Below are 69,805 nucleotides of genomic sequence, written 5' to 3'. Positions count from 1 at the left end.
AAGAGTGGTGAAGTGCTTGATCGGATAGAGGCGAGCGCAAACAAAGTAAATCCAAGCTTTAGCAATCCTGGTGAGTTGGTCACGCTTGAGTACCCTTTTCCCTTTTTCAAGGACCCAATCCTCTCCTGGAATGCACAGCAACCTCGCCATCTCCTCGTGGCTGCAAGTTCTCAACCATTCCCGATAGCCTTCATTCTCGAAAGGCACATCTGGGGTCCCAAGCAAATCGTTGATCGCTTCGATGCTCACATCGATCTTTTTACCTCGGACCGTCACAACATCTCCATTGTGATCCGGTAAGTTTGCGTAGAATTCGTACACGAAGTTTAAGTTCGTCTCGAACTCGGGAACGGCACAATACTTTACCCATTCATGACCAAGAATACTGTTGCGGATTGACACTCCTATCTCGGTGTTAGAGCTCACATTGAATCCCCGCTCAGGGATCACACTGCGCGACGAGATTTTGTCGTAACGATCCTCCGCGGCCTTGCTGGTGAAGATATTCGTGTTATAATCTGCTTCAGGAGACGATTGACGAGCTCGCTTACTTTTACTTTTACTAGGACCTTTGGAAGTGCTCGGAGCCGTGGCGCCCGCCGGATTTTTTGTTCGAACCATTTTTCACCTTCACAAAGCATAATCATAAAAAATTCAATCTCGACATCTACAATCAACATAACCATTTTAAATACTAACAATGTCACAACAATCACAAATTCTATATCAATTCCAACTTCATTTAAACATAACAATATCAAATTCATAAACAATTCCATTCTAACACAAATTCTAACTCAAATTCATTCTAACACAAATTCTAACTCTAATTCATTCTAACACAAATTCTAACGTCTCAAATTCATTCTAACACAAATTCTAACTCAAATTCATTCTAACACAAATTCTAACTCAAATTCATTCATAATAAAATAACAAACCCTAATTTTGTTAAATCAATAACCACCTTAAATCAATAACCCTAATTTTGTTAAATCAATAACCACAACATGCAACTCGGGGAAATAACATGAAATCCATATTCAAAAACACGAAATCCATATTCAACAACACGAAATTAAATCAATAACCACCTTACAAACTTAGAAAATCATACCTTTAAAAAGAGAGTGAGAGGCGGTGAGAGAGAGAGAGGCGCGAGAGAGTTGGGCGGCGAGGACGTGGCGAGCGAGAATGGCGGCGAGGATGTGGCGAGCGAGAATGGCGGCGAGGACAAGGCGACGGCGAGAAATCGGGGCGGCGAGGACGTGGCGAGGGATTTTGGAAGAGAAAATGAAGACAGAGTCGGCCGAAATAGTTTGTCTCGCGTTTGTATTTTGAGGAAAATGAGAAAAAAAACTGAAAACTGGTTTATATAGTGAAAACCTAAAAACCTCGCCGCGGCGAGAATATGTCTTCGCCGCGGCGAGAAGATCCTACAACGGATTTTCTAACCGTTGTAGGATCATCTCGCCGCGGCGGGAGTCCTACATCGCCGCGGCGAGGCAGTTTCATAGAAAACTGCTAGGCCACGGTATCCTTCTCGCCGCGGCTGAGGTTATTTCCAGCCGCGGCGACATAATCTCGCCGCGGCGAGGGAGGACCATCGCCGCGGCGACTCTATTCTACAACCCTTTAAAAAAACCGTTGTAGAATTTGTCGCCGCGGCGAGGTTTAAATCGTGCCGCGGCGAGGTCCATCCTTCTACAACGCTTTGAACTTGCGTTGTAGAAAGGTTTCGCCGCGGCGAAAATCACATGGTGCCGCGGCGAAGGTTCTACAACGGGTTGTTGTAACGTTGTGGGAAATCTGAAATTTAAGTTCTTCTACAACGCTTTTGTAAAGCGTTGTAGAATCACCCAGATTCTACAACGCTTATCCATAAGCGTTGTAGAAACACCCAGATTCTACAACGCTTTTCCATAAGCGTTGTAGAATCACCCAGATTCTACAACGCTTATGTTAAGCGTTGTAGAATCCCTAGTTTCTACAACGCTTATGTTAAGCGTTGTAAAAAGTCCGTTGTAGAATCTCATATTTGTAGTAGTGAGTATTGATCACATATCACCCATATAACAGCTCAATGACTATTTACGCTTTTATCTTTGGTGATAAAAGCTTGCCTTTTGTGTATTATCAAAATGACCTAATATATACTTTCGTCCTTATATATATATATATATATATATATATATATATATATATATATATATATATATCTTTCGCCCTCAAGCTTTGTTGCACAACTCTTTTATCTTTAAATACCTTCACTTTTTAATAAGTGTGTATATTCTATTAAAAAAAAAAATTGATATGGAAAGTGCGATATAAAAATAATAATGAATTTTTTTAAAGGATAAGACTCTGTTGCATGTATTAAAGATAGAAAGTATACTTCTGTTAATTATTCTAAAATAGGAAAGACGTTTATGTTGTCTAACCAAAAACTTTAATATATAACTGTTTTTCATGTAAATTTGACGATTTATTAATGTAACAGTAGTCAAGGGAATTTTTTTGTCATTTGCTCTTAAGATATTATAGCCGTCTTGATTGACGACACATTTAATAAATGCAGACAAACCGAATAAAAAATACTTGGCGGCTTAGTCTGATGTGGCTGACTATGACTCGTCGTATTGCATTGCCTTTTGCTCCTTCGTTATCTGTATATATATAAGCAATTTCTTGCATAAGATTCACATACTTCAAACTTAGTGAAAACTACATTACTTCTAGCTCATAGAGATCATAAACAAAAATACAAAAACATATATTTTTTTTTTATTTTATAGATTGACAGAGATATGGCATCTGGAATTATGGAGGTTTTGCTCGTGAAAGCTAAAGGTCTTCATGACACTGATTTCATTGGTATAAACAAATTGTATTTTCTTTTAATGCTAGTGCTATAATAATTTATTATTTTATGGAGTTATAATCCGATAAAACGGAAAAAAAAAACGATATGTTTGTATAGTTAATTTTTGTGAGTTTGCAAATTTGGGCAGGTCATATGGATCCTTATGTTATAATTCAATACAAAGGTCAAGAGCAAAAGAGCACCGTTGCTCGAGGTGATACTCTCTTCTCTTCTTTATTTATCTTCTAAACTTAAAAAGGAATATATCATAGTAATTTTTTTTAAGATCGCCAATTTAGTGTGGGAACATATATATATATATATATATATAGAGAGAGAGAGAGAGAGAGAGAGAGAGAGAGAGAGAGAGAGAGTTAAAACGTCCATGCAGATTATATAAAAAAGATCTAAAGTTTATTGACTAGTCTTTTAAGGTTTGGACTAGTGGCATTATATTGTAATTAGCCTGCTACGTAACATGCATGCATTATTTTTTTTCTTTCCGTTTTGACCTTGACGAGAATTATCAAATAAATGGAAACTATGTGGGGCTTTTTTGTTGTTATCCTTTATATATTTTCATATTTTGCACATATTCAAAAGCATCACTTTCTTTCATATATCGTATAAAGGCGTAAGTAGGTATAATAAATATAACTAAATAAATTATTACGTACTAGTGTCCCGGACGATAATAATACTAAAAAGAAAACAACCGAAAGGCCAAACAAACATTTAAAAATTATGTTATAGATGTGATAGGACAATGAGAGAAGTAATCCGTGATTACTTGGTTAGTTTTCATTTTCTTTTTCTTTCATGCAATATTCCTAACAATAAATAGGTCTACAATATTATTGATATATATATATATATATATATATATATATATATATATATATATAATTATGGCGTATACACATACTGACTATTAATAAAATTAATGTTTCTGTAACATTATATGAAATTTTTCTAAAAAAAAAAATCATTATTCAGGGCAAGGCAAGAATCCGGTGTGGAACGAGAAATTCAACTTCAAGGTTGAGTATCCCGGAACTGGTCACAATTACAAGATTGTCCTCAAGATCCTCGACAAGGACACGTTTTCTTCGGACGATTACCTTGGCGAAGCCACGTAAGAAGACATGCAACTTGAACCTTTGAAATTCATATGTTCTAGATTTATTAGGCTTTTAATATTTCCATATCTCAAAAGTCCCATTTACGTACGTTTGACTAAAACTAAATTCAAACAGGATCTATGTGGAGGATTTATTGTCAATGGGAGTGGAAAATGGAAGTTGCGAGCTACAGACTCAAAGATACCGAATTGTTCGTCCAAACAAATCTTATCACGGAGAGCTACAAGTGGACGTAAAATTTACTCGCATGGTAAGTACATTTATTCGTCTTTAGATTCATCTCTTCACATAACTAGATTTATATCTGTATAGAGATACAAAATTTGACTCAAATCCTGGTGGTTTTACTCCTGTTATTATTATTAAAAGAACTATATTGTTCACTTGAGTGATCATATTGGAACTGTGGTTGCATTTTGAAGGTGGAAGAGAGCAATGTTGAGGGGCACAATTTTGGAGGATGGAAGGAGAGCAACTTCTAAGTTCTAGCTATACAAATTTGTCTAATTGTTTATATCTCAAAAAGTTCACAAAAAACAGAAAAAGAAAAACACATTGTACCATTGAAATTGTTTAATTCCTTGTATTTTATTTATATTTTGTTGCGAATATATGCTTGTAATAAGTCGTCGTTGTAGTTATGTTTTAATAAAAATTCTTTTATTCTTGATATATCAAATTAGAAGAAAAAAAAGTTATGTTTTCATCATCACAATGTTTGTTTTTTTTTTTTTTTTTTAATTTATTACTATTCGACCTTAATTACAGTTTCAATCTCAAAACAAAACCAACAAGCTAATCTATATTCTTTATTGCTTATATAATACTCATACATTCCAACATGATATAACAATTTATATCAAACGTACTCACCAAACACTTAATTCTTAAAATGAATCTAGGAAACAAACAAATCAGCATAACAAAAAATTACTTGGAGAGTGTTGAAGTTTTCTGCTAGGAGAGATATGGAGCCCGGGGAAGAGAGATATGAAGGCGGGGGAGAGCACAAAAAAGGTAGGGATAGGCACGGAAAATTATTTCTGTCATGAAGCAAGTACTCCTCGTCGAGGCGAGGTATTCGGTAAATACTTTTTTTTATTTACAAATTGGTTTATACCATGACATGATTAATTTCTTGTGTGTAATTAGAGAAAACAAATAATGATCGTTTCCACAACGGAAGATATTGTCATCGTGGAAAGCAGATCTCGCCGCGATGAGACACCTCGTAGTCGCTGCGAAAGCTTGAAAAAGTGCTCCTCTTCTACGATAGAACTAAACTGTTGTAAATAATAACGTGTTCACGCCGGAAATCTATTTTTTTCGTGGAATGCCAAAAGAATTTAGGACTTTCCACTATGGACATGGACAAAGCTAGAGTGCCATGTTAGGGGGCTAGTTGTGTTTCACTACTACAAATAAGCTTTTCTGGTCCGGAGGGGCATTAGGTGCGACAAATCGCACCTAAAAGTCGCACCTAATTGGGCATCAGGTGCGACTTGTCGCACCCAAAGGGCTCCAGAAAAGAAAAAAATTTCGCTGATATTAAGTGGTATTGGGTGCGATTAGTCGCACCTGAAAGTCTAAAAAAATTCGGCGCTCAACTTCTCCCCCTCATTTTTTTCATTTGTCTGACGTGGAATTAATTTTTAGGTTTGTTTTTTTTTACTATCAGGTGCGACTAGTCGCACCTATTAGTTTTTTTAGGTGCGACTAGTCGCACCTATTTGAGTATCAGGTGCGACTTGTCGCACCTGATTACTAGGGTTAGTTTATAAAACAAAATTTTCTGGTTCGTCTTCTTCATTTCTTCACAGCCGAAATCTCTCACTCCCTCCCTCCGTGAGCCACCACCGCGAGCCACCACCATCTCCCTCGCTCTCTCTTTTCCGAGCCACCACCGCGAGCCACCACCATCTCCCTCCCTCTCTCTTCTCCGAGCCACCACCATCTCCTCCGTCTCTCTTCTCCGAGCCACCAAGTACCGGTCTTCTCCGACGTCCAAGTCCGCGCGCCGCTCCACCTCAGACCGGTCTTCTCCTCCTCCGTCGGTCCTTTCCTCCGCAGCTGCTCCTCCGCGCCGGTCCTCTCCTCCGCACCGGTCCTCCGCGCCGATCCTCCGCAGCCGCGCCTTGTGAAGCTCCGCCGCCACCTCACATCCACCATCTTTACTTTTTTTTTTGTTTCTCCGACCACAATCTCTCCGTCACCACCACCTCCGACCACCATCCCTCCGCCACAACCACCTCCGACCACTATCTTCTCAGCCTCGAGCTCGACAACCCCACCTCGGTATGTTTTTTATTTTATTTTATTTTTGTAAATTATGGCCATGATTTCCGACCACCATAGCTCCGCCAAATCACTCTATTTCTCTGTTTCTCAGTCTCATCTCCTGCCTGCCTCCGAGCTCGAAAGCTCCGCCTTATCCAACGCCTCGCCTTGACCTTTAGTCGTGCCTCGCCAGCCCCGACCATCATCTCGCAGCCCCGTCCTCTCCGCATCGCCTCATCCTGGTCGAGCGCCGCGTCGCCTCCGCGTTGCCGCGCCTTGTACCTCGCAGCCCCGTCGCACCCAATAGTGTCGCACCTAATAGTATATACTATTGGGTGCGACATGTCGCACTCAATAGTATTAGCTGCGGACTTTTAGGTGCGACTTTGTGGGCATCAGGTGCGACTTTTGTTGCACCTAATGCCCATATTTGTAGTAGGGTTTTTCTAGTCCTAAGGGGTTGAAAAATCTAAGTTATTATAATGTATAAAAAAAACTAACTAAAAAATAGTAAATAAAATAAAATAAAAGGTAATATCTTAGAGGGAGCCTTAAACCCCTCCTAAACCTTATGTGCCTCCGTCCTTGACTATGGAAATAATATTCCATGGAAGAAAATTTCCGTCATGAACGGCAATAATAAAAGTGTAAGCGAGTATTTGATGTAGCGTGTTTAGTATCAAAATGACAATAATAAATAACTCTTGTCTTTACATTTATCACTTTATAATAAGTTCATGTATAAAACAAACGATAATATCGAATGTACGATTGCAAATTGATGATATTTGTTTTTTTCCCCCCCTTTTTAAATAGACTTTCTTGCATACATCAAAGGGAGAGCTAGGCATGTATTATGTTAAGAGTCTTTTCGTTAAAATTCTAACTTCATTATCTAATAATTTAAAAATAGTTTAAGTTATTTTAATCTATAAAAAATAACTAAAAAATAGTAAAATCTGACAATTATACTAGAGAAATGGTCTTAACTACCACTATTTGATAAGTTTTTTTTTTTCAAACTTTTCACCAAAAGCTTAATTTGACCAAAAATACTACTAAACCACTTATACAAATACAATTTTACCCTCAACAATTGATATCCACAATTTATGTCAATTGTTGACATAGATGTCAACAATAGATGTCGATTGTTAACATCTATGTCAACAAACAGAGAACTCAAAACTGACAGATGTCAACAATAGATGTCAATTGTTGACATTCATGTCAATAATAGATGTCAATTGTTGACATTATGTTGAGGGTAAAATTGTATTTGTACAAGTATCCTACTGGTATTTTTGACCAAAATAAGTTTTTGGTAGGAAATTGGAAAAGACTTATTAAATGGCAGTAGTTTAAGTAATTTCTCATAATACTATGTGAGACGATGGACTACACTTTTAATATTGTGGAATTTGCTGCTAAAATCACAACTTAAGCACATTATTTCATTTTTATCACAAATGAGTCCAAATTACATTCGTGTCTTTTTTTTTTTGCATATTTGTCACCTATGCAATGTCTTAATTACCCTTATATCCAAACCACACAAAGCTCTGTCCACTCTCTTGCCTCAAACACCGATAGCGATAAGCACCAAAACCCTGGACGAACCAGGAAGTATTCCTCCGTCGCCGAGTGAGAATCTGGAGCCATTCTTCGCCGGAGTAACCTTGAGAGATTCTCTCCATCGCACTCGGTGGATAAGCACCGAAACCCTAGACGAACCAGGCAGTATTCCTCCACCGCCGAGTGAGAATCTTGAGCCATTCTTCGGAAACAGCGGAGAGGAAGAGTTCATAAGCTACGCTAAAAGCTCCAATGTCGTCAGATCCGGATTCTCGAGCTACCAGCAGAGCTCCAATGGCGGCAAGGAGAAGTTAACGAGCTACGCCTTCGATTCGAACAATCCACAAAACAACTTCCGGAGCTATGGCGACGGAGCAAACACCGCCGAAAAGCTTCACAAGCTACCGCAAGCAGTCGAACGTCGGAGACGATTCATTCCAGTCCTACGCCAAGGGATCCACCGGAGAGAAGATCGGATTTGCGAACTACGATAAGTCCTTCAGCGAAGGCACGAATTTGTGAGCTACGAAGGAAGGTGTGTCGTTCGCGAGCTACGCTAACGTCAGCTCTGGACCTTCGAAGGTCTCAACAATGGCGTCAGCTCTGGACCTTTGAAGGTCTCAACAATGACGGTCAGAGACAGGTCGGAAAGTGGATTTGCAAGTTGGTCGCCGCCACATCGGAGCCGTTGGCGCCGGAGTTCTCGTCGGGCTCGTCCAGGGATTTTCCAACGCTTCGGAGCATGATTCACGGATTCTAGGGTTTCTTTTCGACATTTTTGCTTTGGATTGATTTTTATCAATATCTTCTTCTAGTCTACTTTTATTTTGTAAATATTTAACTGTGGTTCTACTTTCTTCTTCTAGTATACTTTTGCTTTGTAAATATTTAACTGTGATTCTACTTTAAGGGTATTTTGGTCCAATATTACGTAAGAGTGGCTTACTTGCAACACATTTTTTGGTGGTGACATAGATGCAATTTTGTTCATAAGAAATTACTTTGGTGCAAATCTCTCTTTAATATTTGAATATTATTATTTCAAAAGTATGACTATTTGAAAGTCCACTATCCAATAGAAGCCAATTTATTCAATGAAATTAAATGTCATTATAGCTTTTTTTTTATAAAAATTTGTCATTAATTGCAGCTTTTTCATGATATTTGTTTATCATATTTTTAGAATAAATAGCTTATATTGGATAGTGGGAAACACGAAAAAATGGTCATATTTTTAGAATAATCCCTTGAATAATTAAGCTATAATTTCAATGGAGGGTAATCATGTAGTTATTTGATATAGATTCTTCTATAAAAAAAAATTAAAAAAAAAAACACTAAAATATGTTGCCAAACGAAAAACATCTTTATAATTTGTTTTTTCATGTAAATTTGACGATATATAATAGTCGAGGGAAACTTTTGTCATTTGCTCATAAGATATTATAGCCGTCTTGGTTGACGACACATTTAATAAATGCACTTGCTCGTCAAAACTCAAAACTACTAATAACCAAAGAGAAATACCTGGCGGCTTAGTCTGGTGTGGCTGACTATGACCCGTTTTGTATTGCCTTGTGGTCCTATATAAGCAACCCTTTCATCAGATTCACATCATTCAAACTTAGTCAAAACTTCATTACTTCTCATAGAGATCAAAAACAAAATCAAAACAAAACAAAAACAAATAGTACAAAATTGTTATAGATTGAGAGAGATATGGCGTCTGGGATAATGGAGGTTTTGCTTGTGAAAGCTAAAGGTCTTCATGACACTGATTTCATTGGTATAGATCGCTTGTATATTCTCTTAATGCTAGTGTTTTAATAATTTATTATTTCTGATTTGGGGCATAACCCGAAAAAAGAATAATGCATGCATTAATTTCCTTTCGGTTTTCTATCTTTGTTTATATACTTAATTTTGTGATATTGCAAATTTGGGCAGGTCATATAGATCCTTATGTTATAATTCAATACAAAGGCCAAGAACAAAAGAGCAGCGTTGCTCGAGGTGATCATACTCTCTTCTCTTCTTTACTTATCTGTCTTTAAAAGGAATATTACGTAGTAACTTTTTTTTTATGATCACTAATATATTCTTTGAGTTTGTTAACTGAAAAAAAAACACACACACACACACACACACTATATATATATATATATATATATATATATATATATATATATATATATATATATATAAACGCCGATGCAATTTACACCATGAATTATTCTTTAGTCGGGTTGCATGAGGATATGAAAGAAATGGTCTTTTTGAGTTTTGGACTAGCCTTGGCATTAGATTGTGATTGGCTTATACATTAAATGCATTATTTATACTTGTTGACGTGTCGTTGACAAGACTACTAACATAAATGGACATTATTGGATTTTCATGGATAATGATTTAAGATTTAATGTTAATAATATTATAATTTATATGATCAAGTCATTCTAAAATCTTGAAAATCATTGTTCAGGGCAAGGCAAGAATCCGGTGTGGAACGAGAAATTCAACTTCAAGGTTGAGTATCCCGGAACTGGTCACAATTACAAGATTGTCCTCAAGATCCTCGACAAGGACACGTTTTCTTCGGACGATTACCTTGGCGAAGCCACGTAAGAAGACATGCAACTGGAACCTTTAAAATTAAAACTATATATAGGGATTTATTAGGCCCTGAATATTTTTCATATCTCTAAAGTTACATTTTTATATTTTGCTAAGAAATACTTGTAAAACTAAATTCAAACAGGATCTATGTGGAGGATTTATTGTCACTGGGAGTTGAAAATGGAAGCTGCGAGCTACAGTCTCACAAATATCGGATTGTACGCCCTAATAGATCTTATCACGGAGAGATACAAGTAGAAGTGAAATTCACTTCAATGGTATGTAAATTTCTTCTTTAGTTTCATCTATTCACATAACAAGAAGTGCCTGTTTTGAGATACAAAATTCGACTAAAAATCTTATTAGTGGTTTAACTCTTGTTGTTATTGTTAAGAAAACTATTGTTCAATTGAATGATCATATTTGAATTGTTGTTGCATTTTGAAGGTGGAAGAGAAAAATGTTGAGGGGCACAATTTTGGAGGATGGAAGGAGAGCAACTTCTAAGTTCTAACTATACAAATTTGTTAATTGTTTATATATCTCATGAAGTTCCCAAAAAACAGATAAAGAAAAACACATTGTACCATTTAAATTGTTTCCTTGTTGATTTTTTTTTTTAGAATATATGCTTGTATTTATTTAAGTCGTTGTTGTAGTTATGCTTTAATAAAAAAATTATTTTGTTCTTGATATACCAAATTCGCAAAAATAAAAGTAAATGTTAGGATAATTTACAAGAATACCCCCTGAACTCGTACTCGATTATCAAAGTGCACCCTCAATTACGATTTTCCACAAAAATGACTCTGAACTCTTGTTTTGTTAACGCGTTGTCCCTTCTGTTAATTTTTTTCAGTTACCATCCAATTTTTGAGCACGTGATCTCACATAATTACTAATTTGAGATATCTTATCAAATGAATATATTTAAAACAAATGAAAAAATATTAAAAAGAATTTTTTTAAAACAAATGAAAAAAAATAAATTAAAAAGAAATTTTTTTACTGTCTTCTTCTTCTTCTAAATGTCTTGCAAATGGTCGGGGATTTCCTGAAGTCCGGCGTGGACCCGTTTCCGCTGTCGTGGACCCCGATTAGGACGAAAAAGATGCCATGCCTGTAAATGGTCGGGAATCTCTTGCGCAACGTCTCCGGCAGTGCCGATCCCCGTGACATCGGGATCACCATGGCCAGAGAAACCTTTGCGGCTACATCTCGTCAGTGATCCACGAGGAGTGCCCAGATTCAATGTTTCATTTTTATTTATATATAATTAATTTGAAAAAACAAGTAAAAGAAATGGTTCTTTTTTTTTTTCCTTCCACTATACTGATCCCCCACCAGATCTCTACAAAAAAAAAAAATCTTCTTCTTTCTTCTACCTTGCCGGAGACTCCGGGGCCTTTCACCGGACTTGCGGCGACCTCAAGGGATTGATTTTCGGATTCAAGGCGAAGCTCGACCGCTCGGAGGAGATCGAGGACCTTGTAATTTATCCTCCATCACCGACCATGTGAGAACATTTTCCAGATCTCTGCCATGGAAGACCGACACAAGCTTTTTATGGCCGTCATTTTCTCTCTCACTCTCTCCCTCCATCTCTGACCGGTCTCTTACGTCGCGGACCCAGGCGATGTGGCGGACCTCAGAGAGCTCGAGCGAGGTTTGGAGAACCCGGAGCTCTTGAAATAGCCGAACCGTCCGGCGACGCAGATCCGTTGGCATGGGTTCCAGATAGTGAAGAATGAGAAGAGGAAAGAAGGGTATAGGCTGGAGGATTTTTGCTCCGACGATTTGATGTGGGTAAAGTGTGGCGCAGATACCCGGCGTGGCCACAGAAGCTCCCGATGCGGTTCTCAGGCGTACAGATGATTTAAAATGAACGAAGCAATTTAAAGTCAAATTGGAATTAATATTTTAATTATTTTAAATGAATTTAAATGATATAAACATATTAAATAAATGAGAATACATTTTATATGGTAAAAATACCATTACAACCTCAACTGAGATCTCACGTGTCTAAAACGTGTCTCTTTAATGGATGGTAACTGATAAAATTTGACGGAAGGGGTGAAACTCGAAGAAAACCAAAGTTCAGGTAATTTTTTGTGGTTTTTTCGAGATGAGGGGGCAATTTGTTACCGAGCCCAGAGTTGAGGGGGTATTCATGTAAATTATCCTAAATGTTATTAGAGTGAGGGCTTATTAAGGTCATCAAAACTCAGAATTAAAAAAGAAAGCCTATTTTCTTTTTTATTTAGTTTTGAGTTAATAGCGGCAAAAATACTTAAAGTTTTTTCAAAACGATACTTATATACCTAATTTTTTTCTCTACGGCAAAAATACATGATGTTACGATTTCGTAGCGCTGTTAGTATTTTGGGCGTTAAGTTAAACAAATTCACACGTGTAGAGTTCTGGTGCACTGAATTAATGTTACACGGGTTTTTAAATTTTAAAAATGGTAAAAAAAATCAATTCTTTTGATCGAAAATACTCTAAATATATAAAATAAATCCCAATTTCATATTTGAAATCCCTAAAACACGTTCTCAATTCTCTTCTTCTACCTCACTCTTCTTCCTCAATGAATACAAAATCAAGCTGTGTGGAAGGTTAGGTTCGGTGATCTATGGCGTCAAAAAACTCGTGTTCATCGTACGAGACTCCAGTTCAATGATGAGGCTCGTCTTCAGCAACACCATCGGACATGAACTCGGTTTTGATGGTGAAAGAAAAAAGGAAGGTGGTTTTGTGGCATGTCTTGGGTTGAGAGGACGTCGTGGATGGATTTGAATCCTGGGAGGAGGTTCGTAAGGTAAGGTCAAGATATTTTTTTTTCTGTATTGTAGGGTTTAGTTGTTTGTTATTTTTCTTCAGACAAATGGGGGTTGCGATTACTTTATGTGGATTGACCCAGAGATGTGCAAAAGAGCTAAGCAAGTGATTCCAGGTCTACTTAGATGAATTAATCAACTACAAGTAGAGATTTGGGAAGTTAGAAAAATTGATGAATTGAGTGAAAACAATGAAGACCTGAGAAGAAGTAGCACCAAATTTGGAAGTTGTAAACTATTTATATTTATACTTATGCTTTGTTTATTGGTATTTTGGTTGGGTTTGTTATGTATGTAGAACTAAGATAATGTACTTTGTACTTTAGTGATTCCAGGTTTGTATGGTTATGCTTTTCAGATTATGTGATTGACTCTTTTTTTTTAATGAAATGGAAGGGTATATTCAAGTCTGAATTCATGTCAAAACGTACACATATTTCAGCCATTGTTCCAAAAGAATGTATAACACCTAAATAGATACAAAATAGTCAAGTCAGATCACATATTTTAGGTCCAAAATAGACAAACCTAGTTACATATTTTAGGTCAAAAAATGACGAGAAAGAAGACATATTTTCGGGTCCAAAATAGATTAACCTGATTACATATTTCAAGTCCAAAATAGACAAGTCTGGACAATACTTTCAGGTCCAAAAAAATAGAAAGTAAAGTTACTTGAACACAATTATATTCATATCAAAGGATTAAACACAGTTAAACTATATGAACTTGGCTGAGATGTTTTTGACGCAGATGTACTTGGCTGGGGTGCTCTTGACGCAGATGTACTTGGCTGAGATGTTCTTGACGCAGATGTACTTGGCTGGGGTGCTCTTGACGCAGATGTACTTGGCTGAGATGAACTTTGCTTCATTTGTTGTCTCTTCCTTCTTTCGGCTCTCTTGATTGTCTCTGGATTAGGGTTAGCCTTGACTGGTCAGCCTCTCTTCTTTAACAACTACTATAATAGAACATGACTTAAAAATATAATTAAGTCTACAATGTTTGAATACAATTAGTAACAATTACTATAATAGAACATAACTTAAAAATATAACAATACATACTTGTTGTGCAGCTGGATTAGGACACGTAAGCCTTGAATGTCTTGTTTTCCTACATTTGCTGCAGTGATTCACTTGGCCTTTTCTTGAATGTTTTGTTGCTCTATCGGGGAACGGAAACCTAGGAGGTGGCTCGTCATTGGACCTATTTCTCTTCTTCTATGGTCTTCCAGGAATTGACTGATCAGGTGGTGGGAGGATATGGTTTAGGCCAACCTCTGGCCATTTATCAGGACTGGCCATAGGCTCAACAATACCACTGTAAGCTGCAATGTACGCCTCTTTTTTGTACCACTCGTCAACGAAGTAGATGACATTAAGATTTGATGACCATATACACGACGGTGCATGTGGACACGGTATGCCACTTAATTGAAAGGCCCTGCAAGTGCATACCTTGGCTCTTAAGTCAACCACAAACGTCTTCCTTCCCATAAAAGCCAATTGGAACTTGCCATTTCTTGCAAAGCTTGCTTGACAGTACATGCAATCACATACAAACCCACTCGTGAGAAAAATTATCTAACAATCAAATCTAACATTATAGAAATTATCTCACATACTTTGCTGAATTCTTAAGCTTCTCAATGAAGGCCATTATGCGGTTACAATTTGACTATGCCAGAATCGTATCTTCTCCAACAAGGTAACAATAGGCTTGTCCCATGCAGGCATGATAGCCGCGTTAAAGCTCTCACACAAGTTGTTGAGTAACATATCACATTTGACCGCCGCTCTGAAATGTGATTTTGTCCACTCCTTTGGATCTTTCTTCAACAGCCACGCGTGTGCCTTATCATCCTCTTGTTTTAACTCATTCATTCTCTGATTAAATTCTTCACGTGTCATGGCTCGCGCACATGTCTACAACATTTGTTTAACCAATAGACCGATGTGATCCTTTTTGAAGTTGGCGTGCAAATGCCTCAAAAAGAACCTTATCTCTGCTTTTGGATAAACATCAAACAATGCCTTCTCCAATCATTTTTGTTTGTCGCTTATCATTTTGAATCTACTTGGATTCTGAACGTCTAAATCCTCGCTCAAAAGCTGCAAAAACCAAGTCCACCTAGAGTGTTTCTTTATCCACCACAGCAAAAACCACATGATATTGTGAGTTATTAGGATCTATATGTTGTCAATGGTGCCCACAAGAAGAGTTGTAGTGTGTATTTATGTACATTTGATGTATAGTCTTACGAAGACTCTTGCTTGTAACTGCTTATTTATTAATAAAAGTTGAAACGTTCATTCAATCTTCCTTGTCTGAAGCTTTATAATAAAACCTTAATCTTTTAGTCCATAAACAAACTAAACAACTTACGAAGAGGCAAATGTAGATTTGCATGAACAAACTCTTCGTAGTTTGCTTAAAACGATATATTCGCAATCTAAGGGTCAAAGGACTATTGACCTCAGTACGATTGTTAGGAGAATCTATGATGTCTGGTTATGAGGCATTGAGAGTTGGAGACTATATAGTTTTTCTAGGTATCTTCCAAAGGTACTGAATTGACCAGTGCACTTCTAGAGACAAGATAAGAACAAACCATTTAACCTCTTATGTCTCGAAGTCACTACGTATGAATTGCATCGTGCTTACCTTAATCCTGAAATGAGACATGTCATTTCACACCTTAGTATTCTCATTTGAGAAAGTCAGAGTTCGGACTCACTATGTGATTCCGAACAGGGCCTATTGGTGAAGTATTAAGTTGTGAGAATGTCATGAGTAACTTTGTGAAGTTCTCATAGATATGGAATTCATGTACAAGATTGCTGAAATGCAATGTATATCACCTCATGCTTTGTTCCTTGGAGTGTGAATAAATGAACTGGCCAGTGTCCAAATTGAGTCTTGACTCTTTTGGATGAAACAATGTGACTTGTTAGCTCCTCGTCAATACATTGTTTCTGACTTATTCACAAGCGACAAAGGAGTTGAGGAAATAACAGCTAGAAGGGTAAAATGGTAATTTTGTAAATCCCGACTAGCTGATGATATTCATGAAGGGTAAACACTGATAATATTCTGTGGATCCGCTCATTACAATTAGGTTGAATTCTTGAGTAGAAAATAAATTCATTTGAACCGAGAGATTTTCAGTGTCAACTCTTTAGTGGAGTCAGTTGACATTAAGCTAAACTTGGAAAAGGTTTGTGAACTTTTGAGTCCAAGTATTTTAGCTCAAGCTTTGTTCATTTGGATCCATGAGGTCACTGTCACGAATCACATCGAGTAGGAATAGTTAAATTGGAAGCTAAGCCAAAACAAGAACGAAAATTGTCAAAAGGGTAATTTTGTCTTTTGGACATAGGACGAAATGAATGTCAATAATTTTTTTTTTTTACATTGTCATATGATGACAAATGATTTAAACCACTCGGCCATATTGATGAATTTGGGCCTTGAGGATTAATTTCATTTCATAGAATTTTACTTGAAAATTCTTAATGGGCTTTTCTTATATTGTCATGAACAAATAAAGAAACATCTAGAAGCATGTTCTAGAAGGCCAATTTCGTGCATACCCTAGAGAGAAAGAGGAATTTATTTTGTGCATTGATGTATGAAGATACTTGCCAAAAGAAAAAGAGGAAACAAATTTCTTATACAAGGAAAGAGGATTTCGGCCAAATGGGTCAAGGGAGAAGCAAGATAAAAGAGGAAACAAATCCAAGGACTTGCTCCTATAGCTTGCACGTCCAAGATAGAGAAAGGGAAGCCAATATTTGCTCATGAATATGTGATATTCTATAGAAGAAGAAACTACCTTGTTGAAGGTAATCCCTCCCCTATAAATAGAGGCCTCATTCTCATTGTTTTCTCATTCCAAAGTTTTAGAGATTGAGAGCTTCTCTCTCTAGACTTGGCCGATCCTCTCTCTCTCTCTCTCTCTCTCTCTCTCTCTCTCTCTCTCTCTCTTCAATTTCGTTTTATTGTTTTGGCACCTAGGTCCTCATTTGACCTAGAGTTTAGCTCTGCGACTTCAAGACTCGTTCTTAAGTCGTAGTGTTTAAAAGTGCCCACTCACTGATTCCTTTTATTTCGAGTGATTTAGTGATAGAAACTTTCGTGGTTGCTCGAGGTGCCGAGGAAAGAAAGAGAGACGTGCTCCGAGGGAGACGAGCGTTGCAACTTTCCAAAAGCTTCTCAAAGTTCAAGCTTCAAGAAAGGTTAGTAAACTTCTATGCTCATAATAGTTTTTATTTACATGTGCTTGCTCTTTGTCTAGGTTAGTAAAAACCGTTTTACTTGAAAAAGAAAATTTTTAAAATTCCGCCGCTTAACGAAGCGTTAAACTTTTTCTTAAACCCTAGATCAATTCCAACACTATACCTATAGCGGCAAGCAACATTCCAACACTATACCTATAGCGAAGCGTTAAACTTTTTCTTAAACCCTAGATCAATTCCAACACTATACCTATAGCGGCAAGCAACATTCCCTTGCAATAAAATTTTATAAAACAACCATCGAACCCTAACAAAGGCCTACAACCCTTGTTGAACCCATCTTTGTACATGGGTTTGTAGATGTGAGTTATTTATAATAGTCATCCAGGATTGCATATTTGTCCTTCACCGAGCCTTCTAACACCTCTCTAGCTTTTTTCTTAGCATTATAGAATCTCGTCTTCGACACGTTGCTGAATTTGGAACTAGCAGCCATCTCTTTGAACCACTTATAATTCATGTTAGGATTCAGCCTAAAATTCTCTAGAAAATGCAACGCTAACCAGGGGCTTGTGACAAGCCTGTTGTCAAACACTATGCCACACTCATGCTTGTCGACTAACGTATTCACTCTAGCTGTCTTGTTGTCCTGAACCTTCGCATAAAGAATCCACTTGCAACAGTTTGCTTTACATTTAGCCCTTAACCTAGTTGTGTCATTAACCACGTACTTGAACTCCCTATCAACCTTAATGAATACCTCTCTAAATACTTGTCTCAAATCACCAATAGTATGGAATTCCATACCTAACTTGAACTTGAAATCCTCCAAACTTGAACGCAGGTTGAACTCCCTCCTACTCTTCGTCATCGTCTGTTCCTCGTCGTCACTATGCAGGCTGTCGAGGACGCTGTCTGATCTCACCCCATCAGAATCATCATCACCAACGTCTCCATTATTTCATACATCATTCACGATTGAGCGCCAATCGCGTGTCTGGGTGTTTTGAACATCTTCATCTTCGTTCGATTCTTCCTCAATGTACTCTTCTTCTTGCATATGAAACTATTCGTCATCGCCGTCACTGTCGTCCCCTTGTTGTTGTTCTGACATCTTCTTCTTCAATCGATTAGGGTTTCTGATTTCTTGTTTTAGAAAATTAGAGTTTCGAATAGATTTTTTTTTATTTGGGAATGTCGATGTTTTTCTTTGAGCGTATAACTCTATTATTAACTATTACTAATTATCAATATAATTAATAATACCGAAATTATTAAATATTAATAAATAATAACAAAAATAATTAAAACCAACATATATTAGAAGCTTCATCTTGATCGTTCAATTTTAACATGACGTACAAAGTATTAACGGAGCTACGAAATCGTAACATCAAGTATTTTTGCTGCAGAAAAAATAAATTTAAGTATATAAGTATTGTTTTGAAAATAAAATTTAAGTACTTTTGCCGCTATTAAGTTTTTAGTTTTTAACCCAAAAAGTCAATTAGCAAATAAAATATCTAAATAATTATTGGGAAAATATCAACAGTATCCCTTGTGTTTAATCGAAATGCGATATTTATCTATTCGATTTCTAGAAATATTAGACATATCCCTTCAGTTTAACATAAATGACATATATCTCCCCTAAAAAAAAGTTATATTACAAATTTCACCATTTTCGTTTATTTTTTACAAAAAAAAAATTTAACTCCCCAAAATACCATTAATGAAATATTTTTTTATTTTATATTCTATATATATAAAAGGGCCGGCTAAATAATTAGGCAAAATGACACCCCTACTTTAAAATTATAGCCAAACTATTAACATATTTAGGAAAATAGCCAATTTATCATGACAACATTCCAATATTTCAATTATACCCTTAGGTTAATATTATTAACTATCATAGTAAATAATATCATCCATAACAAAAAAATTAGTAAATCTAATTAACAATAACAAAAACTACATTAAATCTTATTTGTCGTAACAAGAATAATAGTAAATCTTATTTACCGTAACAAGAACAATAGTAAATCTTATTTACCGTAACAAGAAAAGAATAAATTTTATTTACCGTAATAATAACAACATTAAATCTTATTTACCATACACTACTACAAATACAGTTTTCCGGTGCGGATGACTTTTGGGTGCGACTTTTCGCACCTAAAAGTCGCACCAAAAAGACTTTCAGGTGCGAATAGTCGGACCCAAAAATCAATTAAGCGCTGGAAAATTTTCGCGAATTTTTTTAAATTTGGGTGCGACTAGTCGCACCCAAAAGTGTGTTAACACTATTGGGTGCGACTTAGTCGCACCCAATACTTTCTCCAAAGTTATAGGTGCGACTTAATTTTAAGCGGCCAAAACTTCCCCCTTTTTTTACAAATTTCATTGGGTGCGACTTTCTCGCACCCGAAACCACTGACACAAGTCAGTGGGTGCGACAAAGTCGCACCCAAAGGTGACATTGGGTGCGACAAAGTCGCACCCAAATTCAAAACTCTTTATAAAGAAGCAGCTCGAGGGTTTTCATTTAAACACCAAAAAAAAACCTAACTGCGATTTCTCTCTGTCTCCCAGTCTCTCCTGCTCTCCCACCCAGTCGCCGCCACCACTCCGACCGCCACCGCTACCACTCTCTCTCAGCCTCCGACCGCCACCACTACGCTCCTCCGACCGCCGCCACCACTACTCTTTCTCTCAGCCTCCGTCACGAGGCCAGGACCGCCGCGCGCCACTACCCTCTCTCTCTCCCACCCCGTCGCAGCCACCACTCCGACCGCCACCACTACCACTCCGGCCTCGCTCTTCCTCGCGCGACCCGTCGAAGTCCGGCCGTGAGTCTCTCAGGTATGTGTGTGTGTGTTTATGTGTGTGGTGTGTGTTTATGTGTGTGGTGTGTGTTTGTGTAACATAGAGTATAGTCATATATATACACAGATTTTATGTGTACGTAGTGTGTATTCGAATGTGTTTTTTTTTAGCTGCGAGAGATAATAAAAGTCGTGACCAGGCATAGAGTATAGTTGCTATTTTTTTTTAGCTGCGAGAGCCTGGGTTGGAGTCATATATATAGATTTGTTTTTTTTATGTGTACGTAGTCTCTCAGTTGCTGCTATATATATAGATTTGTGATCGGATTGTAGTTGCTATATTGGTCTCTTCACCATTGAATTTTAGTACAATTTTTTTTTAGTCATCAAACATCAATTATTGGATATTGTAGCACCGTCGCACGCGCTTCAACTCCCCGTCGCAGCACCGTCGTGCCTCTCGCAGCCTCGCCGTGCTCTACAGGTTAGCCTCTCGTAGTCCTTTTAATTGTGTTTTTAATTACTTTAGATTGATTGTACTTAGTATAATTAGTCTAATTGTTAATTAGTTAGGTAATTAAATAGGTTTTTATATGTATATATGTATTAATAATGTAGTTAGTTTGAAAAAATTGTTAATTATGAAATCGAAATTAATTTGATATAATTATAAAAATTGTTAATTATGTAATTGAAATTAATTTGATATAATTAGTAAAATTGGTAAAATTGTTAATTATGTAATTGAAATTAATTTGATACAATTATAAAAATTGTTAATTATGTAATTGAAATTAATTTGATATAATTAGTAAAATTGGTAAAATGTTTTATGTAATTGAAATTAATTTAGTTAGTAATTTTTTAAGTTAATATCATATAATTTAAGTTATTTGTTCAATTGTTAATCATGAAATTGAATTTAGTTGAGTTATTGTATAATTTAGTTTTAGTTTACATATTTTTGATAGATGAGTTGATATTGTTGAATTTTTGTTGTAATCGAGCCACGGATGTTCGATTTAGGGTTTCGTTGATTATTAAGATAGTTTTGGATGATTTGTATATGATTTTTAAATGAGTTTGCAGGTTTTTGGTTTGTTAGAATTATAGGGGAAATTCTGCCGAAATTTCGGTATAGTTTCCAATCAATTATTCTCAAAACCCTAATTTTTTCAATTCGACTTCAAATAAAATAAAATTCATAATTTCACCTTTATAGTTCTTCGTCCCTTAATTAGTAATAACCCTTAAGCCGCACTCTTCGGCATCAGCGCCAACATAAGTAATCGATTTCAGTCGTCTTCGTCCCTTAGCAACAACTATTAATAATTGTTAATTTTCTCTTTCGTTTAGCGAAATCAATGTCCAATCCAAGTAGAGATTGGATCACCGAGAACAATCGGTTGTCCTTGCAGTATAAACTCGGAGTTAATGAATTTATCCGCGCTGCAAGAAGATTTCCGAACGATAATTACGAATATCGATGTCCATGCAAGCCTTGCAACAACGTGAGATGGCACGACATTGGGGTTGTAAGGCATCATCTGCTAAACAAAGGGTTTACCCCGGGCTACACAGAATGGTATCATCATGGCGAGGTCGTGCGTTCCGTCGGTCATCTTGAAGAAGTCCCCATCGGAGAAACAGCCCAGAGAGGAGTAGGAGGAATACATGCTGCTGTGGAGGATATAAGAGATCACGAGGATTTCGATGGTGTTACGTAGCCGGCTCCGAGCGATGTGCTTGCGGAGGAGCAAGTGGAAGACTTGTTCGCTGAGTTGGAAGCGGAATTGTACCCTGGATGCAAGGAGTTTTCGTCGTTGTCATTCTTGGTTCAGTTGATGCACCTTAAAGTCACGAACCATTGGACGAACAAGTCGTTCACAGAACTGCTGCAGCTTTTGAGGAAGTCTCATCCAGCCGGTAATCGAATACCGGAGAAGCACTACGAGGCAAAAGCGAAGCTGAAGCGTTTTGGCATGGGATACGAGATGATCGACGCGTGCATTAATGACTGTGTCCTATTCCGAAAACATCTCGCGAACGTCGACGTGTGTCCGATATGTAACGAGAGTAGATGGAAGCCAACTGGTAAGAAGATACCGCAGAAGATATTGCGATATTTTCCCTTGAAAGATCGATTGAAGCGACTGTACGCATCTCGACACACGGCGCTTCATATGGAGTGGCACGAAAGAGATCGCGTCAGGGAAGCTGACGTTCTACGACATCCTACTGATGGTACCGCGTGGAAGAATTTGGACGAGAGATACCCAGGTTTTGCTGCAGAGCCTCGGAACGTGCGGCTTGGGCTAGCTGCGGATGGATTCAACCCGTTTGGGGATATGAGCCTATCATACAGCATGTGACCTGTAGTATTTACGGCGTACAACTTGCCGCCTTGGTTGTGCATGAAGAAAGAGTACCTAATGCTAACGCTTCTGATCCCGGGGCCCCATTCACCAGGAAAACACATGGACGTTTTTTTGCAGCCTGTGGTTGAAGAGTTGAAAGAACTGTGGGAGAATGGAGTCCGCGTTCGTGATGGAGCCAAAGATGAAGTGTTTCGGTTGCGTGCCGCGTTACTTTGGACGATAAACGATTTTCCGACTAGATCGTATTTATCGGGATGGAGCGGCCAGGGGTATCTCGCTTGCCCTACGTGCAACTTTGACACGCCGTCCCTAAAAGTCAGAAACAGGATCGTCTACTACGACCATCGTCGGTTCTTAAAAAGGCGTCACCGATTGAGGAAAAGCAACGATCACTACAAAGATAAGCACGAGAAACGAAATAAACCCGAGAAGTTGACTTCGCAAGACATACTCGCTCAGTTGGTTGGTGTTTCTTGCACGACTACTGGTAAACACGCTGCCTCTGTAGGCAAAAAAACGAAAGCGAGCTGAGAGCGAACTGAATTGGACCAAGAAAAGCATCTTTTGCGAGTTGTCGTACTGGTCTGAGTCGCAGTTGAAACACAACATGGACGTGATGCACGTAGAGAAGAACGTGTGTGAGAATCTTCTCGGGACGATGCTCAGCTTGGAAAAGAAGAACTATGACACCGAGAAGGCGAGGCTTGACTTGATGGACTTGGGCATCAAGACCGCTTTGCACTTGGAACCAAATGGGGGTGGGTATTACAAACCGCGAGCGTCGTACGTTTTGACCCTTGAGCAGAGACAGCGATTTACAGAGTACTTAAAATCTATCAAATTTCCCGATGGTCTCGCTGGGAATTTAAAAAAAATGTGACAACTGATGGGAAGCTCACAGGTTTGAAGTCGCATGATTGCCACGTGATCTTGCAAAGATTGTTGGCTGTTGGTATTCGTCCTTTTGTGCCACAACCAATACATGATACGATCACTGAGCTTTGCAACTTTTTCAAGTTGATAAGTTCGAGAACATTAAGAGCTGAAGATCTTGAAAGAGCGCAAGAGTCTATCGTCGAGATCTTATGTAAGCTTGAGATGATATTTCCACCTGTTTTTTTCACGATCATGGTTCACGTGGCGATCCATCTACCAGAGGAAGCGTTGCACGGCGGCCTGGTGCATATGCGGTGGATGTACCCTTTTGAGAGATACCTTGGGACGTTAAAACATTTTGTCAAAAATAGAGCTAGACCAGAAGGCTCTATTGCAGAAGCTTATGTTGTAGAAGAAGCTCTAACGTTCATTGCAAGGTATATTGAAGATAAGAAAGTAGTTGAAGAAGTTCAAGTGCGAGAGCTCTCCGTTTTTCGATCCGAGATGTGTGTGCCTTATGGGATGATGAACGCGATAGTATTAGACGATGAGCAAAGAGAAAAATCGGAGTGGTACATCTATACCAACTGTCCTGAAGTGGATCCGTATTTGGTGTAAGTAATCGATCCACTTGCTTCTCTAACTTATTTCATTGTTGTATTTTCTTTAAGCAATGTTTTAAACATGCAACAGCGAGCATTTGGATTTCCTGAACGAATCTGGAGTTCGCGATATTGAAGCGGAGCATAGAAAGGGATTCAAAGATTGGTTTGCGAACAAGGTAATAACACAATAACCCGGTTTTTTATAAACACACAAGTGCTAACCAATACTTTGTTTCGTAATAACCAGATTTTTGAAATGAAAGCTAGTGGCTCTGACGTGTCTGACGAGATCTACTCGCTTTCTATCGGTTCCCTTCAAGTCGCTTATCAATATCCATGCTGCTTTGTTAACGGCGTGAAGTTCATTACTCATCGTCGCGATAATCAACGAGTCACTCAAAATAGCGGTGTATGTGTGCCTGTGGATGATTTCACTTACTACGGTCGTATGGAAGACGTCATAGTGCTGAATTATAGGTACGACTGTCGTGTTGTATTATTCAAATGTATATGGTACGGTGACAAGCACGATTCTCGGCGACTAGTTCACAACGATAAGACTACTGGAGAAACGAGTGCTTTTACCGCGAAATAGTGGTTTACAGAGGAGCCGTACATACTCGCAATTCAAGCGAAACAAGTCTTTTACATCAAAGATCTTGTTTTAGGTGGTAACTGGGAAATCGTTCAGGAATGCAATCATCGAGGGATTTGGGACGTTCCTAAAGTCGACCCCACCACCTCAGCCTCGATTCCGTTGACAATAGAATTGTCAAACATCGATCGTCTGAATCATCGACATGAAATCGAAGATGCTGAGCTAGTAAATATCGTTGACGATGGTGAGGAAGACGATGATGATCATGAGGAATGCATCGTTTTTTAGGGAGAAGATGTTGATGTTGATATAGGTAGTGATGACGATGAATGCGAACTATCTATGTAACCACGGTTTTCCTCCGCCATATGTGATGTTTTATAATAAAATATATCCGTGGTGTCACCCACGTTTTTGTATGATGTTGTTTCCTTTTGTTTTGTGATGTATGTTCACAAATGTTGTTTTATTTTATACGATGTCAATTTACAAATGTTGTTTTCATTTTATAGGATGTCGACCGCTTCAGGTTCTGGTGCAGATTCGCCACAGAGACCGGATTCTCAAGGTCCGCCACAGGAACCTGATTCCCAAGGTCCTAAGAAATCAAGGGGACCAACAACCGGCTCGACGTCGGCACGAGCAACACAGGGTGTACCGGGTGCGAAGGTGGTCAAGTGGGACCCAACAAACCAAACATTCTATCAAGAGATAAGGAAAGAAAATAAAAAGGTTGGACTATTTAACAACCGCCTCGGTGCTTTGGTGAAAGCACATATCCCGCCTACGACTCGTGATTGGAGTGAAGTGACGCCCCAGATGTTGGCTGCTATTTTGAGCGCACTTCATTCCGAGTTCAGATTTGTGTACACGAATCTTGACACCGGCGAGGATCTGCCTGCGGATTGCTATCAGAATATGATTGATCAGGCTATCATTCGGAATGCCAAGATCAGGCGACGCAACCAGAAGTCCAAGCTATCAGAGAAGTTCAGGTTGGAGTTTTGTGGGAGCCAAGAAAACGCTAAGGCGGAAACACCACCGGGATATAAGAAAGAGGATTGGGAGGCGGTGGTAGACGAGTTCGCAACTGACGATTGGAAGGTACGTAATGTATGATTGTAATAAATCATAATATCTTTATCAGATTGAATAATGACAAAATTAATTATTTGCAGAAAAAGTCTAATCGCAACAAGGAGAATTCGAAGAAGAAGAAGACGAGGTCGACTCAGGGATCTCTTTCTTTCTTGGCTCATCGTCATTTGAACGTAAGTTATTCTAATTTTGAAGTACTTAATTTGAAATAAATTCAGTACTTATATTTTCATAACAATTACAGAGTAAGGATGATGGGACTTTGGGCTCCGCGTTAACGACGTGAGAGCAAAAACACCATACTAGAAAAGGTGAATGGACGACAGATTGGGCGAGACGAGCACATGTAAGTCATATGTGATAATTAAGTGTACGTTACTTACATAATAATTAATTTTTAATAATTTTTTTATGTGTAAAGGCGCGGATAGTTACTCTACTGGCGGATCTTCAGCGACAAGCAGAAGAGCAAGGCGTAGTCTTTGACCAGGACGCCGCAGAAGAGCACGCGATGCTAGAAATTCTCGGGAACCGTCAAGATTGGTACGTTGGAATAGGTCCAACGGTCCCGAGAACATCTTGGGCTATTGCTCAGGCTCAGGACGAAAGCTCGTCGTCAGGCTCAGGCTCGTCTCGGCGTCGTGTTCCAGACCTAGTGGTTGGCGAGCTCCAAGCTCAGGTGGCGGCACAACAACTCGCTATGGCGGCACAACAACAGCAGGTGACTTGGCGCGAAGGCCATTGGGTGCGACCAGTCGCACCCAATGACTTGGCGCGAAGGCCATTGGGTGCGACCAGTCGCACCCAATGACTTGGCGCGAAGACCATTGGGTGCGACCAGTCGCACCTAATGGTCTTCCCGCGGACTTTTTCGAACATCTTTTCTGACTTATGGGTGCGAATATAGGTGCGAAAATCCGCACCTAAAAGTCGCACCTAAAAGTCACGACCATCGGGTGCGACTACTCGCACCCACGACCTTTAGGTGCGAACTTTCGGGTGCGACAAAGTCGCACCTAAAGTCGCACCTAAAGGTATCAATGGGTGCGACTTTCGACCTTTAGGTGCGAAAAAAGTCGCACCCAATGCTGTTTTTTGTACTAGTGATAACAAGAACAAAAGTAAATTTTATTTACCGTAACATTTTGTAGTTAATCTAACAGGAAAAGTATCAAAGATGATGACTAGTTAATCTAACGGTAAATATGATTTACTAATTATTTCCGTGAACAATCGAGGACTAACAATTCGACAGTAAATCATATTAACCATTGAGTAAATCATTCGTTTCTATGGTAAATATGACTAGTTAATCTAACAGTAAATACGATTTACTAATTGTTTCCGTGAACAATCGTGGACTAAAAATCCGACAGTAAATCATATTAACCATTGAGTAAATCATTCGTTTCTATGGTAAATATGACTAGTTAATCTAACAGTAAATACGATTTACTAATTATTTCCGTGAACAATCGAGAACTAAAAATCCGACAGTAAATCATATTAACAATTGAGTAAATTATTCGTTTCTATGGTAAATATAATAGTAAATCCTACTTCCGCAAGTCCGTCGTCGAGAACTTCCACGCCTCCATCGCTAAGACCTTCCCAATCATACAGGAGATCAAGTTCTCCGGCGTCGAGCTCCCGGAGTTCCGGCAATCTCAGCTCGACAGGTTCTCCGAAACCCTCCGCGAAGGTCTCGAGCTCGTCGACACGGCTCTCCGTTCAAACCGCTACAACGTCTATAAGAACTACAAACTCACGCAGAAGATGGAGAAGATCAGCCGCCGACGAGCGCTTCGACCGCATCGACCGCACCGGCGATCGCCGCGGCCAGCAGCTCGACGAGGTTCTCCAAGCCTTGACCATTGGCTCTGGCTCCGGAGCCGCCAGGATGGTGGCGGAGGAGGCAGCGGCGGCGATCGCCGCCACCGAAGCGGTGGAGGACGCGACGCCCGGCGTGGGGATAGAGTTCGCGGTGAGGAAGGTGAAGGAAATGTTGATCGGAAGGGATGACCTAAGCTTTAAACCCCACAACAACGTATAAATAGAATACATATTTACCAACCGATCCTGAAGATTAACTTGATTCTAGATTAGTTAATCAGATTAACTTACTTAGTAAACTAGATTAACTGTCATATTTACCAACCGATTTAAACATTTGCTTAATTCCAGGTTAGTTAATCAGGTTAACTTACTTAGTAAACTAGATTAACTAACATATTTACCAACAGATCAGATTAACTTACTTAGTAAACTAGATTAACTTACATATTTACCAACCAATTTATACATTAGCTTGATTCTAGGTTAGTTAATCAGGTTAACTAACTTAGTAAACTAGATTAACTAATATATTTACCAACAGTTTGTGAAAATTAGCTTGATTATAGGTTAGTTAATCAGATTAACTATAGAAGTAAATTAAAGCTTCAGTCAATCAATGCGTTCAAACAGATCAGCGTATCAAACAAATTTTAAGGCTAGATCGAACAGCTCTGAGATGGATTCTTTTAGCTACGAACAGCTCTGAGACCGATGGCACGAGTCTCATCGGAGACCGAACACGATTCCGAAAGTGAAGCTATCAGAGATCGCGATGATGACTCTCCGATTGTTGTCTCCGGCGTTGGATATATATATTTTTATTTTATAGTTCTGTCAGAAAAAAAAAACTCTCATAAATAAATCTACGAATCATGGAAATGAAATTACTCATTTAAAAAAGAAGAGGTCAGTTATACATGTTCGTACATATATAAAACAAACAAAAAACCTAGATCTTTACAAATCGAAAGAAAGAGAGACCAAATCATTGAATTAATCAAGAGAATAAAGAGATGTATATACCTTTTTATTGAAATAACGAGAAAGAAGAGTGACTGGAAATGGAAAGATTGTTATTCGAATCATCGGAATCTGAAAAATAAGAGAAATCAAACGGAGACGAGAGAGCGACGGAGATGGAAGAAAGATAGGAGGGAAAAATAGCTGTGACTCGTCGCCGTAAACTTCCAGATTTTGACTCGTCGTTGTTCTCCTCCTCCGACGCCGACGGCGGAGGCTGATTCTCGACGGTGGTCGACAATTCTGCGTTGCGGCTCTGTGTGAAGGAGAGAGCGTGTGTGTTTATTTCTTCGTGAATTTCTCGTCTCCGTCGCCGGACTTGGCTGAGGAGATCAATTTCGATCGAACTCTCCTCCTCTATTCACTTTCACTCTTCTCTGTCTAGATCTGGAGTCAGAGTTCTCTTCGCCGACGATGATTTGGTCCGCTTCGATGGAGCAATGCGGTGGTTTTTTCGGTAAAGGCGTTGATCGTTAAATCGGAGGAGAGATTTGGGGAGAGTTTTGTGGCGGCGGAGATGGAGCTCACGAAAAGAGTGGATTAAACGTGGGAGAGAGAGAGACAGGTGGAGTTGGAGAAAGGGTATTTTAGAGACTCTGGGCTAATATTGGCTATATTCCCAAATAAATGCATAGTTTGGCTATTATTTTAATATCCCCTGTAGAAAAAGGCTAGTTATTAAAATTAAATTAAAAAAATTTCTTTATAAAAAGTTAAAGATTTTTTTTATATATAGAGATTTTAATTTTTTTTAATAAAATAATAAATAAATATTTATTTTATTAAGGGTATTTTGGGGAGTTCAAATTATTTTTTGTAAAAAATAAACGAATGGGGAGTTCAAATTATTTTTTGTAAAAAATAAACGAAAATGGTGAAATTTGTAATATAATATTTTTTTAGGGGAGATATATGTCATTTATATTAAACTGAATGGATATATCTGTTATTTTAAAAATCGAAGGGATAAATCTCACATTTCGATTAAACACAATGGATACTATTGATATTTTCCAATAATTATTTTACTAATAAAGATATGTCGAAGAGTAAACTTTGCAAACTGCCTCTCCTTTTCCTCTCTAGCTTTTCTCTTTTATTTTTTTCAATCAATCTGAGTTTGAATATCGGAAATTGATGGCGTCCATGATGCTGCGATCGGCGAAGACCGCTCTATCCAGAATCCAAATCCACCGCCATGGTTTTCCCCTCGAAACAGGTCTCGCGCGTCAATTCATCGCTCCCGCCGCCTCAGCTGTCGGGAAATCGCCCTCCGAGCTCAACTCTCCGGTCCCAAATCCCGCCGCCATCGCAAGATCTGAGGTCTCTCTCTCTCTCTCTCTCGCTAGGGTTTGTGATATTTACCAAAGGAATCTCGATTGCTTTCAAATGTCTGATATTCACCTTCGTAATCCTTTCTTTTATATTTTTACTGTGACAGAATTTATTTCACTCGTATCAAAAGCTTCTATCATTTATGCCTTTCTGATTTGAAGTTGGACTTGCTTGTTGAAACGTGGTGGCTAATTTATTTTATGTCATCGGAATTTTATTCTCAGGCACTTGCAAAAGGCTACTCGACCGCGGCGGCGACGACCCTCCGGCCACTATCGCCCCACCTGACGATATTCAAGCCCCAACTGAACTCTACGGTTTCGATCTCCAATCGGATTTCGGCGGCGATGCTGGTCACCGTCGCGCTGTCGTCCTATCTCCTTTTCGTCAAAGTCGGCGGGGTTTGCTTGACCTTCCCGAGCTTCTACCAGACCTTCTTCTATGCTTCGAAGTACATTGCCCCGATCACCACCGAGGTAACTGCCTTAGCCCTCGCGTTTCATCTCTTTTACGTGATTCGCCATCTCATCACAAAATGAGCAAAAGAATGTTCACACACCAGTGGTCGGATTGTTTGAAAGCAAGAGACAAGCTCAGGATTTTAGTCCTTAAAGAATGAGGAGAAGAGTGTCGAGTTTTCTTTTCTTTTTTTGTTTTGATATTTTGCTCGAAAATTCCGCAAGTACATAAGCTATGCTGATTTCGGTCTATGATAAATCATGGTGATATCTTTTCCTTTTTCATGGATAGACAACAACCCTTTGTTTCTTGGCTGTGTGAGCGATGAACCCTTTGGAGTTTTTGTTTGAATAATGGAATAGGCTTATATGAGTCTGCTATTAACTTTGTTGCTTTCTGTGCTCAATAGGGTAAACTTGGAGGCTTTTTGTTTTCTTTGCTGTATTTTTTTCAATTGCCCTGCATAAAATTCTTATATTCTGGAATGTGAATCTAGATTTGAAGAAATTGAGTTCTAAATGCTAAAACCATTGTGGTACATCTATATCTAGAAGATTCACAAACCCTCTGACTTTACTGAATTTTAAATCCAAATTGAATTTATGAAACCCATGGTAATCATGTCTTTTATGACTGAAAAACACAAGAACCCTTATTTAGCAAATGTGGAGTAATTAGGTTAATTGATACCTACATTCCAAAAGAATTTATGAAAGCCATATAATGAATTATCGTATATTTTACTTGGGTATTGAAAAATTAAATGTTAATTTTCTTTATGGGGTATTGAATGTTATTGGTGCTTCCAGATTTCATATTCTATGAGGAATTTCATATATTGGCACAATGTAAATGAAGAATTGAGTAGACATTAGAGCTTTGAAATCAACATGTTATCTTGGCAAAATGTAAATGTAGTCGTTTACACACAGTTGAAACAATCAAATTACATATTTATGGATGCCTCTTCCAGAATCAAAAAGTGAAAAGATACTTCACCACCTTCTAAGTTCTAACTATGAATGGATAAGAGAAGGCTCAATCAAGAAATTCACAATCCGGTTCAACAAGTTCAAGCCGAACACAGTCTCTTCGCAGTTAACTTTAAGGGAAAGATTAAGACGTTCATTGCATTTTCCATTAACAGTAGCCGTGATCAAGCATGGTCTTGCAGAGCTCAAGATCTCTCTGCTGAAGCACAAGCACAAACCCGATGCATTGTCGAGGTTTGAGGCGATTGGCATGTCCACCGACATGAGAAACACGTTGGCGTTGCTCAATATCATCACCGCCAAGCTTCTGCATATTTCAAGGAACTTGTCTGCGATTACCGAGTTGTTGCCTTTTCCCTCGTCTAACTCCCCAATGTGGTCGCTGAAGCTACAACTGCTGTGCACATTGAAAATTTCTGTGTCCATAAATTGCATTATGCAAGAAAAATCCTTGTGTTCTGATTGAGAAAAACAAACAAAAACTATTACCTTCTTGAGTATTCAAACATCCCTTTTAGTTTAGACTCCTTGTTTACGAAGGCGTCTATATCCAGAATGACTCTTCCCGTCACAATATAAAGCCAGCTTTAGAGGCAAGAGATGGTGATGGAAACGAACTTGGAAAGTTTTTGTTGTCGTCTGATTAGGGTCCAGAGAAATGACATCTTCTAGTCCAACAAAGTTCGGGACATCATCTTCGGATGTCAATGAACTATCAAATCAATTAAAGGATTATGCAACTAAGTGATGAGAAATTGACATAAAATTAATATGAAATATGATCTGACTAGGATATTTTGAAAATCAATTCAAGGAATAATATCTCTCAGCCATAGTCAAAACTTGGTCCTCGGTTTCCAAGACTTTGCTAGATTCCTCAGCAGCTAAACTTATATTGGACGTGTACTCTGTTGAGCAGTTTTGGAATGAAGCATCGACACAAACGAGAAGAGGAGAGATGCTTGAAGTTTCGGATGAAAAGGAATAGTCCACTTTTAGTCCGTCTCCATTTACTGGGTCCAGGAGGGCATAACTTTTTCGTTTTATTTTGCTGCTAATATCTCCCACGGTGATTCTCGCTGAAGACCTTGGGTTTGGACTTGGTTCTGATGTATTCACATCTGGCATACCGGATTGCTAATCCAACCACGAATCTAGGGCACTTTTTGACACCATTGCAGTCTGTTGTGAGTAACCTCTCCATAGCCTTAATGGCCACCTCCTTCAACAAAACAAGAAAATACATAAAACTACATAAGTAAACCCTATATAACTTGAACGCATGCCAAAATATTATCAGCTACCCCGAGAGAATTGAGAGGAAAGAAGGAAATATTTTTGTGTGAAAAGTACATGCCTCAACACATAAACTCCTCATCCGAATGAGAACACCACCAACCTTATATAGGCTGATATTCAAAATAGTTTTTGGCCATAAAACTGTTGTTCCATGATGGCATTTTAATGCACATCAAACCCATTAGAATGTGTTGAAGTTTGGAGTTACAAACGTTAAAAAATGTTCAGCCTATTAGTGCATTGTAACCACCATTGTGCCCATTAACAACCCAAATAAAACATACAAAATGTTTTTAATGAATTAATGAAGGAAAAAATTCGTCCAAAAAATTTAGACCACAACACCTTCATAATTTTTGATGTTTTTCAACACACTTTGAGCATCAATTTTTCATTCATCTTAACTCCGATTTTGGAAAATAAATAACCGTTTTTATAACTCTCGCAGCGAGGAATAAAAACCAATCAAAACATATTAGTTTCGATGAGTGGATCCCACTCGAATATTTTTCACAACTTAGCCAATAACTCGATATTAAATTCTCTTTAATATCAATAACCACACAATTTTTCAACAATTAGTACAAAATAAAACCCAATAAAAAATTAGCCAAAAAAATGTCCTTTAGATTCTCAAATTCAAATTTCCTAAAAATATGAAGGAAAAAAAATTGAGAACGAGACTTATATTCGAAAATATTAATCTCTCTTGAAAATTAACATTTTTTTTTTGTTTATTCAAAACTTCTCAACCCTTATTTCAGAATTTTAAAACCATTTTAAGTCTGTCAAACAAATTTGGAGGGCATTTCTGCTGTTTATAAAGGTTATAATATAACTAAGTCTATACACCCAAAACTACAAAATCAATACTACTAGACAAAATTATGTATATTAACTGTTTATCGTGATTTAGAAAGGTTGATATAAATGAATGAAAAAGTAGAAATAGTAGAATATTTGTTTAGTGTAGTTTATAATTGTTCATATATGCGATACAACTCCAAAAAAAAAAAAGCACAATATTTAAGATAAATCTAAAGTATACAACAATCAAATTCAAAAGAAAGTCTTGCAAGAAAAGAGATACAAAGTGAATAAAAGATTAAGAACGAAAAGATCAAAAACACTAAAACCCAGACTTTCTAAGAACACAAACATACATGAAAACCTATTTTAATGATTTTTACTTCTTAGTATCGGTCAAACACATCCCAAAAAGTAAACAAAACCAAGGTACATATGAATACCCAATCTTTAATCTGAGTACCAAAAACAAAAATCGTCTTCTTGTTGCTCCATCTATTCACTTTGGATGGTACATCGGACTTCGTAGATTCTTAGTTAGTGCAGCAGAGCCACTGTTGTCGACAATCCAGAGAAGGTCCCTTAACCTTGTCCATTTGGAACCCGAAAAATTTGAGAGGAAAAGAATGAGATTCCTTCGTGTTTTCTAGCTTGTTTTAACACAAAATTAGGTAAATAGTCAATTAAAACGTTTGAAATTACTATATATCAAATGTTTCGTAAATATTAGGTAAATAATCATAAAGATGACATGGCCTAATAAATGAAAGTGGTTATTTACCTAAAATTTACGTCTGTAAATATATAAAAGTGACTATTTACTTAAGATTTATGAAACGTTGGCTATTTAGCAATGTCAAACTGTAAATATCGCTATTTACCTAATGGGCCCTTGTTTTAATTGAAGAAAATAAGAGAAAATTTTGATTTTCACCACTTTCAAACATGCATTCTCATAATTATTTTCATTTTCCTTCAAACTTTCTCCCACATACTCCAAGTTCCGAACGGACCCTAAAACCTATGATAAAAAGGCACAAAAAATGCTGTCATGTATGATCTAAACTGCGATGGAATCATAGACGCTCAAGATGGCATTAAACTAGGTGACTTTGAGGACAATGGGCTTCTCGAGGAGGAGGATGTGTTATTGGCTTCAATGGAGGATGGCCCGCTAGAAATGGGGGCTCGTCTTAAATCGTGAAGATTGGGGTCATTGAATAGCACCTCGTAGATCACGATGATGTGTTTGTGATTACGAGTGACAAGGAGGTCGCACCAGAGATGGAGGTCAGAAGACATTGAGGAGATCTGGCCAGTGCTTCAGGAATGCGACTAGGTCGAAGATGGAGGCTCCGCAAAAGGTGTCGAGGTCGGGTTTAGTTGTTGTAGGAAGAAAACATTATTGCTGGGTATCTATTATTTAATTTTTCACCATTAAAAGGGCATATTTGATATTAAATTTTATTAACTGGCTTAATTTATCTAAGTATTAATAATGTTGATTTGTGAAAGAATAAAATGTTATTTTTGTCTTAAGTATTAGAGCTAGAGTTGCTCTATGTGCGGGTCACATCTTAAGTGTGTATCACCTTATATTAAGAATGTGCAATTTAAATTCCCAGTCAAAACAAAATATAATTTTAAATCAAAATCTAGTTGAATGGTTGACGACTTGAGCTGGTAGCATCCGTTATTTATTCATTCGAATAATTATATAAAGCTTTCTGAATGTGTCGCAAGCCGTCTTAGCTCAGCTGGTAGAGCGCGTGGCTTTTAACCACGTGGTCGTGGGTTCGATTCCCACAGACGGCGTTATCCTATCTTGTATATTTTATGCTCTACTCTGTTACATGCTTTGGTGTCTACACTACTCCATATTTGCATGTTTGTTTCTTTTACCATATCATAGATTCATAATAGCTCATCGTTTGTTTATTTACTATATAGATATCATATCTAACTGCTATTATTTTCGACAGAGAACTAAATTGAATTTTTTCAAAAGTCGATATGTGTGTTTGTGGGAATTTACATGGAAGAGCATTCCATAAGTTATAACCACCCCACGTATTCTATTTACAATTGCAACAAACATTGTATTTTATAAGTTTTACGATGGAAGCCAACATAAAAATTATAATAGTTGAGCCACAACGCTATTTGTTAGTTAGGTGTGTCCGTTTAAGAAGAGATAAATATTTTTAAAAAAAAAAACTAAAATAAAAAGAACAAGAATTTATTTACATTTTCATTTAAGATTTGTCTCGAAGCCCACTAGCACTGGGAAAGAATTTAAGGGAGTTTGTGGGTTTTCTGCTGGGCCTGCCTCAACAGCTCCCTCTAACCAGCCTGAGGCCCATTCTCACCAAGGTGTGGACAAATTTGTGACCGTCCATCATCCAAACCAGGATCTCACTGGACCCAGTCTCGCCACGGAACTCAATGGGGGACAGAAGAACAACTCTCTCGGGCCCACCCTTGCCCCCGTCATTGATCTTGGGGTGGCGCTCAAATCAGTGGCGGGTGAAGGCGGAGCAGGAAAGAGAAAGTCTAACGAGAGGACCAGAATCGGGAACATCAAAAAAATGGCGCGCATGTTTGAAGCTGGAGTAGGAGGGACGGGCGCGGGGGACCAGCTCTCACGGAGCAACGCGGGGCCATCACCTATTCACCAGGAGACCCAGGTTAGTGTTCCTTCCCCTCTCTCTATTTCTTTTTCAGACAATTTGGGAGGTGTCCAGGGACCGAGAGTTTTGGATTTGGTTATGGTTACTAGCAACTTAGGAGCTTCTGATGTTTCGGATTCGACTAAGGACGAGATGATTGAGAGAGCGGCGCCCCTCATGGACGAGGGCCGCCGAACGCAATGATAGGCCTTATTTGGAACGTCCAGGGGTTGGGAAACCCCGGGACGAAAGGAACCCTCAGGTCCCATGTTCTTGACTACAAGCCGGATTTTATTTTTTTGTCTGAGACGAGGCTTAGGAGGGACGGGGCCGAAAGGGTTAGGGTCCTGCTTGGTTTTGAGGGTTGTGTGACGGTGGAGTGTCTTGGTAGAAGCGGAGGTTTGATGTTACTCTGGAAAAAGCCAGTGAAGTTTTTACTTAGGACTATGTCGAGGTTTCATATAGAGGGTGACTTGGTTAGTGAGGAAGGGAGATCGTGGAGGTTTGTGGGGATTTACGGAGATCCGATTACCTCTCAAAGGAAACATACTTGGGAGCTTCTTCGTCGGCTTCGAGAGAATTATAGGGGGCCCTGGTTAATTGGAGGAGACATGAATGAGGTGGCTTCGAATGCGGAGATCCGGGGGGGCAGGGACAGAGGACCGGGGCAGCTGTCTGCTTTTCGGGACATGATGGTAGACTATGACGTTCAGGACCTGGGCTTCGTGGGGGACATCTTCACGTGGCGGAGGGGAGGGATTGAAGAACGTCTGGATAGATGTCTGGCGAGTCACGACTGGGAAGACCTCTTCCCTCGGGCTAGAGTTCAGCATCTTGGGTTTTGGAATTCGGATCACAGACCCCTCTTGTTATGCACAGAGGGTCCTAAGACTCGTCGCCGGCCAGGGAGACCGAAGAGATTCTTCTTTGAGGAAGCCTGGTGTGGAGACCCGGGATACGATGAAGTGGTTCGGAGGATCTGGGACAGGGACAGAGAAGGGAACAGGAGTCGGACGATGGTAGAGTCGATCAGACAGTGCAGAGAAGGCTTGGCTAATTGGGGTTACGAGAGAAACAGGGGGATGAGGGATCGGATCGAGAAACATAAATTGATCGTCGAGTTGGCGGGCAGATCCGGGCCGAACTTCTGCATGGATACCTTCCGTCGTGAGGAGAGACAGTTGAATGCTTTGTTGGACAAGGAAGAGCAGTTTTGGAGGCAGAGGAGTCGAGCCTCCTGGATGAAGTACGGCGATAAAAATACGAAGTTCTTCCAGCGTAAGGCCACAACGAGGAGGAGGAGGAATACCATTAGGGGCCTGTTCGACGAGAGAGAGACTTGGTGCTGTAACGAGACGGAAATCGAAGGAGTAATCTCCAGATACTTTATGGATATCTTCACTTCTGCGAGTCCGTCGCAGCAGGATATTGAGAATGTGGTTGCGGGCATCCAGCCCAAGATCTCGGGAGAGATGAATCATGAGCTTGAACGCCCGTTTGAGGTCTCGGAGGTGAGAAGTGCGCTCTTCTCGATGGATCCTATCAAGGCCCCGGGAAAAGACGGGTTCCCGGCGATCTTCTATCAGAAATATTGGGATGTAGTGGGGGAGTCGGTTTCAGAGACTTGTCTCGGGATTCTCAACGAAGGGAAATAAGTGGGGAGCTTCAATGACACTATTATCACCCTTATCCCTAAAGTTGAGGAACCTATGAGGGTGAGCGAGTTCCGGCCCATCAGTTTGTGTAACGTCGTCTACAAGATCGTCGCCAAGTGTCTTGTGAATCGTCCCAAGGGTACTATGCATGTGGCCATTTCTGAGAACCAGAGTGCGTTCGTGGGAGGTAGACTGATCTTCGACAACGTTATGGTAGGTTTCGAGGCGCTTCACACAATGAAGAGAAGAAGGTTTGGGAATGGTAGGTGGGCGTCCCTTAAGCTTGATATGGCGAAGGCTTATGATCGGGTTGAGTGGTCGTACCTGAAGGCGGTGATGCTGAGGCTCGGATACTCGGCTGTTTGGGTCGAAAAAGTGATGAGGTGTGTCTCCTCTGTTCGTTTTGCCTTCAACATCAATGGGTCGAATCGGGGACATGTTATTCCACAGAGAGGTCTCCGCCAGGGCGACCCGCTTTCTCCCTTCATTTTCCTTTTCTGCTCAGAGGGTCTCTCGGGTCTCTTCGGAGCGAGGGAACAGGCGGGTTCTATTAGTGGAGTCCGTTTCGGAGACCTTCGCGTTTCTCACCTCCTGTTTGCGGATGATAGCTTGATGTTCTTTAAGGCTTGCCCCGAGGAATGCGAGGTCGTGGCTGAGACCCTCCGTGTCTACTCAGTGGCTTCGGGTCAGATGGTCAACTTCCAAAAATCGGATGTCTGTTTCGGCAAAGACGTTGGGTCGGTAGAGGACGAGGAGCTCCTTGCCCAAACCCTAGGTGTTCGGAGGACGGACTGCCACAAACGGTACTTAGGTCTCCCCGCGTTTTCGGGACGGAAAAAGAAAGAGCTCTTCGATTACGTGAGAGAACGCATCTGGGAGAAGATTAAGAGGTGGAATGGTCTTTTCTTATCCCAGGCGGGCAGAGAGGTGCTCAGTAAGTCTATTCTTCAGGCTATCCCGTGCTATGTGGTCTCTTGCCTTAAGCTCCCGAAGACACTGATCTCGGAGATTCACTCGGCTATAGCTAAGTTCTGGTGGGGAAACTGCAATGGGGCTAACAAGACTCACTGGTGTGCTTGGGAGGTCCTCGTGCAGAACAAACTCGAGGGCGGCATGGGCTTCAGAGACCTGGAAAAATTCAACCAAGCTTTGATAGCTAAAAACGTGTGGAGATTCCTTAGACGGCCTGATAGTTTGGTGGGCAGGGTCTTTCGCGAGAGTTACTACCCACACGGGGACGTCTTGAGCGGCCACTGCGGGTCGAACAGCTCCTTTATGTGGCGCAGCTTAGTTTGGGGAAGGGAGATCATCCTGGCAGGCACGATATGGAGCATTGGTGATGAGGAGTCGGTCATGGTTATGGGAGATAAGTGGATTCCCAGACCTAGACTCTTTGCTTGGGTTGATCCCCCCTTGATCCCCCCTGACATGAGAGTTGCGGAATTGATGAGGTATGATGGTAGTTGGGATGAGCCACTAGTTTGTGATATGTTCGGGGAGGAAGACGCTAGGGCGATTCTCAGCATCCCCAGTGGCGGGGAAGGGGTCCCTGATAGACGTCGATGGCACTTCACAGAGGATGGCGAATATACGGTTAAAAGTGGGTATAGAGTGGCTATGGACTCTGTCAGGGTGGGGGCCAGCTCGTCTGACCAGACTAGGATGGAGGATTGGTGGAAAAAGTTCTGGAAATTAAAAGTCCCTCCTAAGGTGAAGCTCTTTACTTGGAGAGTGTGTAAGAATCGGATCCCGTCACGCTCTGTTCTCGCCAAGAGGAAGATCATCAACGACGACCGCTGCCCGATCTGCTCAGGGATGGCTGAGACGACCCACCATGCTCTCTGGGGGTGTAAGTGGAGCAGGAAGGTGTGGAAGGAAGCTGGCTTTGGTGGGATCCTTCCGCCTCACGGGGAGGGAGATGCCTTTGACACCATTCTCAGAGCGGCGGACGCTCTTGAGGTTAGTAATTTTGAATTCTATATCACTATTATTTGGGAATTATGGAACCACAGGAACAACGTCGTCTCGGGGAAGAAAGCTTGGAATCAGACGGAGCTCGTCCAGTGGACTGGGTGCTTCCTGGAGGAGTTTAGGGATGCGAACAAGGGAGCCGGTCAGAGTAAGAATAAGAATTCGGCCAAGCCTATGTGGATTCCTCCGGCGCAAGGAACAATCTCGGTGACTGTGGATGCTGCTCTAGATCGGGACCAGGGAGGATTCGGTGTGGGTTGCATTGCCCGTGACCACACCGGAAGGGTGTTAGCCTCGCAAACGCTTTCCCAAGCTAGGGGATTTACCCCCCAGCTTGCGGAGGCGTTTGCGGTTCTCCAAGGCGTAGTTCTAGCTCTCAGCATCGGCGGGTCGAGACTGGAGCTTCATTCGGATTGCTCGGAGGTGGTCAAGGCGGTGGCTGGGGGGAAGACCCCTACGACCAAGCTCGGGACGATCTTGCATCTCATTGAGAAGGAGGTGAGTAAGTTGGTTGAGTTTAAGATTATGTTTATCCCTCGTCTCGGTAATATTGCGGCTCACAACTTAGCTCGTTTTGCGGTTGTTCATAATTCTAACTCGACTTGGATGGGGCTTGTCCCTCCTTGCTCGGAAGAGGCTATTAGAGCTGATGATAGGGAGATCCATCCCCGTACTCCGGGATAGGGCTTTCCAGTTTTGTGTGTAGCTTGGTGACGTGGTTGTGTGTGTGTTCTTCTATCTCTTGTAACCACGGTTTTCCTCCGCCATACGTGAGGGTTTTTAATGAAATCTCCGTGGCACCGCCCACGTTTCTCAAAAAAAAAAAAACATTCAATTTAGTAATGCTTATGTTTATTGGTATTTGGCAAGAACTCATAGATTTGTAACTCTTATACACAAGTACGTCACATATCGAATTAATAGATTATAGATGGACTATTAGTCGTGTAAATAAACATGAGTTTCCCAGCGTCTTTTATCCTTACTCACACATTTATTTTCGGAATTCATCATTTAATTGATGTGCATCTAAAAATAATATGCATACATCTTATTGGTATATATAGGCAGTACTTATCACTACATTAAAGCAATCCTCAATGATGTAATCTCATACTTACAAAGTCGTAAAACGTTTTGACCTTTCAAAGATAAGGCTGTGAGATTGTACAACTTACCAGATGTTTTTCTTGTGGATCGGATTATGACTCGCACAATGTCAATGATCCAATATCTTAAAATGAGATGAGTTAAAAATGTGAAAAGTCCATTGGAGAAAAAAAAATAGAATTGGAAGTTAAAAAAGAATAAGGACATGTTCATTTAAAAGTTAGTGAAATATTTGCCTTGTAGAAGAAGGTGATGACAATGGCCAAAATAAAAACATGGAAGAAATGGTGAATATTGTATTATTATAGAAGTAAAATAATATAAATCCAATTGGTCCGTTTAAAAAAAAAAAAAAAAAAAAAAAAACCTAGTTAAATGACTAATGTAAGTAGTTTGTACATGTGTTTCTTATCTTTCACTTTTCAATTTTTATTATTATTTTGCTTTAATTAATGTGTATTGAATTTGAGAGATGACTTTAACGTACTGCCCCACACACAATGGCGACCAAAATATTATAACAAGAAGAAATGTTGCTTAATTTTTGTTTGATCAACTATAACAATAAAAGTATCATATTCACGAAGAGCACTTATAAAAATCTTCAGTAGGAATTATGTATACAAGACCCAGGAAGTCTAAGATAATAATAGTGCATACTTTATACTCAATAAGTAAAATGATCACACATTACCTCTTAAAATACGTCACGAACAGAATGCAAGTTTATTTTGAATCCAGACTTGAACAATATAAACTCGAGGGGCTTTCTTGCAAAAACTATCCTATGTGAGAATTTTATTCTTTAATAACATTGCCAAATCATTATCATCAAGCCGTCTTAGCTCAGCTGGTAGAGCGCGTGGCTTTTAACCACGTGGTCGTGGGTTCGATTCCCACAGACGGCGAAAAATTATTTTTGATTTTGTACTTAATCACTCCTTTCACTCTCCTCATTAATTATTAAATATAGCAAAAAGCAAAATTTTCAAAGAAAGGCATATTCATTCCAACTGTATATTTGACATTTCATTTACTCATTCCAACCTTTTAGCTTCCCTTGTTCATGCGCTTCACGTCGCTTTGCAAAAATTAATTTTTATCTGAAAGACTTCCAAGGAAATAGAATTCATGTGAATAACGCCAACCAAACCAGACCATGCATTGCACCAATTGAGCACCACCCCCACTACCACTCACTAAGTACTAACTCTACTATTTTCATTTTCTATCCCATTTTTTTTTTATTTTTTCTTTCCTCCACAACCACCTAAAGTTTCTTTAATGGAACCCACGATTCTACTCCCGAAATGACCAAAATAGGCGTCTATCTATATCTCCGCCTCCTCAATAAGATAGCCTCATTCTTCTCATGCTCTCTCTAACTTCGGTTTCAATACTTTCCTTTCTTTTTCTCTATATCAAACTAAAAAGAACCAATCATGAAATTTGAGCAACTCCTAATGCAGAGAAGTGAAGAGCAACATAAGAGACTTGCTCTTGAAGAAGAGGTGTATATATATGTACATTTAAAATATCATGAATTTTTCCCATCTGGGGTTTTGTTGTTACATCCAAAACCATGTCTTTACTTTATATTATATATATAGGTGAAGAAGTTGCAAGTGGAGCTAGAAGGAGAAGAAACGGTAAGAATAGTTTTGGAACATGCTCTCAACGGCTCTTCTTCGATGCCTTCTCATCCACGTCACTCCATCTCACTTCCGGCTCCGGTACGTACGTACAAAATTATCTCCATTAAGACCATCCAAAACGCTATATTATAAGTTAATCAATACAGCAATAGTTGAAACAAATGCTACAGTTTACAAAAGGACACATGCTTTGAGACAAATGAGAAAAGCCACATAGAAGGGTACTTATATTGTGTCAATAATTTCGGTGATGAAAATGAAGGTTAAGGCTCTAGTTTCGGAGCTGGAAATGATAGAGGACGAGATATTCGGGTTGGAGAGAAAAGTGGATGAGCTGAGACTACAGATGTATCAAGAGAGAGCTCAAGTTAGAGAGTTGGACATGAGGAGCCAAAAACATAACAAACTTCAGCGATCGGTGCTCCGCGACGACCAATGGCGATCAATGTCACAGAAATACGACAGCTCGAAGAGCGAAAGATCGATCGGCAGTGGAGATAGTAGGAGAGCTTCTGATGCAAGAAGTTTAGCTTCTTCCAATAGTAATCCCCTTTGTTCATACCAAGATACAACATTGCGTGTATTGAATTAAAATAAAGGCTATTTTGGTTTGGTGATGATGATAACAACTTGTGTTTTCTGTACTTTATTTTTGGGAAATAAAATTAAATAATTAAAAAAAAAAGACGTGCTTCTATTCGTGGGACCTCTAACGTTGTAGAGGGGAGCGTATATTGTCACGAATTATATAATGTAACACTATTGTAGTATTCAAACATTTCAAGGAATGTGATGATGTTTTGTATAATAATGCTTAAAGAAGGAACATTTATAGAATTGAAGTACGTCTCACTCTCGCCTAAGCTAGTTATTTTAATGTATATTTTTTTTAATGTTTTTAAGCAGGAGATATGATGGGTGAGTTATCAAGATCAAGGGTTGGTGGATCAAAGGTTAGGAACGTTGGGAAAGTGAAGGCAAATGAGCTCTCAGAAGAGCTACTAAAGTGTGTGATAGGCATATTTGTGGAGATCAAACACACACGTGTCGAGAAAGAAGGACCATCATCAGCTAGAAAACTCACTACCCTCTCAAGCATGAACTCAAAAGGGTTCACTGGAAAGACCCCATTTTCCAATGCCAAGTCACCAACATTTATCTTCAACTTTAATTCCCCTTCGAAGATGGACCCTTATGCCATTTTATTCCCCAATTCGGACTGCATTGTGAGGGATGTTGGCCCCTACAAGAATTTTCTCCAACTCACAGCCTCGTCCCTCGACATTACCCGCTTCCATGAATGCTTGGCCGGGATCGCAAAACTCAGGTCCGTTTATTTATTTACTTTTTTTTTATTCAGGAATTCAAAAAATGATTTTTGCTAGCGCACCTCATTGAGGTGGGGCCCTCTTTACGAGGTGCGCTGACACGTATCACAGTGCTCTTATAAATTAGTTTCACAAGCAAAATTAGATGTTTTTTTTTCCTTATATGCCCTTCTCTAAGAAATTTAAATAGTCATAATTTTTTTAAGGGCATTTGCTGCCGGTGGAAATTGAACCCCACGACCTTTGCTTTGGAGGTGATGTAGAATTACTACTAAACCAAGTTAGTTACCACTAAATAGTCAGTTATTTTTACATTATCATAATTAGAAGGGACGAAATTGTCAGAAATAAAAGTTAGATACTAAAATGTAACGAATCACCAAGTTGAATGAGGGATTATTTATTTTTTTCAGGGTTTTGATGAGTAAGCTTTGTGATGTGGACTTGACTTTCTTGACATACAAACAGAAGCTGGCTTTTTGGATCAACATCTACAATGCCTGTATAATGCATGTACTTGAGAGAAGAAAAAATAATACAATGTGTAACACATTTCAAAATATGTCATATATTTGTTTTGTTTCCACTATTAAATATGTTTTACAAATAATTTCAGGCTTTTCTTGAACATGGTCTGCCTTCTTCAGAAGAGAAGTTGTTGGCGCTAATGAACAAGGCATGTTGCATATGTATTGCATTTTCTTCTACAATAGTAACCCAAAAATAAAAAATCTATATTTCCCAAAACATGACATTATAAAATATTGTTGAACTGGCAGGCTAGTTTAAACGTTGGTGGGATAGTACTAAATGCTCTGGCCATTGAACACTTCATTCTCCGATGCCCTACCGAGTCAAAGAATGTAAGTCAAATAGATTATCAATGCAATCTCATACCTTGAAATCCCCATTATTAAGATGAAATTTCTTTTTCTAATTTTTGTAACATTTTTCAAGGCACCGGCTTATGAAAAAGAAATGTTGCTTCGACACGCGTATGGTCTAGGCTACCCCGAGCCAAACGTGACATTTGCTTTGTGTCGCGGAACTTGGTCCTCTCCGGCGGTAACTCATCAATCTCACATTTCGAGTACTATATAATTTAAAAATTTATTATAATTATCATTATTGAGAAGTTTAAAATTTTGATTAACAGTTAAGGGTTTACACCGCGGACGACGTGGCGGACGAAATGGAGAGAGCAAAAGTGGAGTACTTGGAGGCTTCGATCAGCGTGACGAGCAAGAGAAAGGTCGTTGTTCCGAAGCTTCTCCAGTGGCACATGAGCGATTTCGCAGATGACTTGGGGTCATTGGTCGAGTGGATTTACAGCCAATTGCCTCGATCCGGGTCGTTGAAACGTTTGTTAATGGAATGCTTGGACGAGGAAGCAAAGTTGCCTGTTGATAAAATGGTCGAGGTTCAGCCTTACGATTCCGAGTTTAGATACTTGTTAAGCACGTAACCGTTTTGTGAGTCAAATAATGAGCGTGAGTGTGACCCTTTTATTAGATTAATTATCATCTTCATGAGTTTTAGATTTTGGATTGAGAATCTCTTTTGTACATAGCTGTGTTGTACTTAGTTTAGCTACAATGAGGAAGGAATAGGAAACGGCATGTCGTGTACAAGATAAACACTTGTCATTTGTTGTTTTTTTTTTTTTTTTTTACTTTTGTATATTTCATATTTATTAAGGGAAAATTAATATTAATCCTTTTTATCTTGATCGTTTATTTCATGAATATCATTCATGTATACACATTCTTACAGAACATTCATTTGGTCACCATTTTTATCTTATTTTTCATTTGAAATATTTTGTAAAATACCAAAATATACTCTTTCTAAATTTAGATTAAATTTAGTCTTAGTGCATTAGATTATATTTTACTCTGAGCAAAACTTAATTTAGTGAAATAGCTAAAATTTTAATGTAACCTAAAATATATATGTTTTTTTAGCTTATTTTACTCTTAGCAAAAAAACCATTTTTTTTTTTCTCCATTGTCTTTGGTAGAGGTCTAGTTCATGCCAAAGAGTCTTTAGGTCCGTGTAGTAATGAGTGACATTTTTCTCACCTTCCTTTGCCTTTCTCGGCCGACTTTTAATCTCAAACAGCTGGCCAACATTGCCAATATGATTATAAGTTTCGTAGAATTGTTGTATAGCCATCATCTATTTCTTCTAGCTGCAACACCGAGATAACCGAAATTTCAGTTTTCATGGACATAAAGTTTGGCTGATTAAGAACACTCAATAAAATTCCCTATGTTTCAGCTTGTGCGAGGCTATACAGACGCTGTGAGTGTGCTTTGAGTGAGCTGCAGAGAAACTCGGTCCACCAGAACCGAGCCGAACTTATGGTTGAGATGGAGATGATATTAATTTGATTGGCCACGGGAATTCGGTTGAATCCTTTAGATTTGTTTCAAGTATTTTAGGCTCTAATACCATGAGAAATAAGTATTAAGCGGAATAATAATCTCGACTTTCATTGATAAGAATTTATATGATTACAACCTTAAACTGCTTGCTAGAATGAACGATAAATATCTAATAGTATCTAAGTTAACTAATTTTTATTAAATACTTAAGTATATTATCCCTTTTAATATGTTAGTTTACAAATCCGAAAGTCACATATCTTTTAACACAAGTCTATCGCAATCATATGCTTAGTTATGTCTGTTTAACTATATCTTCTTCTTTTTTTCATGTTAAATATGCTAATCAATATTAGATTGTTGCGTCTTAATTTATGAAATCAGGATTATATAAAATAATAATACTGTAAAAAATTATCCATTAACCAAATTTTCTATTGAGGTTTGATAGTTGATTTTGCAAAATAGGTACAACAAAAAAGAAACTATCATATTAATGTAGGTTATTCTTAATCAATTTGAGTGCCTATCTCTAAGTACAATACAATTGATAAATTAACATGCAAATAAACTAAAATATTAATTAACGGATAGATTTTTAACATTAATAAAATATGAGGGTCAATTTAATAATATATAAAAATAAAAAATAAAAAAATAAAAAAAAAACATGTAACATGAAGGTCATGGTTTTAAATAATAGACTTGAAAACGCAAAGTATGTTGTATTTACCTAAAACTGAGGGTATGTGCATACAAGTGATACATTCTCTCTCTATATAGAGATTTTATCATGCGAGAACTTTTTATCAAAGGGAATATAACTTGGTTCGGTTGTAGTCGTTTACACACATTTGAAACAATCAACTTACATACTTATGGATGCCTCTTCCAGAATCAAAAAGTGAAAAGATCCTTCACCACCTTCTAACTATGAATGGGTAAGAGAAGGCTCAACCAAGAAATTCACAATCCGGTTCAACAAGTTCAAGCCGAACACAGTCTCTTCGCAGTTAACTTTAAGGGAAATATTCAGAGGTTCATTGCATTTTCCATTAACAGTAGCTGTGATCAAGCATGGTTTTGCAGAGCTCAAGATCTCGCTGCTGAAGCGCAAGCACAAACCCGATGCATCGTCGAGGTTTGAGGCGATTGGCATGTCCACCGACACGAGAAACACGTTGGCGTTGCTCAATATCTTCACTGTCAAGCTTCTGCATATTTCAAGGAATTTGTCTGCGATTACCGAGTCGTTGACTTTTCCCTCGTCTAACTCCCCAATGTGGTCGCTGAAGCTACAACTGTTGTGCACATTGAAAATTTCTGTGTCCATAAATTGCCATATGCAAGAAAAATCCTTGTATGCTGATTGAGAAAGAAAAACAAAAACTATTTACCTTCTTGAGTATTCAAACATCCCTTTTAGTTTAGACTCCTTGTTCACGAAGGCGTCTATATCCAGCGGAACAGCTTTGATAAAATATCCAATGTCGGGCCACAATTTGACAGAATGACTCTTCCCGTCACAATATAAAGCCAGCTTTAGAGGCAAGAGATGGTGATGGAAACGAACTTGGAAAGTTTTTGTTGTCATCTGATTAGGGTCCAGAGAAATGACATCTTCTAGTCCAACAAAGTTCGGGACATCATCTTCTGATGTCAATGAACTGTCAAATCAATTTAAGGATTATGCAACTAAGTGATGACGAAATTGACGTAAAATTAATATGAAATATGATCTGACTATGATATTTTGGAAATTTTGGCCGGTTCCCATTAATGAAATGGACCAAACATATTAAAGAAAAACATAAAGCTTTCGAGGACACAGTATATTTGATTATCAAGTACTTGGTGATGGAAAGTATATTTGCTAAGCTACATAACTACCGTAACATGGATAACTTATGGAGAACGGCCTGAATATTAATCAGCGCCACGTGGATTGCATATCATTCTAAGGTTATAACACAACATCTCAAAACAATAAAACTTTGATCGACTAACTCTAACCTCTAACATCAAGGAGATATGAAACCTTAAGAGCTATTGAATAATGTTGATAAAGGTTTCAAACTTATTCCTAGAATTTAAGATTTCGAAGCAAGTATATTTAATATTTACCTCTCAGCCACAGTCAAAACTTGGTCCCCGGTTTCCAAGACTTTCATAGATTTCTCAGCAGCTAAACTTATACTGGACATGTACTCTGTTGAGCAGTTTTGGAATGAAGCATCGACGCAAACGAGAAGAGGAGAGATGCTTGAAGTTTCGGATGAAAAGGAATAGTCCACTTTTAGTCCGTCTCCATTTACTGGGTCCAGGAGGGCATAACTTTTTCGTTTTATTTTGCTGCTAATATCTCCCACGGTGATTCTCGCTGAAGACCTTGGGTTTGGACTTGGTTCTGATGTATTCACAGCTGGCATACCGGGTTGTTCATCCAACCACGACTCTAGGGCACTTTTTGACATCAAGTCCCCGAAATCGGCAGAATCAGAGGGAGGAACATGATGTTGGGACGTACGACCACTGCCAGCTTCTGACAACTGTATCAATGGATCAGCACCATTATCATGTTCAGTTTCGGAACCAACCTCACTGCCACTTGAGCCTGTAGCAGATTGCCGAGAGCTATACTCAGAAGCAGTTTCTTCGTCCAAGGATCCAGATAATGAGTCAAGATCCTCCGTAGTTGACAAGTCACCGGTGGATTGGTCCCCTTCGGCATTTGCTTCAAGACCAGCAGAGAATTCTAGACTACAGGGTTTTGGGAGCGGTTCATAACCCGGAGCAGCATGCAGAACTATTTGTGATAGAGACCCGGGAAGATAAATCCGGTGCAGATTAATCTCGGGGAGAGTAGCTTGTATTTGGCCCCCGAAAATTGATTTTGCACACATACGCGATAGCTCCTTTGATTTGGCTTCCAGATCTGTTTTCGCTTCAGTGTCGGGATCTAAATATGATGATGAGAGCTTTTTCAGAAAACAAGCTCGGTCGCGAACATCGTAGTTTAAGTCACATCTTGCGAGTTCCAGCAAATAACTTATAACCTTTACACGTATCAGCTTGTCCTCTTCATTTTCAGATAACAAAACCTACAGAAATAAAATTTAAAAAAAAAAAAAAAAAAAAAAAAAAAAAAAAAAAAAAAAAAAAAGGAGTTTCACTTTCAGAATTATAAAGCAACTAATCTTCAAAGACTCCCTTGGTTTTGCATAGTGCATAACACTTATCAAAGATAATAATCAGCTAAGGGATAAGATATCAAGGACAATATCACAAAAGAAGAAAAAGAAGACCTACAACAAATCTTTCTAGCTTACGTTGCCAAGGAAAGTATCACATATCAAAAGTAGTATTAAATACCTTGACAGCGGTATTGAGAATCTGGAGCTTTGTTTCTAATGCTTCTGAAGTAAAACACCAGGAAAGATATTTTAGTACTGTGGTTATCAACTTTGGGATCAGATTACCCAAGGCGCTATACTCCCCCACAATCCAAATGATTATTGCACGAGCCGCAGGAATCTTTATGGAATCCAGACTGCGAACCAGTTGGACGATTACCTTTAACAACAAACAGAATCATACTCAGCTCAGTATAAATAGCAGTATAGCAACACTGCAAACACTAACATGCTTCATGTGAGACTTCAAAAGCACCTCAATTGAAAGCGAACTAAAGAAATTACAAAAGTGAGTTATATTTACTTGCAACTTGTTCTTAGCTCTGTATTTACATTATATCAAAGCCACACTAAGATTGGAGGTTGTCACCTCTAATCCATAGCTTTCTAAACTTAAAAATGTTGATGATGCGCAAGGTATATATCTCAATTAGAAACGCTAACATGGGTGTGCAGGAATGGTCCAAACTCTCTTATGGTCAGTATATATATCCATGTACATCTCGTGGCATTTATTCATATGTATATAAGCATTTCCTCTGATATGAAGGAATAGAGTAAACAGTACATCACCTTTTCTAGCACTGTTTTTTTAATAATAAAACATCACCTCATTCCTGTTTAAAGCACCTATTTTTATATTGAAGCCTAATCCACTTAGAAATTAGAGTTTTCCAAAGAACATAGTGTACAATGAAGCGGACCTATAGAGAAAACCAGGAAAGGAACATACTTTCTCATGGCAGAGCGGGTCTTGTTTAATGATTGACTTTATGGATATCAGTGCTTGGATCAAAACATTTGCTTCTCCATCCGCTGATGCAAATGTAGTAGCATATATATCTGTGGGACAATGTCGTTCAGTCGGGGAAAAATATCAAATTTTAGAGATACGTTATTGTCAAATTCACAAACCTTGTCTTGTTAAAGCCAACAGCCCATCCAAACATGTATTAGCCATGTTTGGGAGTCGTTCCACACATATACCAATGGCAGCTATGGTGTCAGCAGCAAATCTCCTGTCAGGATCTTTTATATAATCCTGTAAATCACTAATATAAAATCAGGAGTCTCATAATACTGATCATGAACTGTGAATAAACATATATCATAAATGTTATTAGTAAGGTTGATGCTGAGATTTTTGTATATGAACCACATGTATGAAACAGAAGCAAAGAACAGGATTTGCAAGGAAGTGTGGGGGAAAATGCGTATTTAATCTGTAAAGGTGTGGCATGTAGGTTGAACTTTTCGGCAAGTGGAACAGAACAACTAAATAATCAGCTCGAATACTGTGGGGTTCAACATTTTTCGCCAGTAATTTCTTGATTTGTTATACAACCACATTGTATTTTTAAATTTGTACAAGCATCAGAAATCATTATTCTATCAGAAAAAAAAAAAAAAAAAAAAAAAAAAAAAAAAAAAAAAAATCTTATACTTTTTTATTCTAAACATCAGGTATTTAACTCGGGTGCTATACTGGCAATATTCCCAAAATTAAAAGAGCCGCTGACCGATCAACTGAGGAAACGTCCTAATGAAAACCCCTAGAAGGTCAAAGTTTCAAGGGCAAGCCGTAAGTCAAAAAGTAGGAACCACTCTATTTTTCGTCCAAAAGCATCTAAAAAATTACACGAAACATCATATTACCATCAAATGTATTCATGGAAATATTTTCCTCCACACCAGTAGTCCAAATTACATAAGCTGCAATTTTTAGAAGGGGAAAGAGAAAGAGAATAACTTACCTGAAACTCTTTTAATATAAGAGATATTGATGATTCTGTAGCAATGGAAGCCAGTATGTCCAGCTTTAAAGCTTTTATATGAGAAGAATCTGAAGAGCAAACGTAGAAGTCTTCGAAGTAAGGAGCGAATAGAGAAGGCATTGCCTTAGCAAACACTTGAATGTTGCAGAGGACCTGATAATAGTCAATGAACATAAATCAGAACCATAGGAAACTGACGAAAGCTGAGTAAAATATCACCATAGAACCTTACTATTACTGGCCTAAGAGTGGATACAAAGGGGAAAATGCCAGCTGACCATAGCATTTCATGTTAAAGGAACTGAAGTCGTAGACACTATTATAGGTAAAACCTACTCTAGATAAACAAACTGGACTCTCGTGGACCTACGCTTTGCACCTTGCAGCTCAACAACCATCTTTAATTATGTCTTTACACTTACAAGAGAATGCATTAAATAGCAAATGTGTAAGACACCACCATGGTAGTTGCTTTTCAGATGAGATACTCACATCTGGTATCAAAAACTCGGATGTATTGGAAAAGACACAGATAGGCATGTAACCAATAAGCAGAAGACAATATACGATATATGAACAAGACAAGTGCAAATTTATATGAAGAAAAAAAATGAAATTCGATAAACATTGATTGCAATTACCACGTCTTTGGAGGCATTAGACGATCTTAGGACAAACAATAATGGTTTGACAATTCGTTTAACATCATCCCTTGGCGCCATAATCCAGTGTACTCCGGCAGCAGCTAGTAACGCTGCACTGTTATGGCTCCATAATAATGGAGATGTACACTCCAACAAGATCTTCACGTCTTCATTACTTCTACTCGATGTAAAAAATTCCCCTTTAAGTTCGGAAGAACCTTTACTTATGCAGCTTGATCTTGATAAGAACTCATCGGACCCTTCAATATAGCATTGCGAAACCAGTTGTGCTAATTTAGACTCGTAGTTCCGGTCCATATCACCATTATCTTCTACAGATAAAAAGTCCATATCTGAATCTAGGCCACACTTATCGGATCTACCATTCTCTGTATGGTGCAGCGAAAACATAACTGATTCTCGTACGAGTCCGTGCCTTGCAACTGCATAGCGTAAAAGTATGCCAATCAAAATTATCTGGCCCCATTCCTCCACATCGGGAAGAATTTCACATAATCTTTTGAAGCTTTTTCCGATTAGACCCAAATTATTAGGACAAATCGAAGCAAATGCTGCAGAAGCGGCTCCAACAACCGCTGGAGAATTGTCATTCAAAAGTACTCCTACAACCTGCAGAAAGGCAGAACAATTATCAACCCTATAGGAATTAAGATAAGTAGTTCTATCCACAGTCAGTAAAATCAAGTGTCGCCATAGCGTACCAAGTGGAAATATAATACAAAAGTATCTGAAAAAGTAGATCACAAATGCCGAGATCCTTTTCTTGCATGCAATGCTCACGAATATCATATATAAGCATATTTTCCATATTTACTGGCAATGACAAACAAACTTAAAATCACGATATACATTGTAAACAACCTTCTAAAACTGGAATTTCATTCAAAGAAGGTATACTAGTCTAGTACTACCAACTCATTGAAAGAGATGAAAATTTCAAAAATGCACCCATAAAATAAGATAAGCGACAGTCATCAATGAGCAATGGAACAACCATTTAATTAACAGCCCATTTAGTCATAAACAAACAAAGGCAGACCTCTTCGATCGATGCTGTATTTTCCTCTAGTCGCAAATCATGCAACTTTGGAAGAGCATTTGCTGCGCATTTTCGAACATAAACAGAGGGGTCTCTTGCACATCTGCCAACAGCCACCAGAACAATAGGAGCAATGACGTGCAGCCGAATCCCAGCCATTGTTCGAAGCGCCCATGCCCTCACCAACGGATTCGGATCCCCCAAATCTTTTTGAAAATAATTTATCGACAGCAATGCTTCGTTTGGCCGCCTGAAATGCAAAAAGAAGACCCCTCTTCCAAGTTAAGCGGAAAACAAATTGCATCTCAACTTATAATATCAACCGTCTTTTCATATCAAACATATCAATTTATATTCTCCCATCACATTTGGAAATTAAGTTGCTTTAGGCATTCCCAAAACCACCAATTCTCGTAATTGCAACTTCAGATTTCAGAAAGCAATTCAGAAATCTCACTAGAGGTTTACGATTCAAAATTATCAACGACAAAACAACTTAACTTTTTAGAAAAATCTAAACTAAGAACATGATGTATTTCATAATCCGAATCAGAATGTTGAGGAAATGCATCAGAAATTACAAAAAAACATACTTTTCAGCATAATGCAACAAGTACAAGTAGACAAGCTTCTTCACTTGCAGCGACTGGGACGCCACGTTCTTAACAACCTGCGAATTCCGAACAACACTAAAACCTTCAATTTTCTCCGCGACCAAACGAATGCAACGGAAATCCGAGGGGACGAAAGAAGAGGATTGACCTGAGGGAAGAAGTTTGAGACGTCGAATCCCTGGGCGATGAGAGCGAGCAAGCGCTTGAGAGCCTCGGAGTTGTCGGAATCGAACTTGCTGTCGAGCATTGGAGCGATGTTGGCATCGTCGGGGTCGTCGTAGAGGTGAGCATCGGTGCCCATTCGGAACACCATCGTCGACGCCTTGCTCAACGTCTCCGCCGTCGCGCCGAACTGAGGGAACATTCTGAGCCGGCCTCGTCTGAGGTCAGTGTTAGGGTATCAGAGGAATCCAGAAATGGCAAACGTGATTTGAGATTGGTCTGATCTGATCACCGGAGTGATCGTACTGTTTGGTTGCGCGGAAAAGGATGTTCCGATCCTGGATTAACTAGTTGATTGATGCAAATTTATGACGCCATGATCTCCCGGTAGCCAAAAGTAAGACCATTTAATTATGACTATATTGATATTTAAAAAAATATATATTTAAAGTAGTCATTAATAAATATTAATTTTACAAACCAGCCATTATTTACTTAATTTTTAATATAATCTTTAACAAAAATAAACGAGTAAATCTATAGTACACATAGTTTCTAGTCCATATTTTTTTAAGTCATTTAGTAAAAAAAAACATATTAAAAAAAAATAAATTATTTATGGGTGATGCGAGTATTTAGACATTTTTAAGTTTGACCTTGACAAAATAGCTCAATTTTCCAAAATTAAGCCCAAATAAAAAAAACCCAAAAATGCTATTATGCTACCACACTATCGATCTGTTTTTCTTCTTCTCCATGGATTTCGATCTCTTCAGCCTTTTGTCCGCAATCCGATCGGTGGTGCTACAATCACAGATTCTTCGGCGTGGCAGGCTGTGGATTCCGGCCTTCTCCTTCTCGATATCCGAGCTTCAACTTCTCGGCGGTGAGAACAACAACAGCGGCACCGGCGGGGAAGCCTCTGCACAATTTCGACATGTCGTCGCTGCTTTGGGGGAGCCAGAAGTATCTCTGGTGCATGAAAGTGAACAATTCCGATGCCGGAAACGAAACTCACAGTCGATCCGATGGTTTGGGACCGGAATCCTCTCCGATCGCCGATGAACATAGGGAATCGACGGAGAGGAGGAAGAGCCTCCGCGTCGGAGAGGTGGAGGAAGGCAACGATATCGCCGCCATCAGGAAAAGCTTCTCGGCGATCTGAAAGTCGCCGCAACGAAGATGAATGATGCGATTTTCAAAGACGGCGTCGCCAAGAAGACGAGGGACGACGTGGAATCTAACGGCCACGGAGAATTTGACGGCTTCTCTGACGGCGGCGATGGAGGAGACAGAAATCAAAGTGAGGCTCCGGTTGACGATCGAAAAGTGGCTTAGTCGTCGATTGTCATCACCACCACCATCACCGTCTTCTTCTTCTTCTGGTTCATAAAAGAGTGGAGTAAAAAGTTTGGAAGCATGATTAAATATTTTGAACACTTCGTTGCTTCTCGTCGTAAATGACTAGACTTCAAACATTTGATTGTCTGTTTAGATGGGGGATTTAATATTTTAAAGGCACGATTAAATTTTTTTGAGATCATGTACCTTTGACTAAAATCATATAGCTTGTTTGTGTTTTTGAAACTGGATTAACAAAATTGAAGGCAAGGTTAAAAAAAACAGATATAAAATATATAAAGTGCATTAAAAAAAATGGTGGGTTAAAATTTTGGACACTTAAATTAATTATTTTGAAATCCTGGAAAAACGGGATCACCCAAACATTAAGAGTGTATTAGTATTTTTACACTATAAGTGGCTAAAATGCACTAACTTATGAAATTTTGGCTATTTTGTTAAACAATTAGTTTGAATTGGCTACTTCGTACAAATAATCCACTAGTTATATGAATTAATTAAGGGTCTTTTAGCTATATAGCCATTTGACTTATAACATTTTGTATAATAGCCAATATTTTGTTAATTTTCTGTAAATAGTCACTTCGACTTATTTACTCAAAAAGACAAAAAAAAAACCCTAAATAGATGCAATATTTTTGGATATTTTTGTCTTTTTAAGTGCTGTAAATAAGTTGAGGTGGTTATTTACAAAAAATTAACAAAATGTAGGCTATCTAGAAATTCTTAGACTTTCGGTGGCTTATTTGACTAATTTTTTTTTATTAATTAATTAGAAATAATAAAGAGAAATTTGTTGCAACTAGCTAATTGTTGTCGCTGGTTTTCGGACAACTATTTAGGAGCCGTAGACGGTTAGACCCAAGGCCGGACCAAGTGGTCTCGTCTTGACTCGAGCGTGTCGGACTTGGTATCCCAAGTCGTCCCTTAGCTGTGGGTGAAGCTCACCTCGTCTCGATACCTGAAAAGCAAACAAGAGATTGTGAACTACAAAGGGGAAACAGGGGGGGTGCCCCTGTTTACCTCTCCGACGCTCAACATTAGTGGGATTGAGGTGGAGTATAGAGGTTTTAGGGGTGTTTAGAGGCCAAAGCTTGAGAGAAACGAGCGAGGTACGAGTTCGGCAGCGTTTCAGTACTCAAGAATGGATTACCTGGGTCAAGGGAGCGGCCCCTGTATTTATAGGCAGCCAAGGGGTGGTTTGAAGACCCCTTGGCCGAGTGAGCAAGGTTGGGCCGGCCTTGGAGGAGGGCCGGCCATGGAGGAGGGCCGGCCTTGGAGTGCCGGCCTTGGAGAGCCGGCCTTGGAGGAGGGCCGGCCTTGGAGTGTCGGCCATGGAGAGCCGGCCTTGGAGGAGGGCCGGCCTTGGAGTGCCGGCCATGGAGAGCCGGCCATGGAGGAGGGCCGGCCTTGGAGTGCCGGCCTTGGAGAGCCGGCCTTGGACGAGGGCCGGCCTTGGAGTGCCGGCCATGGAGAGCCGGCCTTGGAGGAGGGCCGGCCTTGGAGTGCCGGCCATGGAGAGCCGGCCATGGAGGAGGGCCGGCCTTGGAGTGCCGGCCATGGAGAGCCGGCCATGGAGGAGGGCCGGCCTTGGAGTGCCGGCCTTGGAGAGCCGGCCTTGGACGAGGGCCGGCCTTGGAGTGCCGGCCATGGAGAGCCGGCCTTGGAGGAGGGCCGGCCTTGGAGTGCCGGCCTTGGAGAGCCGGCCATGGAGGAGGGCCGGCCTTGGACATGGTCGGCTGACCTTTGGGCTGGCGACAGGCCGGTCAAGTATATGGCCGGCCATTGGCCGGCTGAGCATATGGCCGGCCACTGGCCGGCCGACCCTTGGCCGGGCCATTGGTTTGGGCCGGCCAAAGGCCGAGGCAAGGGTTCGCCCCTCGAGGCCTTGCACCGGTCGCGTGGGTCGAAGTGACGCCTTAGTCCCCGTCGGTCCGAGACGGACCGACAACATTAGCCCCCCGAGTTTCTGGTCGAGCGTAGATCGAGTGGAAACTCAAAATCCACGCTTTCATATGGATTGGGTTTGCACCATGAGGAACGGCCTTTGGGCGTCGCGAGGGACGACTTATTGTTTCGGGTTGCTCGTGCGTGTCCTATTTTCTCGACTTACCAATGAAGGCGTGATTGATTAGCACGACTTTATTGTGCGTGTCTTATTTTCTCGACCTGCCAATGAAGGCGTGATCGATTGGCACGACTTTATTGTGCGTGTCTTATTTTCTCGACTCGCCAATGAAGGCGTGATCGATTAGCACGACTTTATTATGCGTGTCTTATCTTCTCGACTTGCCAATGAAGGCGTGATCGATTAGCACGACTTTATTGTGCGTGTCTTATTTTCTCGACTCGCCAATGAAGGCGTGATCGATTAGCACGACTTTATTGTGCGTGTCTTATTTTCTCGACTTGCCAACGAAGGCATAATCGATTTGCACGACTTTATTGTGCGTGTCTTATTTTCTCGACTTGCCAATGAAGGCGTGATCGATTAGCACGACTTTATTGTGCGTGTCTTATCTTCTCGACTTGCCAACGAAGGCGTGATCGATTAGCACGACTTTATTGTGCGTGTCTTATTTTCTCGACTTGCCAATGAAGGCGTGATCGATTAGCACGACTTTATTGTGCGTGTCTTATTTTCTCGACTCGCCAATGAAGGCGTGATCGATTAGCACGACTTTATTGTGCGTGTCTTATCTTCTCGACTGGCCAATGAAGGCGTGATCGATTAGCACGACTTTATTGTGCGTGTCTTATTTTCTCGACTCGCCAATGAAGGCGTGATCGATTAGCACGACTTTATTGTGCGTGTCTTATTTTCTCGACTCGCCAATGAAGGCGTGATCGATTAGCACGACTTTATTTTTGAGTTTTTTTTTTCTTTTTTTTTTGTTGAGCGAGCGAGCTCTAGTTTCGTTGAGCATTGTTTCCCATTAGCCCCCCGAGTTTCTCGTGTACTCGTAGAGGAGACTAGAAATTATAATGCAACAAGATAAAGATTTCGAGGTGAAATGTAATCTAATTACCATGTAGAAATAGTCAAAAAATTACATCCCTAGGCCATTGGCCTTATTGAAATTCGAGATTGTCTTAAAACTGGAAATAAAATGACATAATGAGAAACGGGAGCGGGCTTCCACTGCCGTGCCAACTTCTGCAGCTTGACCGAGCTAAAGGATGGCGCTCACCATCTTTTCCTTCCCTTTCCCGTCCACGCCTTGGACGTAGCACATCCTCGCCATCGATTGGTCTCCCAACATGATGGCAATCCCCTTCTCAGTTGGGAATTTCATCATCAGGTGATAGGTGGACGTTATGGCCTTCAGCCGGTTGAGAGTCGGGCGGCCGATGATGATGTTGTACGCTGAGGGCTGGTCCACAACTAGGAAGGATACGATGCGAGTGGCCTCGAGCCCCCCCGGTGTTCCGAAGGTGACCGGGAGGTCGATGGTTCCTTCCGTCATGACCCTCTCCCCGGAGAAGCCGAAGAGTGGGGTCGAGATTGGGGTCGGTTTCAATCCGGTCAGCTTCATCCTGTCCAATGCTGATTTGAAGACGATGTCGGCCGAGCTGCCGTTATCAATCAGGATTCTTCGGACGAGATTGTTGGCGACCGGGGCCGAGACGACTATTGCGTCATTGTGTGGGTGGAGAACTCGCGTCGCCTCTTGGCCGGTGAAGAACATGGACTCGAACGGGGCCGGAGGGGGGGCTTCGTACGTATGGTTGATGTAGTGCGCAACTTTTCCTCGGGAAACCTCGCGCACGTACTTCTTCCTTTGCGTGGACGAGTCCCCAAACTCCGGGCCACCCATGATCGAGCCCACGACATGCAGCTGTGAGCTCTCCGGTTCTTCAATCGTCGCCCGGTCCGTGACAGTCACCGTCGCCGGACCCTTCCTTCCTTGCCGTGGACGATCTTCGTGCATCGCGGCCGTCCCGACCGTTCTCAGGACATACTCTTTTAACTTCCCGTCTTGAATCAGGGTGTCGATCTGACGCCTGAGATGATAGCACTCGGACGTCAGATGCCCGTGATCCTGGTGGTACTCGCAGAACTTGTTTCGATCCCTCTTCGCGGGATCCTTCGCAAGAGGAGCCGGACTTCCTAGCTTGTCGCGGTGCAGAGCTAGGATCCGCTCTTGCGGAGTGTTCAGAGGGGTGTACGTTGATAACGCTCGGAAGCTATCAACGTGCGACGATCTTGGACCGGAGAGGGGGCGACCGTTAGGGGCCCGGCCTCCCTTGCTCCTCTTCCTCTGAGGGTCGGGACGATCTTCGTCTTGTTCTTCGCGGTGGCGACTACCTTGTCCTCCTGACTTTCGGCCATCGCGGCCATCGAGATAGTCCTCGATTCCCATATGTGTGCGGGCTCTCGTCATCAGCTCCGCCATGTCTCGCGGGACTTGCCCGACAATGGACTTGAGGAAGTCGCTCGTGCGAACTCCCTCGGTGATCGCTGTGATGGCGTCCTTGTCGTCGAAGCCCTCGACTTTGTGAGACTCCTCGGTGAAGCGAGCGAGGTATTGTCTCAACGTCTCATCTCTCCCCTGTCGAATGGAGAGGAGGTGGGTCTTCGACTTCTTTTGTGCCACAAGCGTGGCAAAGCGAGCGAGGAAAGCCTCTCGCAAGGCCCGGAAGGACGGGATGCTTCCTGGCCTCAAACTCTGGAACCACTCAAAGCCCGACCCTGTGAGGGTCAGGCTGAAGGCTTGGCAGAGAGTGGCGTCCGTCTGCCCTTGCATCGTCATCCACGTCTCATAGTGTTGGACGTGGAAGTGGGGGTCCGTACGTCCATCATAGGGGGGGATGGACGGTAACTTGAAGTTTCCCACGCATGGCTGCGCGAGGACTTGTGCGGCGAAGGGAGAGTATGATTCCTCGATCCCTCCGTACGGCCTTTGCCTCCCTGACTCCCTCATCTCGATGATTTGATTTTGGAGGCTCTGAATCATCGTGACCATGTCAAGCCCGTTAGCAGGGCCGACCGTCGGGGCCACGGGAGTCACCGGTTGGCGTTCGTTGGACGCTTGGTCCACGACATTGGCCTGAGGCCGGCCGAGAGTTGCGGCGGGGAGCGCGTCCCTTCGAGAATTTAGCCTTTGGCGGAGATCCTCCCCTCGGGAGTTTCTCTGCGCTGTCAAGCGCTCTCTAAGGTCCACGCTTGGTGCGTGACGAGGCGAGGTCGCCCTTGGCCGGGTCGTTCGGCGAGCGCTTCGGCTATCGGCTCCATCGTCGACCAGAGTCGCTCTCTCCTCGGCGAGGGGCCGTGTCCGGCCGCCTCTTGAAACCGAGGAGGCGAGTCCCCGGGACTGTGACCGTGCCTGTTGTCGCGCCGGGTACAAAGGATCGGCCAACGCACCATTGGCCCTTTCGGGTCGTGCTTGAGCGAGGCTTGGGGTGGCCTCGTTGGTCCTCGACTCCTCCACGTATTCGGGGTCGGAGTCATCCTGAGCAGATCGATCCTCGACGTCGTAGCCGAGGAGATCGGCGATGAGGGAGCCGTCAACGCCGGGACGGTCAAGGAGCTCCGCGAGCCGCCGGGCCGTGTCCTCTCGGAGCTCGGCCTCGGGGTCGTTCACCGGGTCTTGGGGCTGGCTCTCGCTATCGCGAGGTTGCCCTTCAAGATGGTGTGCGAGGAGTCGGAGACCGTACCTCGAGCTCGTCGCTCGGGTACCCGCGGAGGTAGTGGGTAGGTGACTCATCTTTCGAGAGTCGTAGGAGTGGTGGAAGTGTGGAATGGAAGGGAGAGCGTGCTAAGGTCGGTGGTCCCCTCCTTCTAGCGCCAAAATGTTGTCGCTGGTTTTCGGACAACTATTTAGGAGCCGTAGACGGTTAGACCCAAGGCCGGACCAAGTGGTCTCATCTTGACTTGAGCGTGTCGGACTTGGTATCCCAAGTCGTCCCTTAGCTGTGGGTGAAGCTCACCTCGTCTCGATACCTGAAAAGCAAACAAGAGATTGTGAACTACAAAGGGGAAACAGGGGGGGTGCCCCTGTTTACCTCTCCGACGCTCAACATTAGTGGGATTGAGGTGGAGTATAGAGGTTTTAGGGGTGTTTAAAGGCCAAAGCTTGAGAGAAACGAGCGAGGTACGAGTTCGGCAGCGTTTCAGTACTCAAGAATGGATTACCTGGGTCAAGGGAGCGGCCCCTGTATTTATAGGCAGCCAAGGGGTGGTTTGAAGACCCCTTGGCCGAGTGAGCAAGGTTGGGCCGGCCTTGGAGGAGGGCCAGCCATGGAGAGCCGGCCATGGAGGAGGGCCGGCCTTGGAGGAGGGCCGGCCTTGGAGAGCCGGCCTTGGAGGAGGGCCAGCCTTGGAGTGCCGGCCATTGAGAGCCGGCCTTGGAGGAGGGCCGGCCTTGGAGTGCCGGCCATGGAGAGCCGGCCATGGAGGAGGGCCGGCCTTGGAGAGCCGGCCTTGGACGAGGGCCGGCCTTGGAGTGTCGGCCATGGAGAGCCGGCCTTGGAGGAGGGCCGGCCTTGGAGTGCCGGCCATGGAGAGCCGGCCATGGAGGAGGGCCGGCCTTGGAGTGCCGGCCTTGGAGAGCCGGCCTTGGACGAGGGCCGGCCTTGGAGTGCCGGCCATGGAGAGCCGGCCTTGGAGGAGGGCCGGCCTTGGAGTGCCGGCCATGGAGAGCCGGCCATGGAGGAGGGCCGGCCTTGGAGTGTCGGCCATGGAGAGCCGGCCATGGAGGAGGGCCGGCCTTGGAGTGCCGGCCTTGGAGAGCCGGCCTTGGACGAGGGCCGGCCTTGGAGTGCCGGCCATGGAGAGCCGGCCTTGGAGGAGGGCCGGCCTTGGAGTGCCGGCCTTGGAGAGCCGGCCATGGAGGAGGGCCGGCCTTGGACATGGTCGGCTGACCTTTGGGCTGGCGACAGGCCGGTCAAGTATATGGCCGGCCATTGGCCGGCTGAGCATATGGCCGGCCACTGGCCGGCCGACCCTTGGCCCGGCCAAAGGCCGAGGCAAGGGTTCGCCCCTCGAGGCCTTGCACCGGTCGCGTGGGTCGAAGTGACGCCTTAGTCCCCGTCGGTCCGAGACGGACCGACAACACTAATCTCTTAGCTTCTTGTAAGATTTTAGCCAAATTTCATTTTATTTAAAAAATAGCCCAACATGTAAAAAAGTAAATTAAATTAACTAAAACAGTTAATTGAATTTACTTCGGTCTGATGGACTATTTTCTTAATAAAATGAAATTTTGGTTATTTTTTAAAAGCAAGGTGAGGTATTCGGCTAATGACATAATTGTCTCAATAATAAATAAAAATTAAATCATATCTCATAATTCCACTTTTAATATTTTAGCATATTAGTTCTCTCTCTCTCTCTCCCCTCTCTCTCTCTCTCATTTTTATTCTCATACTCTTCTTCAAAGCGTCTTTAAAAAATAATTGAGATTCATATTCTTATGTTCATATCAAGGTTTTGAAATTTCATTTTCGACGCCGTTTCGAGATTCCTGATTTATAGAAAATCGAGCAGACGAAAACCGAAAGGAAAAAATGTGAAAAAGAGAAAATAAAATGTCGTTTTCAAATATCGTTTTCGATGGAAAACCGAATTTAAATAATGTTACATAATATGATATATATATATATATATATATATATATGTATCTTTTCAGTTATCCATTGAGATTTATGTCAACTATATTTTATAATCTTGAATATCTAATTATTTTTTAACAAATATAATATCAAATATTCTCATTAATTTCAATCTCAATGTATTTATACCCAATACATATATCTAGTTGTATAAATGTGTGTACATATGTATATGTATATATATATATATATATATATATATATATATATATCTTCATAATTTATATAAGACACATTTTTAATAACTTAATTTATAATAATTATAAATTTATTGTTTATTTTTATAGGATTTTTATATTAAAATTATCGATTTACACATTTTATATTAACATTGTGCACCCAAGACGTAGTCTTGAGTTTGAATCTCAATTTTGCAAATTTTCCTTAACTTTTAATAAACGACAAAATTATGAAAAATGATGATTACATACGAAAAAAAAATGACGACATTCGACGAAAAACGACGATGAACGAAAAGCATGCTCTTCATCAGTCGTTTTTGTTTCGACAGTGGCGCCGTCGTCGATTTTCGTCGGAATTTGCTAAAATTAGTTTAACATATACGTAAGCACTCCTATTCTTTTAAAGTTTAAATGTTTTTGAACATTGAAATCATTAAGATTCACATTAAACACGGTAATATTCAGCGATAAAAACAAAACAACTGTAATGTTATGCAGATGACCGCACTAATAGTTAAGATTCTTATGAATCTGTTTAAGATTTGCTATATAAATTACTAAGCAATAAAGGAAAATAAATAAACAAAAATAAAATAAAAATAGAATAAAATTAAATAGTGTGCACATGTCAATAACGAAAAAAAAAGAAAGAAGATGAAACTTAAGCTTCATATAAAAGCTTCGTACTCGTATATGCCCCCCAAAAAAAAAAAAAAAAAAATACACACACATATCTAAGTCCCAAACTCTTCGAAGCACAATACATTTGTCGTTAATACTTTTGTCAGCTTTATTCATTCGATCTTGAAGTCGAGTTGTCAGTGACTACATAACGCAACTTTGACCACCATTCTCAACCCTCTCTCTCTCTCACACACACACACATCTGAGGTTTGAGTCCTCTGTCGTTTCATGCATGTTCTTCTATGGGTGAATCGCTCTGTCGTTTCGGGGTTCATTGTTTAGCTCTGCCCTGGCCTTCCACTTCTATGGCTCCTCTGCATTTTTAGGGTTCCTCGAGTTTGTTATACACGAAATCTGCTCTGGTACATTGTTTTGCGGGGGAGATCGGGACTTAACTTTCTTTTATCTTCTTGGTATTTGCCTCAGGTTAGTTTTATTTCTCTTTCAGTTATGCGAATTTTTTTATTTTGGAAAATTGAGACAAAGTTGTCATCAAATTTCTAAATGGCAAAAAAGAGAGTACATAAACCTGGTTTATTTATTCATTTATTTCACTGATATTCTCAATTATTCTTGGATTACCACGATTTAAATTGCATGCGCTTGGTTTTGGTATGCGAATAAGGTTTTGGTATGAAAATCTCTCAAAGCAACTCTAACCAGCTGTACATTGCACTTGAATGGTTCCGATTATAGAAGTGAACAATTTCAATAGTAATTCGGAGTAATAACCGCACCAATGATCGTCGTTTCTGTTCAAGGAAAAAAAATCGGAGATGGGAAGCTCAGACGATTACTTTGCGGAGGAAGACTCGGACTCGAGCGACACGGAGAAGCTAGGGTTCAAAGTGGGAGCGCTGGCGGCGCTGACGGAAGGAAAGATCGCAGTCCAAAACGCGGACTGGACTACTTACGCGTGCCCGTTCTGCCCGAGAAGGAAGAAGCAAGACTACCTCCACAAAGACCTTCTCCAACACGCGGCCGGGGTCGGAAGCAGCGGCTCCAACAAGCGCAGCGCGAGGGAAAAGGGCGAGCACTCGGCTCTGGCCAAGTACCTGAGACGAAACCCGCCCCCCGAGACCCTCCTCAAGGAACAACCCCTGGAAGCCCCTCCGAGGCTGGACGGGACGGAATGGCGGTCGAAACTCCCCCTCGGAGACCTCTCGGAGAGGATCGTGTGGCCGTGGATCGGGGTCGTGGTCAACATCCCGACGAGGGTGGGCGAGGACGGGCGGTACGCGGGGGAGAGTGGGTCGAAGCTGAGGGACGAGCTCGCCCAGAGGGGTTTCAATCCCACGCGGGTGCGTCCGCTGTGGAACTTCCGCGGGCACTCGGGGACGGCGGTGGTGGAGTTCACGAAGGGCTGGCCGGGGCTGAGCAACGGGCTGTCGTTCGAGCGGGCCTACGAGGCCGACGGGCACGGGAAGAGGGACTGGGCCGGAGCCAAAGGGGAAGAGAGGGCCGGGCTGTACGCGTGGCTCGCCCGCGGGGACGATTACCAGCTTCCCAACATCGTCGGAGAGCACTTGAGGAAGATCGGCGACCTCAAGACCATCTCCGAGATCATGGAAGAAGAAGCCATGAAGCAGGACAGGCTCGTGTCGGACCTCACCAACACCATCGACGAGAAGAACAGACACATGGAAGAGATACGGCTCAAGTTCAGGGAGACCACCAAGTCCATCGACTCTTTAATCGACGCGAATAGGCAGCTCAATGACAAGTATGACCAAGGTATATGTCTATTTCTTGTTGGGTTTTTTTTTTTTTTTTTTTATATTTATGTTGTGGTATGTATTCGATTTTTACTGCCCTGCTTCTCTGTGAACAGATATTAAGAAGCTTCAATCGAGTTCGCTAGATCACTATCATAGGGTCTTTAGCGGTTTCGAAAAGCTCAAGTCTCAACTGGAATCTCAGAAAAGGGAGCTTGAATTGCGTGGCCATGATCTGGAGAAGCGCGAGGCGGTTAATGATATCGAGAGGAAAAAGCTTGCTGAAGATATTGCAGAGGTATATTCATTCCTGATTTATTTCCAGTGCATATGATATCTGGGGTCTTTAAGTGCAAATAACTGAAGAAAAACAGTTTTGACTTGGACTGAAACCAACCTCTTACTGTGTCTATATATTTGTTTTCTCAGAATATCGAAAAGAATAGCTCTCTTGAGATGGCTTCTTTGGCGCAAAGTCATGCCGACGATAGAGTACTGAAGCTGGCCGAAGATCAAGAGGTCCAAACTTATCTTCTTCTTTTTTTTAAGTACCTATTTATGAAAAAAAAAAAAAAATTATAACACGGGTGACCATCGATTTCATATGCAGAGGCAAAAACAGGAGCTCCACAACAAAATTATATCTCTGAGAGAGCAGCTGGAGAAAAGGCAAGCGATTGAGCTTGAAATTGAGCAACTGAAAGGGAAGTTGAACGTAACGAAACAGATGGCCATGGGCGATGATGACCTTGAAATTCTTGGAAAGGTCGAGGAGATACACAGAGAGCTGAGAGAGAAGGAAGGAGAGTTCGATCACGTAGAGTCTATGAATCAAGCTCTCATTATAAACGAGCGCAAGTGCAACGACGAGCTGCAGGAAGCTCGTAAAGAATTGATCCAGGTAAGCTTTGCTTTTAGTCTTGAAATATTACGCATTCGTCCTTGCGGTTTTTCTGTTTCTTGTCTTTGACACTCTGTCTTGATTATAAATGTCTTCCGTTTGTGTTCAGGGGTTGAAAGATATACCTCCACGCGGCTCGATCGGTGTGAAAAGACTAGGAGAGCTCGACAGTCAACCGTTCCTTGAGTTTATGAAGCGAAAGTACAATGAGGACGAGGCAGATGATCGAGCAATGCAGCTGTGCTCGGTGTGGGAGGAACATCTCAAAGACCCTGACTGGCATCCTTTTATGAGAGTTACAGTTGGCGACAAAGACATGGTCTCTCTCTCTCTCTCTCTCTCTCTCTCTCTCTCTCCTTTAATATTCAAATCTCGTGATTGAATTGAATGTCTCTTATCAAGTGCTTGAAACATCTGTCGAGGTGTAACGCATTGTTCTGTACAAAGAGATATAGAATTTAGGTTGAAATGAAAGTAGGAGGTCATATGATTTATAAGTAAAGAGTTAAAAGAGATAAAGGTTTTCCCTTTTTTTTTTTTTGTTGTTTGGTATATTCACAAGTTCTTTGTATCACCCATTTTATCCTGTCTTCGAGGGGGGTGAACAAGAAAGTGATTTACTTTCAATTTCAAATTGTGGGTCCCGCCTCCATTGTAAGATCCACAGTATTTTTCGTCCCCTCGTAATTTTCTACATACAAACTCAAGATTACATTTCTTTCCCTAATCCATCTTACATTTTCTTCCAAACCAGACTGTAATTATTGGTCTGAAGTTTAAGCGGATGGACTACAGATTTTTTCTTTTCTTTTATTTTTATTTTTATATTTTTATGTCAAGGACAAAAGAACCGTAATTTGATTACTTGCGAATAGGATGTTGCGGTATTCCTAATTCGTGTTGATATTTTACATTTTATGGTAAAAATGGTTTTATGATAAGAACAGATATGTATATATTTTGTATTTCTGGAAATATGAAATACGAGGTAAATGTCACACTAGAGAGCTCCATGCTCGCCCATTAAATTTTCTTCCTACCAGTACCACTAATCTTTCACACAATTTTCATGATCTTTTCTCTACTACTCTCTCTTAAGTATTCTACATTTAACCTCTTAACTATCTGCTAAATCTTATAATCATCTCAATATCTTAAGTTCCTGACATTTTACTGCTTTTTTGTTTACTGCTGTCTGAGTTTTTTTGGCTACTGTGCTTCTATTTTAGTAAAGTTGAATTTATTATAACTGTCTCAGGAAGTTATAAACCCTGACGATGAGAAACTCAGTGATCTGAAGAAGGAACTGGGCGTGGAAGTATATAAATCTGTGACTAACTGTTTGATTGAGATAAACGAACACAACCCGAGTGGGAGGTACATTACCTCTGAACTGTGGAACTACAAAGAGCGAAAAAGGGCTCCTCTTAAAGAGGGCATCGAAGTGATGCTTAACCTCTGGAGACAAAAGAAAGCGAGGTTTGAAGGGGAGTGATCAAGGTCAGTTTTTTCAATGATTTCGTTTAAGTCTGTGGGAAATTAAACCGAATAGGATAAAATATCTGATCGTAATTTTGCAGGACAAGGAGTTTCAATCCCTGTTTTTTTATGTGTACCATGTTGAGGTCAGTGCGATTGCCCTGGATTTACAGCAGGTTTTTTTTTTTTTTTTTTTTGGAGTAAATTTAATTAACCAATATTTTAATGTTGATTAACTAGCAATGCGCAATGGCTTTTTTTTTCTTCGTTTTTTTTTTGGGTGCAGGAAATAATTTTTACGGGGTTGAAATAATAACATGATCTTAGGACTCGGTGCTGGGCAAAGAATCGATTGGTAGTGTGTGTTCTTTGTACCTTCAGATTTCTGTCTTCTTTGTATCTTTAGATTTCTGGGTTATCACAGTACTGTTTGTTCAGTCCCATCTTGTTGGAACTGGCTCTCGGTTGGAGAACTTGTTTGACTATCTAGAGGCTAGACATGTAAAATTAAAGTCTAATAAAAGAAATCTAACGGATGAAATTATGAATTTGTCTTAGGATCATATTCCTCTTCACATCACGTCTTTTAAAATACAACGTTGATACGGTTAAAAGAAATCTAACGGATGAAATTATGAATTTTTTTCATTTTTTTTTAAGAAAGCTTTGTTAAATTTGTCCAAGGCAAATCCAAGGGGAAAATCTTATAAGAAGAAATAATACGTTAAACATCATGAATCAAACGGCTTCTGCCTTGCAAGATACATGAAGGAAATATCAGCCACAAAACAGTTTTTGTATTACATTTAGACCAAAATTTTACAAAAGAATGTCGAAACTTAGACGGTGTCAACATAAACATCTCTCACGACTGACCTTAATTTTTCCGTTTGCATCTTTACGGGCTGCATCGACATTAGCTTTAAAACTCTCCGGTGAGGGGTCCGATTCTGAACATTCTCAGTCTGAGTGTGTCTTTTTCTCCGACTTTGTGTTGTTCGCGGCTTTAAAAGAGAGTGAGAATTAGCGAGTTTGGAAGACAGAAGAACTTCAACATGCTTCTTTTTATTTCTCATTTACCATATTCTCAAGGCAAGAACATAAAATTCATAACGATAGTTGCCAAGTTCGATTTGACAAGACTCATGGATTACGAAAAGCATCAGATCCCCAAAAAACACGGAATTAAGTTTCTTCAGCTGGCAAATCCCACTTGGAGACTAATCTCATCACTTGTCTCCATTTTGCAGCAGCGACTCAACTCATCAGGCGAGGAGTCCAACTGAAGTCGAGCACCACTTCAGATTGTCATATGGTAATGACTTCGTCAACATGTCTGCTGGATTATGAATGCGTGCGATCTTCTCGAGTACTAGTACCCCATCTTCTAATTTCGATATGATGAAGTGGTATCGCAGTTGTATATGCTTCGTCTGAGCATGATACACCGGGTTCTTTGCCAATTGAATGGCACTCTTGCTATCACTGTATAGCACACTCCCATCGTGATCTTGATCCAGCTCGCGCATAAACGTCTGCAGCCATATTATCTCTTTCGTGGCCTCGGTGATGGCCACGTACTCCGCCTCGCAGCTCAACAAGGCAATAATCTTCTGCAACCTCGACACCCAACAGATTGCCGTCCTTCCAAACGTGTAGACGTATCCGGACGTACTCTTCTTGCTGTCGACGTCGCCTCAATTGTCAGCATCAACGTAGCCTTGAAGTCTCAGCTTG

General features: G+C 40.5%; 6 protein-coding genes, 2 non-coding genes and 2 pseudogenes across 11 annotated transcripts; 7 read left to right on the top strand and 3 right to left on the bottom strand.

Annotated features, from left to right (window-relative positions):
* Positions 1–2,707: 2,707 nt before the first annotated feature.
* Positions 2,708–4,539, top strand: LOC149379177 (16 kDa phloem protein 1-like). The gene is made up of 5 exons (XM_089603711.1): positions 2,708–2,874; positions 3,012–3,077; positions 3,860–3,998; positions 4,120–4,255; positions 4,428–4,539. The coding sequence occupies exons 1-5, from the start codon at positions 2,808–2,810 to the stop codon at positions 4,485–4,487; spliced, it is 468 nt and encodes a 155-aa protein (XP_089459837.1). The 5' UTR covers positions 2,708–2,807; the 3' UTR covers positions 4,488–4,539.
* A 4,940-nt stretch (positions 4,540–9,479) lies between these two features.
* On the top strand, positions 9,480–11,074 carry LOC149379176 (16 kDa phloem protein 1-like). The gene is made up of 5 exons (XM_089603676.1): positions 9,480–9,643; positions 9,805–9,870; positions 10,340–10,478; positions 10,616–10,751; positions 10,921–11,074. The coding sequence occupies exons 1-5, from the start codon at positions 9,577–9,579 to the stop codon at positions 10,978–10,980; spliced, it is 468 nt and encodes a 155-aa protein (XP_089459802.1). The 5' UTR covers positions 9,480–9,576; the 3' UTR covers positions 10,981–11,074.
* A 3,465-nt stretch (positions 11,075–14,539) lies between these two features.
* LOC149379175 (uncharacterized) lies at positions 14,540–15,202 on the bottom strand. The gene is made up of 2 exons (XM_089603966.1): positions 14,990–15,202; positions 14,540–14,902 (listed from the first exon to the last, which is right to left on the bottom strand). Exons 1-2 carry the CDS (start codon positions 15,200–15,202, stop codon positions 14,540–14,542), a joined length of 576 nt encoding a protein of 191 aa, XP_089460092.1.
* A 14,639-nt stretch (positions 15,203–29,841) lies between these two features.
* LOC149379174 (succinate dehydrogenase cytochrome b560 subunit-like) lies at positions 29,842–31,023 on the top strand. Its single transcript, XM_089602291.1, has 2 exons — positions 29,842–30,119; positions 30,356–31,023. Exons 1-2 carry the CDS (start codon positions 29,934–29,936, stop codon positions 30,668–30,670), a joined length of 501 nt encoding a protein of 166 aa, XP_089458417.1. The 5' UTR covers positions 29,842–29,933; the 3' UTR covers positions 30,671–31,023.
* Positions 31,024–31,598: 575 nt separating this feature from the next.
* Positions 31,599–32,743, bottom strand: LOC149379173 (AP3-complex subunit beta-A-like; annotated as a pseudogene). Its single transcript, XR_016294243.1, has 4 exons — positions 32,426–32,743; positions 32,343–32,365; positions 32,072–32,294; positions 31,599–31,976 (listed from the first exon to the last, which is right to left on the bottom strand). The product of XR_016294243.1 is annotated as an AP3-complex subunit beta-A-like (transcript).
* Positions 32,744–35,430: 2,687 nt separating this feature from the next.
* Positions 35,431–35,503, top strand: TRNAK-UUU (transfer RNA lysine (anticodon UUU)). The gene has a single exon. It is a non-coding gene; the product is annotated as a tRNA-Lys (tRNA).
* Positions 35,504–41,928: 6,425 nt separating this feature from the next.
* TRNAK-UUU (transfer RNA lysine (anticodon UUU)) lies at positions 41,929–42,001 on the top strand. The gene has a single exon. It is a non-coding gene; the product is annotated as a tRNA-Lys (tRNA).
* Positions 42,002–42,444: 443 nt separating this feature from the next.
* On the top strand, positions 42,445–45,787 carry LOC149379170 (uncharacterized; annotated as a pseudogene). The gene is made up of 9 exons (XR_016294195.1): positions 42,445–42,604; positions 42,704–42,826; positions 43,011–43,328; positions 43,658–44,075; positions 44,490–44,589; positions 44,693–44,752; positions 44,856–44,939; positions 45,034–45,141; positions 45,233–45,787. The product of XR_016294195.1 is annotated as an uncharacterized LOC149379170 (transcript).
* Positions 45,788–47,186: 1,399 nt separating this feature from the next.
* On the bottom strand, positions 47,187–54,538 carry LOC149379169 (AP3-complex subunit beta-A-like). The gene is made up of 11 exons (XM_089602956.1): positions 54,118–54,538; positions 53,949–54,025; positions 53,356–53,605; positions 52,293–52,925; positions 51,631–51,804; positions 50,792–50,918; positions 50,610–50,719; positions 49,836–50,036; positions 48,588–49,564; positions 47,861–48,130; positions 47,187–47,764 (listed from the first exon to the last, which is right to left on the bottom strand). The coding sequence occupies exons 1-11, from the start codon at positions 54,331–54,333 to the stop codon at positions 47,395–47,397; spliced, it is 3,405 nt and encodes a 1,134-aa protein (XP_089459082.1). The 5' UTR covers positions 54,334–54,538; the 3' UTR covers positions 47,187–47,394.
* A 9,474-nt stretch (positions 54,539–64,012) lies between these two features.
* On the top strand, positions 64,013–68,612 carry IDN2 (XH/XS domain-containing protein). Of its 2 annotated transcripts, XR_016294094.1 has the most exons (9): positions 64,014–64,399; positions 64,735–65,707; positions 65,805–65,986; positions 66,118–66,207; positions 66,299–66,589; positions 66,699–66,908; positions 67,848–68,089; positions 68,170–68,214; positions 68,355–68,612. XR_016294094.1 is itself a non-coding variant. In XM_089602517.1 (8 exons), the coding sequence occupies exons 2-7, from the start codon at positions 64,750–64,752 to the stop codon at positions 68,082–68,084; spliced, it is 1,968 nt and encodes a 655-aa protein (XP_089458643.1). In that variant the 5' UTR covers positions 64,013–64,399; positions 64,735–64,749; the 3' UTR covers positions 68,085–68,089; positions 68,170–68,215. The 2 variants fall into 2 exon arrangements, 1 of the variants encoding a protein (XP_089458643.1); XM_089602517.1 differs by lacking the exon at positions 68,355–68,612 and having other exon boundaries at positions 64,013–64,399; positions 68,170–68,215.
* The last annotated feature ends 1,193 nt before the right edge of the window (positions 68,613–69,805 follow it).

The sequence above is a fragment of the Urtica dioica genome, chromosome 12, assembly GCF_054948205.1.
Source record: "Urtica dioica subsp. dioica isolate 48M chromosome 12, U.dioica_male_clone48M_v1_H2, whole genome shotgun sequence".
Classification (NCBI taxonomy): Eukaryota; Viridiplantae; Streptophyta; class Magnoliopsida; order Rosales; family Urticaceae; genus Urtica; species Urtica dioica.
The sequence above is the reverse complement of the archived record's forward strand: the minus strand, read 5'-3'. Positions and strand labels throughout refer to the sequence as shown.

Excerpts from the sequence above, each read along its gene's own strand:
- LOC149379176 (XM_089603676.1), top strand. The coding sequence starts at position 9,577 with ATGGCGTCTGGGATAATGGAGGTTTTGCTTGTGAAAGCTAAAGGTCTT. Across the intron at positions 9,644-9,804 it reads TCATGACACTGATTTCATTG|GTCATATAGATCCTTATGTT; the intron begins GTATAGATCGCT and ends AAATTTGGGCAG. Across the intron at positions 10,752-10,920 it reads AAGTGAAATTCACTTCAATG|GTGGAAGAGAAAAATGTTGA; the intron begins GTATGTAAATTT and ends TGCATTTTGAAG.
- IDN2 (XM_089602517.1), top strand. The coding sequence starts at position 64,750 with ATGGGAAGCTCAGACGATTACTTTGCGGAGGAAGACTCGGACTCGAGC. Across the intron at positions 65,987-66,117 it reads TTGCTGAAGATATTGCAGAG|AATATCGAAAAGAATAGCTC; the intron begins GTATATTCATTC and ends TTGTTTTCTCAG. Across the intron at positions 66,909-67,847 it reads CAGTTGGCGACAAAGACATG|GAAGTTATAAACCCTGACGA; the intron begins GTCTCTCTCTCT and ends TAACTGTCTCAG.
- LOC149379177 (XM_089603711.1), top strand. The coding sequence starts at position 2,808 with ATGGCATCTGGAATTATGGAGGTTTTGCTCGTGAAAGCTAAAGGTCTT. Across the intron at positions 3,999-4,119 it reads GATTACCTTGGCGAAGCCAC|GATCTATGTGGAGGATTTAT; the intron begins GTAAGAAGACAT and ends AAATTCAAACAG. Across the intron at positions 4,256-4,427 it reads ACGTAAAATTTACTCGCATG|GTGGAAGAGAGCAATGTTGA; the intron begins GTAAGTACATTT and ends TGCATTTTGAAG.
- LOC149379169 (XM_089602956.1), bottom strand. The coding sequence starts at position 54,333 with ATGTTCCCTCAGTTCGGCGCGACGGCGGAGACGTTGAGCAAGGCGTCG. Across the intron at positions 53,606-53,948 it reads TTGTTGCATTATGCTGAAAA|GCGGCCAAACGAAGCATTGC; the intron begins GTATGTTTTTTT and ends TTTGCATTTCAG. Across the intron at positions 50,919-51,630 it reads TTATATTAAAAGAGTTTCAG|GATTATATAAAAGATCCTGA; the intron begins GTAAGTTATTCT and ends AGTGATTTACAG.
- LOC149379175 (XM_089603966.1), bottom strand. The coding sequence starts at position 15,202 with ATGAATGAGTTAAAACAAGAGGATGATAAGGCACACGCGTGGCTGTTG. Across the intron at positions 14,903-14,989 it reads GATTCTGGCATAGTCAAATT|ATAATTTTTCTCACGAGTGG; the intron begins GTAACCGCATAA and ends TTTGATTGTTAG.
- LOC149379174 (XM_089602291.1), top strand. The coding sequence starts at position 29,934 with ATGGCGTCCATGATGCTGCGATCGGCGAAGACCGCTCTATCCAGAATC. Across the intron at positions 30,120-30,355 it reads CCGCCATCGCAAGATCTGAG|GCACTTGCAAAAGGCTACTC; the intron begins GTCTCTCTCTCT and ends TTTTATTCTCAG.